The sequence below is a fragment of the Pseudopipra pipra genome, chromosome 3 (assembly GCF_036250125.1).
Source record: "Pseudopipra pipra isolate bDixPip1 chromosome 3, bDixPip1.hap1, whole genome shotgun sequence".
NCBI lineage: Eukaryota > Metazoa > Chordata > Aves > Passeriformes > Pipridae > Pseudopipra > Pseudopipra pipra.
In genome coordinates this window covers 24,289,790-24,361,878 of record NC_087551.1, presented here as the reverse complement: position 1 = coordinate 24,361,878, position 72,089 = coordinate 24,289,790, and the positions used below count along the sequence as shown (strand labels likewise).

The window sequence follows — 72,089 nt, the reverse complement described above, 5'->3', positions numbered from 1 at the left end:
AATGGAAACTTAGATTCCCACAAACTTCTCCTATCCCAGCACCTAAGGTACAGTAAAAAACAAATATCACAAGACTTTGTGATAAAATTGAAAAACTTGGCAGCACTTATGCCTCCTGCTGATTAGCTTTTTAATCTATGAGCAATCTGATATAAAACCAATGGAGTAAGTCACCAGTAGATAATATTCACTGTAAAGCTGGCAGAAATATGTCCTGTTTAAAACAAAACAGGCTGAAGAAAGTTCTCAAACTGATAGTCTTGGTTAAAGTATATACACTGTATAAAATGTATGCACATATATGCACACTCATAGATCCATATACAAACATATATCTACACTGTTAAAAAACCTGCACCAGGTTAAAAACTAAACAGAGTTACTTGGGTGATGTTTCCACTGTGAACTCACCTTATTAAATAAAACACCTAGTTATTATTACTCTGTTAATTTTAAATCAAGTGAACTGCATCTGTATGAAAACAGAGAAATTTGTTTACGGCTTGTCTCTTAAAAGCCAAGCCGCCACAACTGTGTGATCACAAGATGATACACAACATGAATTGACACATATACCGGGTTGGCTAGAGAAAGCATTGCTTGCATCTGACAATTACAAAACCATGGATTTTTTTGAGGACTTAGATTTGTTTGTTGTATACATCCCCTGATGCACAATAAATATACATGACAGCCTCTCCTTTAGACAGGACACTTGAAAAACCTCTTTCTGTCTCTCATACTTCATCACCGACTTTGACAATACTTGTAAGAACTTAATTGCCTTCTAAATATCAGCTACCTCGGTCAAATTTACTTGAAATCAGCCAGTGTTTTAAAAAAGATTATTTTGGGGAAACACAATGTGACTGCAAAATAAGAAAAAAAGTCATGTATTCAGCTAATAGAAGTAATTCTGGCTTATTTCTGTATTCTATCACAAACCCCCATGAGAAGCACTAGCTGGCATTTGTAAATGGCAGCTGCTGCTTATGAGCTACTGTAATCAATCTTCATGCTACTGCAGTTATCCACATAAGAATAATCAGTGACTTTGAGTCAACAGGCTGAAGCATGTACCATTTATTCCTATCCATCTAGTAGTACAAAAATAAAAGCTCACCAAGGCAGAAAAGAAGGCAGTAGCTTCTTGTTTTATGCCATATTTAATATGAATACAGTACTTTAATACAGGGTATTCACAAAGTCTTACCTTGCACATTCACTTTATTGGTTTGATATATTCAGAGAAAAATGAAACCAACCTGACAGACAAATATTGCATTAATGTCTTAGTCATTCTGAGCTTTGATATCAATGGCACTCTGAAAAAATGGTGATTTATAAACAGATACTTTGTTCCAAACATATGGTCTTATATACCAGTAAAGACTAGAGTATAAATTCCCCAGAGTATTTATATCGCTGAGTATAGGACAAATTTCTGCTAAATTATATTATGGAATTACTATCTCTGGCAAAATATTTATGGACATGATTTCTACATAGATATAGATTTAGAGAAGATACCTTTTTATTAGGCATTAAAAAAAAAATAAAAATAAGTTGAATACTTACCAAACTGAGGAGTTGTCCTAAAACTGAAAAGTTCCTGTGTAGATTTGAAAAGCTGAATCAATCAAAACCTTTTTCCACCCAGGAACCACAGTGGACCCATATTCAATTCTGATTGTTATGTTCATGTTTTAGCAGTTAGTTACATGTGTCAATGAATCACAGATTGACTACTATTAAAAATAGATAAAGTAGTATTTCATTTAATTTAGATATCCTGAGTGTTTGAATCTGAGTTCAATCAGATGCCTTGAAATGTTTATACAGTGGGGGAAAGAAGAAAGAAATGGATGGCTAGTCTTCTCATTGACATTCATTATTTTATGTTTGAAATCACATTTTAGTCTCACTTAAGCCAGTCATTTTCAGCTCATGGGCTGTAGATAAAGGGATACATGGACTATTTTGTAAAAAGCCTGTAGAAGGTAACTACAAAGAACAGTGTCTGTAGCTCTCACGAAAATGGGCTCCCATCTCTCCTGCTGAAAAAGTTTGACCATGCATCTGGTAACCCACAATTTTGAATCAAAAATCGAAAGCTTAAATTTATGAAAGTATATTTTGTTAACCCCGTCTTTATATGTCAAATGCCTATAGTTGGAGTAATCATTCATGAGAATCTTCAGATAACTTTAACCTGTTTTGTCATTCTTCTCCAGAGGCTTTCTCTGCCTAGGATGTCTACTTACACTGAGGCATCCAAAACTGAACTGTGGTGCAACCTGAAATGTATCACTGGTAGTTTTCTATCAAATCATTATTACAGTGAGATATTACTTCTGTGAAGTATTTCTCTAATCCTTCCCTTTGTTAGTTTATTTTGGAAAGGTATATTTATTAAGCTGTAATACTCACAATGATTCATATCTGTTTCCTCAGGGAACCATGTTAGATCAAATCCATTATAATAATGAGAAGTTTATTATATTTTCTAATACATACTGCTTTTCATTACAGCTGCCAGAATGCCGATAGATGGATGGAAGAATGAATGCTGTGGGCAAATACAAGTATTTCTAGGAGTGTCTAACAGTCATCTTTAATTGTTACTGATCCAGAACAATTTGTTAACAAATTGCATTAAAACTCTTTTTTCAAAATAATTCAAATAATAAACAGCAGTCCAACATATGTTCTCATTGCTCTCTTAATTTAAAAACAGTTATTTTCTATTAATTCTAAGCATCTTCTTGGCTGGCAATGTGACTTGCTATTTATTTTATTTCAAAACTTCTCACAAAGGGTCCTGTCATAAGTCTTTTGAAATTCCACGTGAATTATGTTCGAAAGATACATTTCATCTCTTACTTTCTGCACTTTTTTCAAGGAATTCTTGAAAGATAGAGCAACACAATTTGCCCTTACAGAAGCTGTGTCTGTTGGTCCTTATCGTACTATGCTTATCTTAATGTGTAATCTAGTCTTGAAGTAGATTCCATTTGAGGTCTTATCTTTCCCAACTAGAGCAGATTAAAGAGGAAAGTCTTTGTTCATTGAAGTCCTGTGACTTACTTGCTCTCAAATCCTTGGAATTCAGAGCCAGAGTCCTGCAAGACTGCTGTCTAGCAAAAGGTTTTATGCACTTGCTTAACCCTAAGCACAAACAATCCCACTGCAGTCAGCAGCCCTCTCTCTTGCTGAAAACTACATGTGGGATCAAATACCTTCCAAGCTGTTTTGAGCAAGTAAAAAACCTGAACCTCGGCTGAAGAAAAACAGCAGAATGCAACTATCTCAGGTAATTAGCACTTTTTCCCTCTTTCAATACTGTTTCCATAAATCATATACAACACTCAGATCATTCAGAAGCTTTCTCTGTTAAATACCGTTTCATTAGTTCTAACTTCCTCAAACACATTTTCTGTCATACATAAGGAACTGCCAAATGTTTCCAAAAGAAGCATATCATGGGACCATTTCTAGATGAGAAAAATTAAAAGAAAACATGTGCCTGACTTTTCCAAAGCCTGTTAGAAGTTCTGACTAAATTTCTGTTCTCCTCACATGTATGGCTTTCAAGATAACCTTACACCTAACACCAAACTGACAGAATTAGCCTTTTAGACATTTTTCCAGTGACTAGCGGAAAATATGCCCCCTCTACCCCACCTTCTGCTATATCTCTTACTGTGAAGTTGTTTAGTTTCACTGTGCTAGCGTCCAATGCAAGTCATTTTTGCTGCGTGTAACTGGGTCTTTTAACTGTTGTAAACCCTTTGAAGTTTCCTCTTTCTGCAAAGAGGTCAACGCGGTCTTTCTTTTGCCCTTTCAAAAGGACCTTTCATTCATTCCTGTGTTTGGTCAAGTTGTTGTGGGTTCTGCTCTGGCCTGGCACCCTGAGTCCCCCCTACACAAGCAATTGCTACTTTCGTTGCTACTGCTGTTTGTACTCCTTATTGCTTCTTTCATTTATCTTCGCTGACACACCAAAGGAAAGAGGGGGCCGAAAGGGGAGAATATGGCTGTAAGCTAAATTGATTGCATGTTATATTTCATGGAAGTCTGGCAGGAGGAGTTGAGTGATCTCAAGGGTTTCAGGAATATTTTCATTCCTATTGTGCAAATCAATCAAAGCACGCTCAGCCCCGGCTGCCCGCCCCCTTGGCAGCCCAGAGCAGAGCTCGCTGCATTGTCAACAAAAGTTTGAATAGAACAAAAGTCTCCCAAGTGGACACTGCATTCACTTGATGAGGTCACATATTACCCAACATTTAATAAAATTCACATGAATTTGAAAAGGATTCCCAGATAGATCAATGACTGGAAAAGTAGTAAATTTAGCTGGTAGAAGCGATGTCCTAGCATCAACATGTGGCAGTTACTCTTCTGTTTAGATATGAAATATCATGGGTGTCTTGGGACTATTAGAATGAATTCTTGCCAAATAAACATATCTTCCACTTTCCGGTGATGTTTCCACCCACCTTACATCTGTCATGGAGGAATTCGTTTAAAGTGGCTTGCCTTTTCCCAAGCCCTCATCCACAGCACCAGCTGACCAGGCTGGTTTGGATCCGTCGCAGCTTTAAATGCTTCCCTGTGGCACAAGCATAAACACAACAGAGCCAGCAGAGATGGTGAGGCTCAAGCAACACCTAAGCAATTGCCTCCCTAAGTGCTTGGGCAGAGATGTCTCCAGTAGATCACACTCCCTCCCTTTATTGCCAGAGCATTGTCTTAACCTTCTCTAAAAACCAGAACAACCACTGTCCTGCCACTTTCATCCTTCTTTTTCCTTTTAAATCCAGGAGATCCCCAGGTTACAGCAACTCTGCTAGCCTAGTCTTCCACCAGGTCCTGAAAAAAGGTGATCTTTGTAATTCGGGTTGTTGCTACAGTAACAAACCCTTAAATTTTGGCACAACATGTGAGTTTTTAATTTCATGCTTGAAAACAGAGTGAGAAATAATGACTCTGCATTCTTCCTTAGCGAATGCACAGTCTTAGGCTATCTAAGGAACATAAGGCCACATGATGTGTCACTGTTCAAAAATTCAAAAGGAATCCAAAGGAGTACTTCTTGCTTATTCCTCCGACCTTATCTGGTTCACCACTAGCTTTGGCAATCACTGTCACAAGTGAGAGCTGAGGGAATGCTGAGTCTGGAGTCATCACTCAGCTAACAAGTTTGTGCTTCTGCAAGATACATAGCAACTTGCTGACTGCCAGCACCTTATTTTGGACACAAGTCAGACTAGAAAGAGAGAATGGGTACAAGAGCTTGCAAAAACCCTTGGCTTTGGGCAGGCCTCCATTCTGTAAAAACCATCCTGCACCTAGTTTGGATTTTGTAATCCTGTTTGCCAGAACCTCTTGCATTTGTGGGCCATATTAATCAGCCTTCTCTGCAGCAAGCCACCAAATAGACTGTTCATTTGGAGTGTTTGCTTTTTAGTAACTCATTTTCTCAGTACAAATATATGTCCAATTAACATATTTGTGAGAGAAGGAATACTGATGTCCAGCCAGTTTATCTCATAAACTTCTCAAAAGTAAAGCTTGCACACTGCCACAGAGCAGCCCACTGTTTGAAGCCACCTGATCCATCCCAGTCATGGGAAAAGAATATTACCTAGAACAATTCTGCATTCCAGCAAGGATGCTATCTGTTGAATCCGTGGATGCCAAGCTAAATGCTGTTACTAATCAAAAGTAAATAATCTGCTTAAAGCACAAAGCTGTTTTAAAACTCTCAGATCTATAGATAGAATAGGTATGTGGGATATGCTTTTATTATTAACCTTAGAGTTAATTGTTCAGTTCTCTGCCTGCACCACCAGTTATCAAGCCAACTTTGTTGACTAATACTGGTTGAGCTGTTATGTACCAGAGCTCAGAACAGAGGTATGCTGGTAAGAAAAAATGGGTGCTTAAGACTCATCTGCTGTTGAAAACATTCAGAGTATAAGGTGAATACTTCTTTCACTGTGTCTAAAAGCAATTCATGAATGAAATGAACCAATAAATAATGAACTAATGATCATGAAAAAAAATACTGAGACTGCCATCAATGCATTTTTAAATATTTAAACCTTCTTTTGGGCCTTGTTGAAATTCAAGAGGTTTGTATGGGCCCACCTCTCAAGCCTTTCCAAGTGTTTCTTGATGGCATCCCTTTCTTCCAGCATGTTGATCATACCACACTTGGCGTTGTCAGCAAACTTGCTGAGGGCACACTCGATCCCACTCTCCATGCTGCCGACAAAGATGTTGAACAACGTAAACTAAAATTAAAGACTTCCTATTTCCACCAAATGCTATTCTGATTTTCATTGGTTTGTTCCTTGGTTAGCTTGATAAAGGAAGTTGGTGGATAGTTTTAAATCTATTCTCGCCACAAGCTGGCAAACCCCACCAGGGGTAGTAGCACGCTGAGGGAGCACAGGAAGCGGGAGACAGCTACAGAGGAAGGCATGGGACATACACCACATCCTAGACCTCAAGATCCTACTGGAAAAAATCCCTTCAGCTTCAGTCAGAGCTGCGGCAAGCCCATAAGACTTGAATGATATTTACCTCTTTTCTCAACACATGCACGTCACTCACAACTGAGTCCACTTATTCAGATACACTTTTAATTTTTGACTGGAATTACTGGTAAGTGCATTTGGGTTGTGCTGCCTACTGATTGGCTAAAAGGCCTCGGATTGGTTTGGCTCTGTTTCTACACTGAATGTGTGAACCAATACAGCCAGAAGGAATGACTTAATGTTTAAGTCAAAATGTGTTTCGTCAAGTTTTCCAGTAATCCACTTTCTGCAAATATTTGAGATGGTAAACTCTGATCACACAAACATTATGTGAGCCAAATAATTTAATTTCAAATCCAGGGAGGACATTTGCAGAATTCAATAGGAATTATCCTTAGCCCCCAAGAAAAGATATCTCAGTTCCTCTTGCTGACTGTGTGCTATTTGGTGCAATTAACTAAGTTCATGGATCAAGGATTTGAGGCCCTAGTCTGGGTTATACTATAAGGAGTGAGTAGTGAGGAATATTTCTATTTACTTTATCTTGGGCTTAGTTTGTAGTGCAGTGCAGTCTCACAGAGCATTTGCATGTGGGTACTGTGCTGGATGAAGAACTGTGCAATTATAAAATATAATTATACAATCATTTAAATGTGGGTAATTTAAACAAGACCTCCTGTGTTGGGTGGTTATGATATTTTTCCCTTTCTACTTCTTTTTTTTTTTTTTTAACTTTATCAAGTTATTTATTTTCTATTTGGATTCTGGAATCTAATCAGCTGGAAAACCAGGCACACAGAAAACAGTGTTGTGGGGCTTCCAGCCAGGTCCAGCACTGCCCCAGGAAACACCAGGGCACCATGACTTTGCCTGGTATCAGGAGGCACTCAGCACCTAGCATGGCTGGCCAATGTAAATGAATGCTGGCAGGAGAACGATACACTGGGATTAAAGGTGATATATAATTAGTCCATATGACTTTTGTTGATAATAATTGCAGGTAACTTGTCTGCATTCTGCTAATCCAACTGACTGTCACCATGCACTGAGGGCATATGTTATCTGCAAAGGTTTCATATTTCATTTCAAACAAGGAGTTATCCATTAATAAAACAGAAAGGCGATTACATGAACGTGCTCTCTGCTGAGACTGCCCAGCAAAGCACATGCAGAGCTCTTTTGCCAGTGCTTCCCCGCCGAGCAGCACTGCCCCTGCAGCTCCCTCAGCAGCACAGACAGGGCTCTCAGGGAATGGTAGAAACGCCTGAGTAATTCACTGTGGGGAATGCAACAAGTAAATACTTGAACTGTGTTGTCCAGTGAAAAGGAAACAAGACCATCTTGCAGTGGAAGAAGGGGCATGAAAAGATGTTAATCGCATGAGCAGTAATCTCTTTGGCTGCTCAGTGTGCCACACTTGGGCTTTGTTTGCCTTGACTTATCTGGCTTACCTCAATCTGTGTGATCATGAGGTGCTGGAGGGCCTCTTTAAGTGTGCACGAGATCAGCTACTGGAGAAGGGCAATGAAACGTTAAGGAGGAAAGGTGGTATCTTTAAAAAAAAGCAAACTTCAAGGCCACCTATCTAGACAAAAGGGCTCAGACAGGCAATAAATGCAGAAAATCATTGACACAGCAATGAATTATGAAGGCTATTAAAACCCACAACTGAATTTACAGAATCAACTTCCCCTGATGTATTATAAAAATGCTTTTCCCCAGGAACTGGAGATATCTGAATTTGTATTGCAGATTGATTACAGCTTTATTTAGCAGAACTGGGGAGGGGGAGTTCAGCTCAGTAAATATGGGTATAAATAGTGTTAAACTTTCTGAATCTCATATACTGCCAGGAAATCATTAACATTACATTTAACAATTTCAGGTACTTCTGGTTTTGAACTCCAATTTTATTATTTATGGAGTCTTGATTGCAGAAAAAACATACCCAGCACTTGTATTCAGATTCTGTTTACAAAGGAGCTCTGTCTTCTCCCTAGAACTTGCATAAGAACAGAAAAGTAGATTATGTGGTTTCTTAATAGTTCTTCACAAAGAGTCTTCTGTTTCTGACAAACGGTTTATGCAAATGTATTCTCTGAACTGCTTTAAGGAGTACTCATGGAAAAATGACATTTTGCAAGAGGGAACAATGAATATTCAACACGTCATTTCTTAGGTGAGCTAATGGACAGCTTGTATTCCGAGGCCACTGCCATTCTCTAATTTTGAAAGTTTGATAGAGGGCAGGGAACTATCAACTGGCAGTGGGAACTGAAAAGCAGTGGCTCTCTGACCTTCCATCAGTATTCCAATAAAGGTAATTGGGGCTTTAAATTACAGACTGGAAGAAAATTTTCAGTTTCTCCAAGCTCAACTAAAGAGTTGTTTTACAAAGGGCAGTATGAAGTAAAAAATCTATCTGCATCCTTGAAATCATAGCTACTGCTGGGCTGTGGAAGGGCAAGAGGGTGAAGGCTTCACAAAAGCCTCTCATAGATATTAATCCCTGGTGTGAATGGTACAAAAAAGAGGCAATTTGGAATGTACAGGCTGTATCTTGCAGGCCTTATTCATACAAGCAGGCATGCTGAAGTCAATAGCTTTGTTTGTATTGGGCTAGAACTCGCCTGAGAGCAAAGGCTGCGTGAGGAGCCCTCATTTTGCAGTCCAGTTCAGAAAGGATGGGTTGGCAGTAGGAATTTGACCTTTTCATGACAAAACCAATTTAAGTCATCAATCCACATACAACTGCTGTATAAAAATGATAGTTAATGTGATAGAGAAAAAGAAACCAAAAGGACTAAGAAAGGCAAGTTAAAGAAGCTGGAATATAAATGTTTTAAGCCTCCTTTGCCTCTCATGCACCTCATGTGACAGCAGTAAGCTTTCTGAGTTGAGTCCCAGGAATGAGCATAACAGTTTAAGGAAAGTAGGCAGGCTTCACTCTCTCCTCCTCTCTCTTCTGCACTCCTACAGTTTTTCACAAATATTTTTCTGATTTGGAGACAGAATGTAATTTGTTCTCAAGAGTTGTCCTCAAGAGTCAGGGAATCTCATCTTGTCCAAATCCTTTGTATTTTGTTCTTAGTAGCCTTATACATTTACCAGAAAGCTGGTAAATGTATAACTATATCTGGGAAATTTAGACATTTGGAGATAAAGAATTGTTCAGAGAATCTTCACCCATATTGAAAAGCGGATCAAATCTCTTATGTTCGTTTACAGCAAAGGTATTCAGCACATGAAGCAGAGTAATTAATACCTTTGATCACCAACCTTCTCAAGTTTATCACGTTAAGTGCATTTGGAGATTGGAAAACAATTTCATGCATATAAATGTCTTCTAGGAAGTATATTTGATTAACAGGTGACCTCAAAAGAGAAATTTTTGAACATGCTTTAAAACTTGCATTCCAAACAGGAATTTAACAGCAGTATTTTAAAAAATATACACAATAGATATCTCATTTCCAAAGAGTCATTTGAAGTTAATAGCCAAATTCAGTGTTCAGTTACCTCACCATAATTTGTGAATTAGTTCAAGCTATAATCCATTCATTCAACAAGGTTATTGTGGACAAGAACTCAGCAACTGAGATTGGAGATCCCGCAGTACAGGATCGGATCACACTGAATCTGCCTCAGTTGTTTTTACAAACTATGCCCGGAAAAATTAGAAACTTATTGCTTAGTCCAGATCTACATAATAGTAATATATGCCAAAAAGATTGTAGTTTTACACCTTTTTTAGTTCTATTAGCAGAGATGCCTTAAGAAACTTTCCAAACTAACTGCTGTAGGGGTAAGTAATAAGAAATTCTAATCTACATGTAGCAATATCATCCACTGCTAGATATTTAAATTCATCTCCAAGGGTGGTGAAAAACCCTGCCTTCTTTGTGGGGGCTTTGCTAAACAACTGTTTTAAATGGCCTTAAGTGGACTGTATGTGCTAATATAAGAATTCTTAACTGAGCATTGTTTCCGGCTTCTCTTGGACAGCATTTCTGGCTGACGAACAAACAAATATTGAAAGTAATTCACAGAGTAAAAAAATTACTGAAAACACCAAACTGCTCCATTTGTAGATTTAATTAAGATATCACACCAATAGAAAAGTATTTAGTCGGAGAGTAACAATTTCCTGCTGCTGTATATGCACCAAGACAAAACTGAGAAGCTTACTTTCAAAACAGGAGATACTGGTCCTGCCACAGCTGCCAGGACAAGTGATATGACACTCTTATAGGCAATGACTGGAGTTGGTTAAATAATTTAACCTCATGGAAATCCTGATCTGCTGCTTGACAGAGAGGAGGAGACTGTGAGAAGAAAGGTCAGGTCTGTACTTACTCTTTCCCTCAAGGTCAATTGCTGGACACTGTCAGACATCGCAGCCAGGGTTACTGGCTTATTAGTCAGACTCCATTTTGGAACAGATGAAAGATGCCTGGATGACAGACTCTCAGTATCACCACAGCTTTGGATACCTAACTTTACGTGATCTTTCAAAATCCAAATGCTGCTTAGTGTGGGGGAAGGTACTAGGCTTTGTATCATCTGCCCAGTTTGCTTACCTGGCATCATTCAGGGCAAGTCCAACGTACATCTAAACATACTTCATGTGGCTAAGTAATGGTGGTGGACAAGTGGGGTGTTCTAACAGTGTAAAGCCATGGCCAAGAAGCTGCACTTCTTGCTATGGGTCACAACTGGGAAAGAGAGAGAAATTAGAGAGAACAGAGTAGGTGGAGCACTCTGACAGCTCCCCAGGGGACCATGGTCCTCTGAGACCTGTACAGGGCCTAAACAGGTAAGAAAAGCCTTTTGCAACATGTATCTAGGGCTAGAGTGAAAGAGAGATTTGGGATGCCATATCCAGTGCTGATCACTCTTTCCCTCATTGGTGCCTTCACCCCAGGCTATGCACAGCAGAAACTTTAGACCAGCTAATGTATTTTAGCAAGTAAAAGGCCAGCTAGGTTATTTTCAGCAAATAAAAATGTCATTATTTTGATTTGCAATTTCCAGATACTATTCCTTCTGACAAATAAATAAATATGTACATACGCACCTAAAACAGTAAATTAATGTCCTCACTTTGCCCAAATCATTGCATGTCAAGTTGCAACTAAAAAAACTTTCATCTCTCCATCAGACTACTTCATTTGTTATAAATAAAACCTTGGTGCACACAAAGCCATGTCCCAGTAACTTTCCACAGACAGGCACAGATAGGGGTTATTATGTTTGCAAATCACATTTCTGACAGCCATCATGAAGAGAAAATGGCTTAAAACTTGACCAGAGTCAATGCTGAAACTGTAACTGAAATTGGAGTGTAAACTCAGGCTCCTATTATTGCAACCTCAAAGCTTCTCTCAAATTCCTTCTTGGAAGTCATGCTTGCACTACTTAGAAAGATACTAAAATACTTCTTCTATAACCGCTCAGGAAAAGCTGTATATGGGGAATAAACTACTGAGCTGGCATTAATTTAATTTCACTCTAGTGTCCTGCAATATAGCATATTTTACATCAGCTTCACTGTGTAAGGTTCTTCTGTCTATCAACTTGAAGAGAAAAGTTTGACATTAAATTTATTTCTTCGATAAATTACTGGATGCTTCTGAAGTCTACACTGAAGCATGAAGTGATAGTGTCTGCTGAAGCCATCAGTTCTTATTGACAAGTCTGGTTAAATTATCAGGTTGTATGTAATTTTATTTGAGTATAGGAAAATGAAGGTTATAGCCAAGAACTTGGTGGGGTTTTCTTTCCTGAGATGATGATTTATTCGTTTTGGCTTCAATAGCTACGGTGTCAGGCGTATTTTATATTTTTCCAACTTTGACACTTCAAACATTTGATTTCCCTTTGCAACTTCCAACCTAAAACATGTTTCCCATTATATATATTCAAGTGACTGCCTTGCACACACTGACTCATGAGGCTGGTTTTTATTTTCACAAAATATATAACCCTATTTGAATAAAATACAGATGGTGTCCAATACATTAAACACAGCAAATTTGCCATTCCCTTCTCTATTCCTTCTGTGTTCCCTTCCCCAGATATTCTGTGGCTGTATGAAATCTTATCAGCCTCAACAGCTTTGGGAGGACATGGCAAAAGAAATTTGATGCCATTCATATACAGTTTCCTACAATAAACAATGTGCATTTTTTTAATTATTAGCATTTTTTTCTGTAGGATCCTGCATATAGAGCTCTGCTTTAAAGTGAGTTTCATTCCCCTTGGAAGGTACTGAACAGGCAGCTTCACAGTGTCTGTCCCATGACAGAGTTTAAATTAAGGGCAAACAACATGGCATATGGCACCAAGGTCCCAGCTGGAGCAGATTCAGTTGCCTCTTACATCACCAAGCAATTTAGAAGAAAAAAAAAAAACAATATACTAGTAGTATAGTAAATTAACTGAGAAAATTAGTAAAACCTGCTGAAATTAGTTGAAGAAAAATTGTTCTGGGTTTGCTCTGAAAGCATAACTATACACATGTATAACATTTATTTGGAATGCACAAGATTTTGGTTTTTGAATAGGATTCTATCAGCATCACTAGATGGCATTGGAGGGTGCTTTATCTCATCATAGGAAAATAGTGTATAGTAATTTTTATTAGGAACACTACTAGTTAAGGAATTGATCCCAAACAAGCTGAAGGCATGTTCTATGCAACTTTGGTGAGGGAACTGGAACATGAAACAAGAACCAAGGCTGGTTGAGTAGTCACTGCACTGCTGCAGTTTCCTTCTGTCACACACAAAGAGTCTACCATTTCTGAGCAAGAATAAGACTGAAATTTGGACAGAAATAAATTGCAAAAGGTACAGAAGGAAATGTGAACTGGTATTACTTGGGCTGGTGACTTCAGAGAGGTAAGAGTTAATGTCTTCCTGAGATGTGGGGTGGAATTTTTGGTACTGCATATTTGTTTTTCCTCTCCAGCAAATTATACAAACATTATTATACAAATGGCATTTCTGTTTTTCTTACACCTTTTTTACTACATAGTTCTCATGTCCCTTTCCTACTACTTTTAGAATGAGATATGTTTGCGATCCTGTGATATTTTCGTTTAGCACCAACGTTCACTTTGGAATTACTGCTAACTTTAGCCATGAACTACTGTCGATTGATTGTAACTGCAAGGAATACATGCAGACTCAATTGCACCACAGCTACACTGCTTTCTGAATTGCAAGAGCATTATTACACTTAAAGAACTCCCTCTTATTCATACCCTTTAGTAGTTGGTAAACAGAGGCAAAGAAGAGTTTGTTCACATATGAATACACAATTCTAGGAGCTCAGTCTTTAAGAAATGGAGTGTATATCAGAATAATTATGGGTCATGGAACATATGTTGCAATATAAGGCAGCAAAATGATGATTTCTTTTCACATCTGCCACCTTGACCCACAATCTAAGTCATTAAACTTTTCAATTCTCCTGGTAGACAGTGCAGAGTCTGTTCACAAATTCACTGCCTGAATGACAAAATGTGCATTATTTTATGCCTTTATCTATAATATTCTTTCTGCTTAAGAGCTGCCATTTACCAAAATTCTGTAATGAAACAGAAATCAGAAACATGCACAGATGAAAACATGACATTTAATTGAAATCCATTCTTTAAACAGGCTTTAGGTTTGTAACTCTTGGGAATTAAAGGACAAGATGATAAAACATTTAAAAATAGTAGCACTCACGCTGATCAACAGCTTGTAACCAAGAATGAGGCAATACCTGCTAGTAAGTCATATGAGGCTTTTAATAGGTCATGAACTTGCACAAAGCCAAGGTCTTGTATAAAACATTAAGTACACTCACTTCTAAAAGTGCCAGTGTGTCCCTGGTCATCTGTTTGTCTGACTGACTGCTCTGCATTCCTTCCAGTGTATTTATAGAAAGTTGTAATTCACAAACACCAATTTGTACCATTATCTTCATACATGCCAGGTACTTGTAATATTGAAAACTGGAAATTGTTCTTAGGGCATACTTGAAGTTAGCAGAAAGATGATAAATAAGAAAGGCATTATACCTACTAAACGGTGAGCGTAAGGGTGTAGAACTCATATTCCCTTCATGACATTATCTATTAAATAACATGTCTTTAATTTGCTGCACCTTGCTAAAGCTTCCACCTAAAAGTAGGATAAGTTGTCATGTTATTGTTTAAATCTCACAGGAACCTACACATGTGCTCACACACACATGCGTATATGGGAAAATCAGTGTATTTTTCCTCACTTGTATGGTTCAAATATTTAGGTCCAAGAGGTACGTTTTACTGAGTTCCCACTCCATAGATACTTGAAAATCTAAGTCTGATTCTATTTTGTGTGAACATAAATCAAGGATTAACTGAATTTCACTGCTAAAGTAAGATCAGATTCTGGCTTTATCATTTCAAGTAGCCACCCAATAGTTTAGTCTTCCTTCTCAGCCTCACAGTCATCTGCTGAAAAACTGTGGTTAGTGGGGATTTTTTGTTTAAAAGCCACAATTTCTAATAAACGTGTAGGTTTGCCCTCTGGCTTGACATCAAAGTCAGTTTCATAATAGGGTGGCTCCTACTGAATTATATTTCCCCTCAGTTTGCATAGGGAAGTAGGGCACCTATTATACAAAGGCAATTGCTAACTGCACAGAACTACAAACGGAAGAGACACAATGGCTTGTTTCCTTCACATTTTTAAAATGTATCTCTTAAAAGCATCCATTAGAACCTGAAAAAAATCACTTGTTATTACTTGCAAGAAACATACTCATATGAGTTAAATTGCCAAGGCCCATGTCTGTGTTGAAGGAAGGATAGGGACTTTACAGGCCCTGGGAGCTCCAGAGGCAGTCAGCCCAAGCCAGCCCAACGTGTCTCACTCCTGCTTAAAACGCAGAGAGAGAAAAAAAATATGTTTTCTTGACAAAAGGAAAAAAAAAAGGATCCCATGATCACATCTCAAAACATTAAGCAGAGTATCATTGTGAAGTCTTTATATACTGACTGCTTTTCACGAATGTTCCTCTTCTTTGAACCCCATTTTTTTCCGCAGTCAACTGATGAAAACTTCAGATGAGTCTTTTCAACCTCAATCTGTTTGACTTCTTTCAACACCATTTCACATTTTGACCAAAAGGTTAGGGATATGTTTTCCCGGAAAAAACTTGTGGACAGTCTTGCCACTCCATTTTTCCTTTTTTTTCTTTTTTTTTTTTTTATAGTAGGCTGCAGTAAGTCTTCACAGAATTAAGTGATAAAAAACACAAGATAAAGCTCTCCTTACTAAAGTTTGAACATCGCTGTATTCATATATTACTTCCTATATATAGGAGGTATATTACAGGCAACATAACATGATCTCTGAATGTTCACTATCACCTTCCATACGCTTTGAATTATGAGTCCTCTAAATCATTTGCTTAATCTAAATTATTGTCAACAAGAGTGTCTTTTTTTTCTCTAAATAGCAACAGTGCATGAAGGCTCAGGGTCTTATAAACATTAATAGGGTCAGCATCAGTGAAATAATGGGACATATTTTGTCTCTCTCCAATTTTTCTTGCAGTGCATGGCTCCTGCATGTCCCGGGGTGTCTGTCACAGCAGGACGTAGGAGAGCAGCCATGCAGGACAGCTCTGTGAGGAGCTGCTGGGGCCCTGCTCTCCAGATCCGTAGCAGAGAAAGCCCATGTGGGCCTATTTTTTTCAGGATGCTTGCCTATAACTGACTGATTAGTCCCTATGTCTACTCCTTTGCTCACCTGGTATGAACACAAGGCTACACAGACATATCATGAGCTGCGGTACAAACTGATAAGGTAAATTTCAGAGGAAGGGACAAGGTCTTCACTGTGCACCTACCATGGTCAGATCCTGTTCCAGGACAGTGCTCCCCAGCGGCTACCACACCACATACAGTAACTGGCAATAGAAATACCTACCTTCATGCTGAATTGCACTCCTCCCTGCTTCCCACTCTGCCATTTTTACAAATCTTATGGGAAACTGGGTGGTCACAGCTGGCAGAAGGACTAAGCAAAATGCCTTAGTGAAGCAGTGAGTGGCATGGAAAAGCACGTTAGGAATAGTTGTACTAACACTAAACTCCTTTATCTCATGTTGGAAGAACATCTCTCTGAGATTCTTTACCAGTATCTCACTGCCCATCCAATCCCCTTCACTCTCTATACAAACTTACCTGAACTCCTCAGCTGGCAACAGGACCCCCTTGTTTTCTGGCTTTGTCTCATGGCGATGAATGCTCTTGGTGATACCACTAATTTCACCACAGATTTCTTCTAGATGTGATGTGAGTCGTAACCACCTGTTCCCGAAAGTGAATAAATGAGACCTCCACTTAAAAAGATGTACTGAAGCTGGGGAGAAAGCTTTTAAAAATGACCAGAGATGAAACAGTAGGCTCGGACAAAATAGAGAAAAATAGAAGAACACATTTTTATTTTGATCTAAGCAAAGACCAAAGCATGTCCCCCCTAAAACCCTCAGGATGTCAGGCCAAAGGTGATGCTGGTCAGTGCTTGCTTCACTGCCTGGAGTCTACTCACAGTGGCAGGGCTAAAGCCACCCCTTCACCAAATCATTATGGAGACAGTGGGCAGCTCTTGGAAGTGCTCTGAGCCACAGATCAGCCAGGGCGTTGTGCTGTTGGTCTGGACCAAACACTCAGCACAGCCCCTCACAGAGCTGCAGCACCCACTGCTTCACGCAGCTCTCACCTCTCCAGATGAACTCAACATCCTGTTTAGCACTTCATTTTGTGCACAGCCAATTGGTTTTTCACTGAGGAAATAAGCTCTCCCTGTTCAGTGTGACACTTACATAAATACGTATACACATACACACACGTGCATGTGCACACGTGATGCAGACATCAATCGTTTAAAGCCCTGTGGGTGTCTTCTTTCATATTTCTACCTTGTGGCTTGAGGAAGCCAGGAAATGTAAAAAACAGTCAAAAGTTTAGGGGGAAAACCAGACATAAATGCCTTTTCCACAGAAAATCTGAAGCAGGTTGACTGGCCCAGACCTGCCAACTCACTTTGTGCCTTGTTTCCTGCTCCTCCTCCTTCTCTGTAGCTTCTCTGGGGTTTCCATGCTATGAGTGCCAGTCAAGCACTTTGATGAATCAGACCTACTGCTGTCAAAGTCACCTTCTCCACATAAATTCAGAATTTTACCAGTGCTTATTACAGCTGTTAAATTCCCTTATTGTAGTATCATACCATTCTTACTAAGATTTTAATCAGCATTTCCACTGGAAAGCTTTACTCTCAGAATTATAAACCTGCCTCTATAAAGTTGATTACTGCTAAAATTTAGAATCCAGCCTCTTGGCTCATAGCTATGTTTCTTTCTTGCTTACTTGATCTCTGTGTGCAAAAGCTGATGTAAATTGGTTTGGCAAGTTTGTTTTATTTCTAAGGATAAACAATTCCTGACTTAAGAAGCATTTTTTTCCAGTGAGCAGAAAGTGATGGAATTAAATTATTTGAAGTTACCTGACTACAACATTAAAGTATTACCCTGGATACTTTCTTTTTCTTTTACATGTTGATATTTTTTTACCTAGGAATGCAACTAAAGAATTTAAGTGTTCACATTGTTTTTAAATCCTGAGTATTTTTGGAACGGTGCAGTTCTTAATGGGAAGGAAATCACAGGAGGTTAAAGACTTTTAAAATACATACCAGCACCTCAGTGCCAACAACCCATATCACTTCAATGAACTGCGCAGTATGTGTTGGCATGATTTATGTAGCAATTTAAAAAGAATCTGTAGTGTTTGTTTATTACCACAGTATGATTGATGGGTTCCTAAGAGCACGGCGACACAATCAGCTGAGCTATTACGGCTGGGAGTTTGATAATTTGTGAGTTACAGCCACTATAGCATGTCATTTCAGCCAATTGCCAGAAGCCATTAGGGCATCAGTGACCTCAGGGAAGCCGTGGTGAGACAAGACTTGCTGCTGTCGCTGTCGGACTATCTCTCCCGTATGGTCACACTGCTGCCCTGGCTCTGCTACTCTCCTTCCCTGACCCTCCTGGCTAAAGAAAATACACCATTTAGCCCAACGAGCAATTCCATCACATTCTGCTCTCATCATTGCCCCTTCCAAATGCTAAAAGACTGGTCCCAGCATAGCACAAAGCACAGAGTAGGAAAGGCTGCTCAAACATTGTCTTCTAACCACGACTCACTTTGTGACAGGCAACCACGCAGACAAAGCCACCAAGTACCCCAAAAAGAGACCCTGTACTGGGAGTCACTGGAAGAAGCTTTCTGGAAAAAGTCCTTTCTGGAAAAAAATATCCCAGGTTTAAATTTACATACAATACACTATGTCCAAGTCCTCAGTGGATTTAGCCATCAATTTGAAATGCACACACAAAAAAAGCAAGAATAAAAGAAATTTTATTTATCTTTTACTTTTATTTTTTTACAAAAATAAACAATTTGAAAAACAAAAGCACATTTTTTCCTGACTGTACAAACTACAAAACAGTATGACATTGGTCACTTTAGCATTTACTTTATTGCTTTCACTGAAAGCAAATTCTCTAGACACACCATGCCTGTAAGATGCATTTTATATAGAATTAAGGCTAGCATTCATTTGACATCATTAAGGTCATTTACTTCATTCACTCTAAGAATTAGCAAGCGATGCCTTAGAAAACCAAGGATCTGGTGATAAAAAGTACGAATAACTGCAAGATAGTAATTAAATTAGTACTGTTCCACCAGCTGGACTGGTTCAGCAGTCTGTCAAAGATGTGGCTTCCTGAACAATTCAAACTTGATTCAACAAAAGTCTTAAGCACAGGCTTAATTGTAAGCATATGCTTAGGCCTATCCAGCAAAGCATTTGGGTAAGTCCCTACCCTTTCAGTGGGACTTTTCATATGCTTATGTGATTTGCTGGATCTACAAAATGGCTCTTTCAAATTAAAAATGAAACTTTATGATAACATTGGAAGCAAAAATGAAAATTAGTTACAGTCTTGCAAATCTAAACATAACCAATTCCTTCCGTTTGACAAATATGCTGGCATTGCATATTCGATAGTTTTAACACAAATGCTGATTGTCCTCAGTAACGTTTGCTATCCAGCATACAAACTGATACGCTCCAGTTACTCTGCTGTGATTGTATGTACCCAAATAAATGTCAGCATGGAGGATACAGACTTCCCATAGAAATTATCAACTTTCATCCCTGTACACACATGTATAGGTCAGAAATGTTGTGGTAACCTTGGTTAGAAAAGCTAGAGCTGCCAGGTGATTTGTAACCAAAATTATACTCTAACAGTGTATCATATCTTGTATTTTGCTTTGCTTTTTCTTTTCCTTTTTTTTTTTTTAATCACATTTTCAAAATGTTGTTTTATTGCACATTCATCCTGGTCATGCAGGTTTTTTCTTTAAAGTTTCCTTTAGCACTCTATAGATTAGAATGAGTAATAGTGCAATTATTTCAACAGCCACAGCCATCTTCTACCTAACAGCTGCCTATATTTATACACAAACAGCTCTTATCACTCACGTGTCAGACTGAGCCACTTTAGGTGTCAGTCTGTCACCTTCACATATGTTATTTTGTCAGGATCAGGCACAATATGATTTGAGGCCATCTTGAAGAAGACAAGCTGCCGACCTGCATTGAATAGGAAAGAGGGGGAAAGGAAAAAATATTTACAAGTGAGTAAAAGGTTGTCTATGTCAAAATATTGACATTGCAAATTCCAGTTAAACCTATGCACTCTTCAGGCAATGCGAGACTGAAGTCTTGCTTAACTTCAGCTGGTATAAATCTGAAATGCTTTTTTCTAAAATGATACCAAATTTCCCCCGGTTTCAGAATGTTTACTCTTACCTAATTACGGTCAAGATATAGCTATGCACAGCTAACACAGTAAATGAAGGAAGGTCTAAAGGTATTAATACAAATTTCACATAATCTTTAAAAAAGTATTTAAGACTCTCCCACTGATACAGACAGGCTTGAGTTAAGGGCTTACATGAAGGCCATCGATTTCATTGTACAGGAGCAGAATCATATCTGCACACCTGAATCTTTCCAAAACTTCTCAGTGCAATGTACATTAAACATGACTTTCTACAAAATAGGTCTTGCTGATCACTTTGTAGCTCTGGGCTTTACACAAGCTGGAACAAGGTTTCTACTCCTCACACAAAAAGTAGCAGCTAGTGATAACAGCATGGGTAGTGTAAGGCACCTGCCACACATATATCCTAGGCCAGTGGGAGCTGAGTTTTGGTATTTGTGGGAGCCACAGCACAGTTGTTCTATCTCCCCACACTTACTGACCTGGCACCTTATTCACATCACTGCCTCCCAGCGAGCTCCTGCTGCCCCACAGACCTGCATCGTCATTGCCTTTCCTTGCAGCAAAGACCACAGAGGTACTTTCCACATCTGCGTCCACAAACAGCCATTTTAGGAGAAAAACTCGCCCTGACTTCAGTGCAGGTTTTATCTTGGGGGAAGAGTACGAAAGAACATGGATTTGGTCCTCTGTACCTCACAGAAACGTCTTTTTTCTTTACTCTTGTGGGGTGCAGTTTGCTCAGGGCTAGTTTGCAGTTTGCAGCAGAGCTGGTTGGCCCCAGCTGCAGGGGCAAGGAGCTGCCCTGGGCACACAGGGAAGGGGTGTAGGGTTGGGAGACGGCTGCAGCATTCAGCTCTTTGAAACCCTCATCCACTCTGGAGCTGCAGCTGGTGGAAATTTTTAGCAGTGATTTGTAACATTTTTGTTTCTCAGATAGCTCTGGAACTGCTTGAAATAGGCACAAGTCCGGTGCAGAAGCAGTGAGCTGGGGCCAATTCTACGCTTGATGTCAACTGGCACCGCCTGCCTGCCTTCAGGGGAACCACATTGGGACTGCCAGGCCCACAGACCTTTTGGAAAATGTATTTCTCTTTTCAACAAGTGTATTCTGTTAGACAAGAAAATGGTAGCAAATAGGATTTTCCCCTGGAAGGTCTACTTCTACTTCTACCTCTATTTCTACTTCCTCCTCTACCAGGCTTTAAACACTCTCTTCTCATTGTCCTTTAGCCAAAGCTCTACTCGTAGAAGCACAGTGTTCCCATCAGTGCTAGGGCATCTCTGACATCAGCTGGGAAGTCGCAGTTAGATACACACAACCTGTTTAGTTCTGTGTCGCACTGCAACAACCATATGGATTGGAAAGATTTATTAAATTCCAGATGTTGGACCGTGTCCTGCACATTTAACTGTGGAAACAGGTCACAGGTTTCATTTCTGCTGCTGTGTTTTAAAATAAAATTTCAGATCCTGTGGTTTGGTAAATTATGGTCCATGTGCTGTAGCCCAGCTCCTATGAGTCTGTCTGTAGGTTTCTGCTCCCCTGACAGCTGGCAAAGAGAAACCTCACCAAAAATGGAACTGCCTCAGCTGAAGCTCCAGAAACTACCTTACCTCTAGATGCTTGTGGCTCCCACAGTCCAGCACAACACACTCTTCAATCTGCATTAAAAACACTTAGCCATAATAGGTGACTTGGATGCTGCTTTCTGCTCCACAGCATCCATGACCTACCTGTCCAAGTCGTCTGGTTAGTTAGGACAAAAGCTTTGCACTGGGAGTAGCTGTCACAGATCTCAATGGCTTCATTGACGTCAAACACGGAGAGGAGGCAGCCCTTATGATGGTAAGATGGCCAGCATCTGTAGTTCTCATCAGGAATAAAAGCTTCAGGTACCCGTCTGTACTCTGCAAATAACCAGAGCAAAGCAATCATTTTGAAAACTCCAGAGAACTGCTTGTTTTTAACAGACAAGGTTTATTATGACAGCTTAGGAGCAGGATATATGATGGAAAAGCTGACGGGTTATAGTGTACCAGCCCTGGTTTACTCCTAAATGTGTTTATAGCTCTGCACCTTACTTTCCTTTTCCTTTCCTCCTTTCTTCTTCTCACCTTTTTCTCCAGAAAGTGTCTGTAAATAAACAGTCTGTGCACAAAACCCTCCCCACTGCATAGGCGAGGCTTTGGTTTTATTAGGAGTTTTACAGGAAGAATGTCCCATTGAATAAACAGCATCCACTTGAATGAACTGACTCACTGTCCTACTTCTCAACAGTGAGCAGGATTGTCGGGGTGAGACCTGACCGCGTTCACAGCCCTCCCTCTCCCTCAGAAGGGCATGCTATTTTTCTCCGGCTCCTTTAGAGAAGGAAGAAAAGACAGGCTTTTAATTAAGCAAACATTTTTTGCTTGCTCAGATTAGGACAAAAGAGGAGTCACTCGATGGACCTCTGAAGAGAAGGGGTAAAAAAAGTAGCGGGAGCATGTCAGCGTGGTCCTCGCCCAGCGCCTCTGCGCTGCCCCGCCGACTGCTCCTCTCCCTTGGCTGCCGTTCAGTCTCACTTGCCTTTATGAGCTGCCTCTTGTTCTCTGTTCACAGCTCCTCTCACTTTCCCAGCCGCTGACGGGGGTTTCTCTAATGAATGCATCAGCAAATTCAACTAATCATTATAAACATTTCTATTTAGCATCCAGACGCACAAATTAATGGTTCCCTCCTGTCTCTCCCCTCCATGTCCTATTCAAAAAACTAAATACATTTTATATTTCTTCTAATTTTATCTATTATGAAAACCAGAGCCGCCTACTCTGACTCACAGCCTATTCTTAAGTCACTTTGGTTCAGGCATTTTCAGCCTGCCTTTGCTGATTCAGCTTGCTAATATTTCATACAGCACATTGTACAAACACCACCAAGTCAAAAGTGAGTGTGTCTACTACTCTAAACTGTCAGTATTTCAACTGGGAAAAGAAGTACACTTCCGCAAGTGCTCATTCACACCACACAGTCTGGAACAGTGGGAAATAAATGTAGTAAATGCATTCTATTTTAAGCCTTGGCTCATTAAAAGTATCATAAGAAACATTCCTAACCAAGAAGCAAAATCAGAGCTGATCATGTCCCAGTTAAATAAAAAGCAAAAGAATTTTCATAATTCAAGCATAGACTCATGCACAAGAAGAAAAAAAATCAAAATGTAGTTCCAGACTACAAATGGTCATTTCTCCATCAAAAATATATATGCATTTCTTCTGATTACAAATCAGAGCATAAATCAAACTGCTACTGTCTGGATGGGTAAAGTCCCTTTTTTTCCCAATTTCTGTATCAACTGTAGTGTAACAACAACTAAATGTAACAGAATAATATTTTCTTCTCTCCATACAGCAACTGCTGAGTATTGATTTGTACCTAACAGCCAAGGTCAGTAAAATGATGTGCACAAATTAAAAGCAAAAAAATCAATTCACTGCAGTTAGCACCATATGTAACCATTTGTATCAGCATACATGCCATTTTGACTAGATATAAAATATGATTATTCACAACTCCTCTTTGCACACAGTGGAAGCAAAACTCAACATTGCATTGTGCCAAGTCCCACGGCACTGTGGACATTCACAGAAGGATGGTCCTTGCTGTGGCAGCAGAAGATGAAGCAGCTGCCTGATTCTCTGTGTCAGCAAGGAGCGTGCCTGGCCCTTCCCCATGGCACTTTTGGAGTCCAACAGGCTCCACTCTGGGGCTGGGAGGGACCTGCAGCATCCCTCAGCACATCATCATGGCACTACACGGAGCAGCCTCATATCACATTGTGTATTTTTCTCCATGCAAGCGAGAAGCTCGTCTGGAAGATCCCTATTTTGAATTATTATCCAATCTTAAACTCTTCTGAGCACAAATATGCTTCTCAGTACACCAACAGCACTTTCCTTCTTCTCACCACTGCTCCTGACACTGCTGTCAAGGGTTAGGCTCTTGGCTGATGCAAACAGACTTCAAAAGAGCAGCAATGATTTACGTGACCTGAGGCTCTGTCAGAGGTAGGAGATAAAGTTCTCCCTTTCCATTGACTTTTTCAAGGTGACCAAGCCTAGTAAATCATTTGGGCAGCTTGAACACATTAATCAAGAGAGTTGGGCCAACAATAACTGCAATAGTGATGGCAAGGTCCTGGTTTGCGGGTGCAAGAGAGGATGGAAACAGCCATGCCAGTACTCAGGGTGGTCTCACCATGCAGCAGAGTCCTGTGGCTGTCCCTACTCTCCTTGCTGCTCCCTGCAAGCTCCTACACGAGGGAAAGCCACAACCATCTCCAACGACTCATGGGAACAGGGCAGGATAACAGGTACACAGCAGCATGACCCACATGCAAAGAGCATTTTCCTTTGGCTGTGAGATCATCAAGCACCAGACAGGTGAAAATACAGCCACTGGAGTCTAAGTGAAAGCACACAGTCATACAGGCTCCGAAAACGCAGCCTCTGGCAGGCCCTCAAACTGGCACGGACTGCTGAATGCCCGCAGTCGGGGGATCTGAGTCTCCTACCTATGCTGCCTGCAGGGAGGGGAGTGGGATGCAGTGAGGGGGAAAGGCAGGAAGACAGCCTCTCTCCTCACTTGCACGGCAGACAGCAGGAATGGCTGTCTAGGATCGCCTTTCCTCAGGAGCATCTCGAAGAGAAGGCAGCCAGAAGAAGCAGATAGTGGGATACACGATGGCCGTGCACCCTGGTTCATGCTCCCAAACCAGCCAGGCACTCCCACTGCCCTGGAAAGCCAGCACGGGATCTCCTCTTAATCTATTACAGTCAGAACTGCTCAGAAACTCATTGCAACACCAGCCAAGGGCCGGTCTGAGAAAACTGTATTTGTGTTCAAAACTCTCTCTGTCTCGAGCACAGCAAGGTAGCTGCCTTGCCCATTTGCACAGCGAATCACTGAAATCTCTTGCTTGCACAGTGACTATTTAGGGAGCTGACCCTTTAGCTCTCATATGTATGAGTTGCAAAGAATGGTGCTCCTCTCACATGAACCAGAAGGACCCTCACGAAGGATGCTCCTCCCTTGAGATGTGCCCTAGCAACGACATTAGCTTCAGCCCTCTGGAGAGTTAGGCTTGCCCTTCACTTTAAATTATCATCTTAGTCGATACAGTGCAGTTACTCACTCAATTAAGCAATATTCCAATGATTTAAAGACAGCTCCAGCTCACGTTTTTGTCCTGCCAAGACCTGAAACTTGCTTAAATGGAGTCCTTGGAATTTGAAGGCTCACGGCAGTAAATCACATCATAAAAAGGTCAAAGTTCTGGTCGATTTCCAGACTAATGGTGTTTAAAACCAATAAATGCTTGCCTAATACTATAAATGCAGCCATAAATTTACACTTTTGCGTACATACACATAGCTTGACACAGAGTACATAAAGTCGATCAAGGTAATGGCAAGGAACAGATGAGAGAAATGCAAGGAGTTCCTACTCATATCACAAAAGAAAAAACCCTTTCCTGCATCTACTAATTTTGTGAGGATTGAAGCAAAGAAATGCAGTGAAGTAAGCTTGATTTTGATGTCTCTTATAATGGATTTACTCCAGCTTAATATATGGGAGTTAATACAGAAGCTCGCAGTTACACAAATAAATCCTACTGCGAAACATTTTTCTGACGTGTAAACATTTTTAAACTTCAAAATATCTTCCTATGCTGAATATGGTCAATCCTCAGAAGTTTGTGTTTGTGATATTTTCAGTAGTTTTAAAATGTTTTTAAGAGCCTGTTCTGATCAATCAAAACACTTCGCTTTGATCAGGCCAAAATCTTCTCAGAAGCTTCTTAGCATGCTAGCCAGCCCCTATGATGGCCACAGTGATACTCAAACCAAGCTCACTTACTTACTTACTTACTTACCAAGCTCACTTACTTCTTGCGACAAGTAAGAGAGGCATCTTTAAAAGCAATTTGCAGCATCTCTGACCAGTGCAACAGCTATGAAAAAAAGCCAATGCTTTAAATTCTTATTCTAAACTTTTTTCCAGGAAAAATCACCTGCATTGTTCCAAAGCCAACTACAATCTATAAACATACTCATTTTGACTGTACTAGACTGAATTATATAAAGAACTCCACAAGTATATAATAAACTATGTGAAACCGCCTGTGGTTTCCCCCTGTTAGCCTGTCTGAATCACCCTAAATCTGACTTTAATCAGTCCTAATGACCGTTTATTTCAGCCACAGCAGCCAGATTGCATTTTTACTACCAGCTACAGCTACTTGTTGGAGATTTGCCCAGTTTTCTTTTCTAGTTATCACCTGCCAATACACCGTGGGTCAATGACACAAACATAGCAATGTTCATCCTTGAGAGAGAAATCATGTTGCTCCTTTTTCTCCCTCCTTTTTTCCTCCGCTCTCAAGAGGAACACTGGCAGTCCAATCTGGAATTGCTTTTAATTGCTTTGCTTACAAGAAAGCAGAAAGAGCCTGATCTTGCCAATATCAGCAAAAAGTGGTACTGAGCAGTGTTTTGCTCTACAAACAGTCCCCTCTGATTCCCAGGGAGCTTATGGAGAACAGAATCACATCCTAAACAGACAATAATACACTTATGTTTTTAGTACGCTTCATTTTATGCTGAAATTTTCCTCATGTTTCAATACCTCACATTTAAACACGCTTCTGAAAACGAGCCCTGCAAAGCCCTATGCACAGTTTGCTGCAGAAAGCTATTTTTTGGTATGCCTGAGAAAATGAGAGGGTAGGCGTATCCCATATGTCTCTGCTTTCAATCATTTCTGACGCATCCCAACTGTTTGGAGAGACACGCTGGCCAGGCAGGACATGGGCTTGCTGTCAGACCAGGAGATAGCCCTACTTCTTTGGTGAGTATTTCTGTCCTTTGACTGCTTCCTGTGCGCAGGCTGGAAGCAAAGTGAGGCTTGTCTCTTTTTATGCGCTTCCATTGTGCTTACAGTAGAGCCATATTTAAATCGGTATGCAAGCTGTCACCGAAACACAAATAAATAAGGAGAAGAACGCCATGTTCCCTTACATTTTATTCCTGTTAACATGACACAGCTGGAGCATTTTTCCTGCCTCATGCCCCCCATCCCAGGGCTGCTCAGTGGGCTGTGGAGCTGCTCCATACTCACAGCCACCCCTGCAGCACACACTGATTTACTGAAGGCAATTAGCCCAAATGATCCTACAGATACTTATACATGTAAAAAACAATGATGCTGATGGTAGACAAACTAAGAGTTGTCTAGAGTCATGTGTGCACAGTATTTAAGCTTGAAGACAGTTGCCTACGGGGTTTATAAAAGACATTTGGCCTGTAGTGTTCTGGAAAGGAACTGAGGACCTCAGCAGAAGGTATTCTACTGTGCACTGCTAAGTTGGACATGAAGTTTAGCAACAGCAGAACACATTGCTCAGTGAACAGGACACATGGCTTTCACCGTGGTGGAGACACATGTGAGCAACACAGCCCCACTGTACTGCCAGTGTCGTCTGGGTGCAAAGGAACCTGCTCCCGTATTCCCACGTGCTGGAACTGCCCAGCTACTGATGTGAGAGCCTTCCATGCAAGGCAGGGTGTAGAGGCTGACTTTCTGCCCATGCGTAAAACCCTGTGCACCTTTCCCCCTCAGCCTTGAGGTCTCTGGGAAAGGAACACGAAAGGCACAAGTGTCAGATAAAGCAGGAATTTTTATCCTTGCAAGGACTGAGCTGCAGTACATTCCCAGCTGAACCTTCAAGCACCATCAGCAGCATACTTTTAGCCTTTCCATTGCGGCCTGCCACAGGATATACAAACTGCCTCCAACAATATTCCAGCAGCCTTGCAAAATGTCTCTCTCTCACACAGATGTGCACAAACACACATCCCCCCCAGTTCCAGTAATTCTTGGGTGGATTTACAATTTCTGAAGCAGGTTGCTATAGTGACCCTGCAGAATATTTTTTTCAAAACACTGTTGTACTGTAAATATTTACATACAGCATAATCTTGCCAAATTGTCTTGAGACAAAAGAAAACAAAGTGTCTTTGCTTTATGTCCAGCCTTTCAGTTTTTTTAGCTTTGAGAATGTACTTTCAGCTAACAACAGCAGCTAATTATGCCTTTCTGCGGGCTTGCACACCCTCAGACCTAATAATGGGTCATCTATTAGCTTTAATGAATAACAAAGCTATCCAATTTACTAGTGTTAGCTGATTTCATGCATTTCTGAGTAAATTCTTAGCTAACTGAACGGCTGGGGCTTAGCTCAAGGGCCAAATACTCAGTACAAATCACTGTCACTTGATTGAAGTGATAAAAATGTTGATACCAGGGCATGACTTTACTGATGAACATCAGTAGGTTTTTTTTATAGTCTTCTTAATCTGGATAATTAATGGAATTATTTAATCACTTTTAGATAAAATATGTCAGAAGAAATACATGGTTTCTGTTTTAATTCACATTCTTCTGGATTACAGCAAGAGAGGCCAACAGTCAATGGAATATAAAAGTATTTGTTCGTGGTGTTGTTTTAAACACTGCAATGTTCCTATATCAACATTAACAGTAGAGTGATTTATGATCACAGAACACATACATAGCTATCGAATGTCTCCTGTGCCTCTACTCCAAGATACTAAACCAAAGTCCAGAGCATAATATAATTTACAGCACTATAAAATCTTTACAACTGAAGCACAGTGAAAGCTTAATATCCAAGGCCTTCTGTAATATGACTATGTCATCTTGTTAACCTTTATTTATGGGAACACTAGGGCTGACAAGAACTTTCTTCGTGTCACTTCCCTACTGCTTATCAATATCACCTTTCTCACTCTGTGGTGTTCACAGGAGGAGGTCTTCCTTTCAAAAATGTGAGTTCAGACAGATAACACGCTGCTTCCTCAAAGTTCATGTTTTAGTTACAGCCTTAGATCACTTGCTCAAGATCATGATCTCCTTTTTCCTACTACAAATTTACAGTGCTCTATCCAAGACAATGCACAATTCCAAGCATTTAGACCTAAGGCAAATTCTGAAGCACCATTACATAAACCTTCTGTAGCTTCCTTTCAGAAAGAAAACAAAACCTTGTAATTCTTGGATCTGAATTCTCCTCCAGTTCTGCTTTTAGGATTTCAAAATAGATCGTACACCAGAAAGGTCTTATTTTGTCACAAGCCCTTAGATGCCAGGAGACTGGTAATTCTTGCCATTTCTACTATTCATGAAAGTAAAAATCCTGGAAGCAAGTCACCTTGTAAGTTTTCCATCATCTAGAGCAAAACTGATGCAAACTTGTGCCTCCATGATTTTGGCACACCACCAGATGAATGCAAAGCTGACTAACTCTGATCTGGCCTGAGAACCAAATGATCATCTCTAGTTTTATCTTAATTTAGCACTCGGTTGAAAAACACTCTCCTTGAACTTTCACTATGCTGCAGAGCAACACAAAAAAACATTTTATAAAATCCCACAATCTTAAAAATACTTTTTGGCCCAAAGAGAGCCAAAGGAGGACCTCAGCTGACATCTTGGGAAAGTATCACAGTTGTTCCTTTTAATTCCTGTCTATTCCTCTACTAGTCACCAAGATTAATACAAAATATTTAATCTGCTCAACTGTTCAGCCTTGGTTTCGGTGGCCAGGATGCCATGCTCAGCTGGCAGCATCCAGTCAGTGGAAGAGGTTGATCGCTTGGACACCACTCCCTTGCAAGAACACCTGTCACCCTCTCCTGCAACTTCACTGTTCAACAGGAGAATTTCTCAATCCATTATCTCTGGATAATTTCTAAGTAATAAATTCTAACTCCAGAATCTCTGGATTGAGGACATTAAAAATTAATTCCAGCATGGTATTACCAGTCAAATATCAGCTGAGGAAAGAATATGTTTGGAATAAAAATTATACAAATCGGTATGTAGGCGTATTTTTACCCTCCTGATATGACTTCATACTTTTCTGGCAAGCAAAGGGAGCCTTAAAATAGAAATAAGTTACAACACCTTCTCTGTTTGGTTAAAGTAGCCTTAGAACAAACAAGAAACAGGCCTGCACATCTTAAACGCATGGCAGTTAGGTTTAAGAACATATCTCTTTTAAGTGTAATTTCCAGTAAGATACCCGATTCCTCAGGCTTGCCATTGGTTGAGAACATTTTCCTATCAAGGAATTCAGTATTACACGCAAGGTATTTAATGTAGATTAGCCAAATATGTCACGTAGAGCATCTAGAGATTTTCAACATCTTTGGTCACATTGTAGAGTGTCTAAGTCCATGACCAGTGTCCTACAAATAAAAAGGGCTCCTTGCAGAGCAGGGAGCTAACTAACCACGAACACGGCTAGCACATTCTGTGTTATATTATCCAGGACTCTACAGAATTAAACTAACACAAAAATGTGTAATTATTACAGTAGCCAAATACACATGGAGCTCTGCTCCGTATCAGTAGAAACCTGCACTGTTACATTTACTACCGCTGTCCAAAGCTTCTCTCCTTGAGATTCTTTATAAACACGACAGACCTCTAAAATCCAAAACTTCATCTTGTCCTGATATAGCAATTAGATCTCGAATCAACCAGCACCATAGAACAACTTCAGCCCTCCTGGCACTTCTTCAACAAAGGACGTGTTTGTACTATCGATTGTACTGCTGAAAATAATTTTGCTGTGTTGACAGGCATCACTCAGCACAGATTGTGATGAAAACCTGAAAATTAGAAAGTTAAACGAACACCTGCAACAATTTTCCTGCCAATTTTACAACAAAATAAATATTGAATTATTCTGATAAGTGGGTCAAATTCATCCATGGTATCATGGCCCTTTGAGGTTAACAGTGCTATGACCAGAATGACTCCTGTGTTTCTTTCACTGAGCAAATGCTTCACTGAACTTTTCAAATCCCCTGTGCCAATATTCATCTTCATTTAGAACCCATCTTTCCCTCTTTACAGAGCTTTTGCAGCAAAGCCATAACTTTCCTATCAACTTGTTGTCAATTATGTTGACAGTTTGACATGAATATTGTACATACACAAAAATAATTTGCAAAACAACTTTTACAATTGTTGGACTTAACAGTCATTTCAGCACACATAATCTTCTTTAACATGTTCAATTCCTCAGCTACCCCTTCTAGAAAGACTGTGGCTCACTTCATACCACAGTTTCAATAGCATGCAGAAATTTTATGAAAAAGATACTATTATGCAGCTTTGTTCTCATCCTGTCCTTTTTTTTTCTATTATTCTATTGCTAGCAGAAGCTGAGGGACACACTTTTTTTCTCTCGCACAGGAAGCAAAAATTTTATTCTTCACATCTACAAGTGCTTATGTTACAAGAAATACCTTTAAGTTCCAGGAAATCCATGGAGGGTTACCACATCTTGGTTAGATTCTCTGCAATATATGTTTAGGTAGGTTCTGATACTCCCAACAGCAATGTGTGGATGTGATGAAATGCATTTTCCATAAATCTGTCAAGGAGAGCAATGCTCCCTTCGGATTTCCTTGTTCCCATTACAGCCTGCTCACACCTATGGATGTCCAGCCACATCATTCAGTGAGAAGGGTTTGAGAAAGCTCCAGGAATCAAAAAGCAGATAAAATACTATCACGTGCCTAATTTCAAGGGCCATTGAGCCCTGTTTTCTGCACATTTACCCTTCCAAACCTCAAAATAAAGACAAAGTCTCAGATTTTAAGTTTCAAGAAAGACCAATTTACCAGCTTTTGGCATCCGGGTTGTGTTCTGTAGGTACTCCCCACTCTTATACAGATTCAAAACTCTCTCCAGCTGAGCAGCTGTCTCATCTATTCCCCAGTGAAGTTCTCCTTCAAAAGTATAGAAAAAGAATGAGTTAGATGAGGAATATCTTGCACAGGACAAAATGAGGTTGCATTTGAGTAAAGCCCTAAGCATCAGAGACCTGTGGTGCCCTGCTCCATGGCAGTGTTGTGATGTGGACATGAAATCCTTGAGTTACTACAAATCAGGTTTCACACCTGACATGACTCAGGCATGTCAGAGGCTGGCTCATCCAGCTGGGAATCCCAGGCCTGTGGGCAGAAAACGCTGAGGTGAGCTCCCCACAAGGGATGAACTTCAGCCAACTACAGGGAACTCCAAAGCTTTGCTTGTTAATTAGCTATAGCCCAGCATCATTAATTTCCCCCTTTGATGCACAATGGAACAATGCACTGAAAAACCCTTGAATCAGATTTACAGGCACATGCAACTACTCAAAGGCTCTACCTTGGTAATCAGTAAACATCTACGGCAACGTCACTTGCCTCTGGCTTCTGAGGTATAAACCACCACTTGTATCATTGGCAATGGGGAAGTATTCTGGGTTTTACCACTAAAATTTCTCTTTTTAGGGACACAAGTACTTCCAGGTCCCACAAGGAATTGCATTCTGATGCAGTTCACCCTAGCGCTGAGGTGTCAGGTTGAAGCAAATACCTCTGTGAAGCCTAGATAAAATCTCAAAATGGGATTTCTCTGGTGTATGGGGCCCTTCTTGCCTTCTCTGTACAGGATTAATTTTACCATGGATAGAAAAACAATCTGGTTCTATTGCAGTGAGCATAAACACAGCACCCTCCCCATCTCAAACACGGTAGTCACACTGAAAAACTAAGTACTTGGCACTACTATGTTTATTGTCATTACCTGTTGCATTGACTATCTTATCCAGTAATGGTCTCAGTGAGGATGGAGCACTGTGTGGAAGAAGATAGGTAAAAAAAAACCTGCAATAGAAAAGTAACCCATATTGAAACTGTTTTTTAAAGAATTAAAAAAATGTCTGGAAACTCCTGAACATCATAAGGAATAAAATTCCTATTGCTTATATGCCAGTGACCTATTCAGGAAATATAACCATATTCTATAGTCAAATAAATACATAGCTGAGACTATTCACACAGCTGTCTGGCATACCTAGACTACACTGTTATACACAAGGCTGCCTTGTACCTACATGTAAATGTTCCATTAATATAGCAATTTGCTGTGAAGCCCCATGGATGACTATTTCCAAAGTTGTCTGTACTTTAACAAACTAAAAAGCAATCAATCCCAGAAGTCTTGGGTTTGGCTTTTTTTTTCAAACCCTGAAAGTGCATAAATCATATTTCTATTCATTTCAAATAAATGACTATTATTTTCTTTTCTACAGTTTTGTTAGATTTTCCAACTAATTGACAGGAGAAAGCCTTCTTCTATTGTTTTAACCCCACTGGAATACATACAGAATGTCCTCTCTACTCTCATCATTTATCTATATTCAAGGTGCATTCATGTAGGTATTCACTGATGGATGTATAATCACAGAATCACACACACAGAATCACAGAATGGGTAAGGTTGGAAAACACCACTGGAGGTCAGCTAGTCCAGCCTCCCTGATCAAGCAGGGACCCCCAGAGCATATTACTTAGGATTGTGTCCAGATGGTTTTTGAGTATCTCCAGAGAAGGAGAATCCACCACTCCACTTTAGTATTTTTAGTTACAAAAGAAAAAACAATATGCCTTTACCATCACTTGTACTACATTTAATTTTCATATTCTTCCTTTAAAGTTCTATTACTCTTCCAATATTACTACATATTGCAACAAACTCAGTGTCATAGAAACCTAAGATGGAGATGGACAGTTCATGATCAACAATATAAACAGAACTATTGGACATAAATATTAGCTGAAGAAAAGAACATGAACGCAACTGAGAAATTTCCATGCTTCACATCTAACTTGCAAAGCAAAGCAAACACTTTTTCATACACAGAGACCACACTGTCAAATGGAAACCCCCAGGGACTCATACTCGAGGAAGACCAGCAGATGCCTTACATTAGCACAAATTAAGAAATTAGGTTACTGATACCAAAAATTCATCATAGATGCAGGTATTATTGAGCTGAAATTCTACTTATACAATGAATGTTTCCTTGAAATTGTACCTCCCTTTTTCATCCCTTACAAAAATAGTATTTATAATTTTCCCAACTGGGATTATCCCCTTATAGGTTTCCTTAACAGTGAGTATAAAACAGGCAATATAAATACATACAGATATCTGAAGAGCAGCACAACATTTGTGATGAATAATTTGTCTTGTAAATTTTACCTCACTTTTTTGCTTAGAGATTATCCCTAAAGCAGAGTCCAACTGATTGTAAATAGTTCTTTGCAAAAATTCAGTAGCTGTCATTTACTTTGCTAAATGTTGGCTGGAAGCAAGTCATGGAGGTTATTGTTTTTCCATGGCTACAGAAATATATGACTTGTTCTAACGCAAACACCCACGTGAGAAATTCTGACATGTATAGACACTGGCGTCTGCACAACTTAATTGCAGAAACATTTGTTATTCATCGATTCCAGGGCCAGTGGCATCTCTTGTGATCTGCATAACACAGACTGTCAGATCTTTTTACATTTGTTCCTACAAATTGTTTCTTTTTGAGAACTATCTGATCTTAATTTAAGGATTGTCAATGATGGAGAATTCCTTTCAGCCATTGGTTACTACTTCAAAATATTAATTATGCTTACTTTCAAAACTGTCCAGTGCTTTGAAAACTGTTCCCCCAAACATTTGGATGAAAACCCATAGAGACACATTTGTGACAGGAGGTAACCATCTGAAAGTCATGATGGGCCAGTTCTTGCATAGTAGAGGTTTTTCCCAAATATTTTCTCTCCTTTAATTATTTACCTCATAAAGAAACCAGCTAGATAGACTAAGTATGCTTTCAAGGCTAGGGCGTGCTATGTTTGACAATTATAGGGGGTTTGTGCATTGTTCGACATATTGCTGCTTCTACCTAACAGCACCAGCAACCCTTTACTGAGATTAGCCTCTAGGCCTAGAACAACAGAGTGCATCCATGAAAATAAGAAACTCAGTAGCCTGCCCCTAATGAAGTGAGGATTTCACCTTCTGAGACAAGTGCATAGGGTTTGTCCTAATGCCCTAGCATGGGTGGTCACAGCCTACCATAACATGCATCCACTGTTCAACAAAACCCCACTGTCTCTATCAAATTAAGTTAAAACAGGAGCTGAAAACACTGGGGCACTGTGTGTGCAATACATGCTGGTGAGTGGTTCAAAGGCAATACTAAAAACTGTAATAGAAAAAGACCACTTCCTTCAGCATGACCAGCAACCTGCCACAAGCCCACCACACCACAGACATATCCCCACTTACCACCGAGATGGATGGGTGCCTACTAAAGGTTTCTTAGCCAGACCAGTAAAACAGTCTTAACCAAAAGCTAGCAAGCTAAGCAAGATCTTTAAGCCAAGCAAATGGAAATGGAAACTTTTGCAGGACACACTAAATACTGCACTGCACAACTGCAGATGGCTGTCATGTGGTGCAGCCCATTTCAGTGTGGTCAGCTAATGCAACACACATGCCAGTGAGTGCCCTGAGACCAAAGCGGAAGGCTCTCTTTGGAGCAGCCTCTCCTCACTGTGGTCTGGCAGGCAGTGAATGGCATGATACTTGAAAGGGAAGTCTAAGAAATGAGCACACCATTATGACTCTGCTCTGAGATCTCCATCTTCCTATCTGGATTAGACAAGGCAGCCGCCTGTCCCAGCAGTGCTCAAACAGAGCAGCAGCAGCAGGAGGAGCACGGCACTGAGCATCCCACTACTGAGTCCCTGGAATGCAGTGACACAGCTCCCCCAGCATCCCCTTCGAGGGGAGTGATGGCCAGTGGGGAAGATCTGAGACCACAAACACAAAACCACTGCCCAGAAGGGCTCAGTTGTAAATCTGGAGGCGCCTTTAAAGTCAAATTTCAAACATGGATGCATCAGCTGAACACTTTCTTCAGCGTGGCCAACTGGTCCAGCATGACCCATCATCTATGTGTCCCCCTTTGTGAGCACGACACTGGGAGTGAGTCCCCCAGTTCCTGCCCATAGAGACCAAGGGCTGGGAGGGGAGGGTGAAAAGACCACCTCTTGCTTTATAAGGTTTGGGCTTACACTCCAGATTTTCAGCAACTGAGGGTGGTTTCGGCAGGCCCATGGCTGCACCAGGGCTGCTATCACCCTACCATGGCAGGCTTTGGCAAGGCGAGGAGCATTAAGCCAGAGTGCAGGATGTGAACTGAGCTCTAATTCTGCCTCTGAAATCAGCCCTTTACTGAGCTGGTGGTGGAAAACACATGATGACCCTTCTTAACTCACACCAAAGAAGAGCTGCTGGAATCATCCCACCACAGAGCTTGTGGGCCCCCAGCTCCACAAGTGCTTCTGCTTCGCTCCCATGAAAATCTCTACCTATGTGAAGAATTCAGTCTGATTCTGTGTTGTCTTTCAGCCAACACACTGAGTGGTAAATCACACTCAGAGTATGCAAAACTTTTCAAAAGTTATAAATGTTACATATTTTCACAAATTAAACAATTACGGCTACGCTGACTCTTGGGTGTTGGTTCTGAGACAGTATGTGCTTATTGAGGTGAATAACTGTAAAGGATGCTGAAGCTTTAGGCCCACTCTTAATTCTCTACTACCTTATCCAATCACATACCTGTAGGCATTGTAGAGATTCCTCTTTTCATTCATACTCTGACACCGTCCCTCAACCGAACAGGGCAGGGTGAAGTTTCTCGCAGGGAATTCCATGAAGCAGTCACTGTTACTGGTGCAAGAGCTCTCCTCAATGCTGGCATCATCCAGATCTGTCACCTTCAGCTCCCCATCCACAATCACAAACTGCCGAGGACGAAAATCCAGTAATGTCACAGAGCCAAGAGGAGAGTGAGCCAAATAATGCAGAAGCCGAACTAAGCTGAGACATATCTAAAACACAAAAACATGGGTACTTTGCATTATTTTCTCAGTGGAAAGTATATCACGAAACCACTTTAGCTGAAGATATGTTCATAATTATATGACAATATAAGCATTATAATTTATCCTCAAAACTGAGTGTTGCAACCAAGGTATTTTTCACAGCATTAACATAGCTGATTGTAAAACCCTTATGAGACCTGAAACAAAAATAAGCTTCTTTACCAGTGCTTTCCCACACTATTCTTGAAGCAGGGCTCATTGTTGCTATTCTTACTTTTAATAGAAATAAAAGCACTAACTTTTAATAAGACATTACACATAGGCCTTGACCACACAGTCTGATCCCGCTCTTTTACAAACTCCAGGTCTGGAAATTTTGGCTGGACTGCCCTGCACCCACGCCTGGAGCCCCAGTTGCAGACAGTGTCTGTATTGCCTCTGTACCGATCATGCCTTTTGACTGCTTTTATAATTTTTTTTCCACTGGTTCCTCTGATGTTTGGCTTTTTCCAGGGGAGAAGGAAGTAAATTCCCAGAAAGAGGAGCTCCACAGCTCCTCTGTAACTCTTCAGCATGCCTCAAGGTAGAGCACATATGTACGTCTGCCTTGGCAGGTCTGCCTTGATGGACCCTCATGCACCACTTTGAGGCTGTGGTGGGAGCTCTGCGCTGATGTTTCACTTTTCAATTGCAGGTTTGTAACTTGAAGAACTGTTATTAGACAGCAAATTCGATGAACATCGAACTCCACCCCCTTACCAGAGTACTGTTTTCAATTCACACATTCCTTTAGAATCCACTATGTAACCTATTAATGCAAATATAGCATTAATATGAGCACAGTTAAATGCTGGAATTTTTATTTTATGTATTAAATTAATAACAGGTCTTAGTCAGTCTAGCAAGCTTTTTACTGTTTATACATAATCTTTGTTTTCTGTTAAAATACAATGTTAAGGGCACATGCATTAAAGGAGTCAAATCCAAATTTAATCTTGGGGCATAAATGATACACTCAGGGGAACACCTAAACACATCCTTGATAAGAAAGTTGAGCATATCTGAAACTATCCCTCATAGACCCCTCACTTGTGGGACATTAGGACTACCTCATGCTTCTACATACTCATTCTCCTGGTTGACCAGACAAGAACATTTTTCTCCTACTTACAGGATACCATAGTTCACATGGAGATACTTATAGGTGTAGATAGGCCTGGTTATGGAATGCCAAACCTAACCACGCTTTTCTCCCTCTGGAAGGACATAAAACTCATGTATGTGTCATCCCTCACTACACTGTATAGAAAAAGCACATCCAGCCCAAACTAGCCTATAATATACATATCTTCAATTGCAAACAAACCCAGGACTTGAATAAAAAAAGCTTGAATAAAAACACAGGTTGTCATCCAAAATTATTGCCTTTTCTCAAATGTCAAAAAGCCCCTGTTCCTGCACCAGCAACCTCTGTGACCAATCCCAACAGGCTCTGCTGCGCAGACCCATTGCCAGACTGAGACTGCAAATGCCCCCAATACGACAAGCTTTAAGCACACAGAAGAAGGCTTTCCTCTGTATCACATATCCCTGGCTTACTCAGTTTACTGCTGAGTTCCTCAATACAAGGAAATTACTATTTGTAGGAACAAGGTCATGTATTTATGCAGCCGTTTACAGGACTGGACCACAAACAAATCTCACATATCAAGAAGACACAATTTTATTTCCTTCCTCTTTAAGTTAGTTGCATCCTAGACAAACTAATGAGCATGACTTCATTACAGTGGTCACAGGAATGATTCATCTATAATTCTACCTCTGTGAATCAGCTCAGCATCTTCATCTCCCTTTGCAATTGCTCACTCGGAAATATTCACGCTGGAAGGAAACTTCTCTGTTTATCACCCATAATCTACTATATCTCTTGGTCATTTACTTAGTACATAATTTCTGTCACAGTCCGCTATTTGCATTCCCTGGATGAGAAAAGACAAAGGCAGGTGGTTCTGTATTTTGGGAGCCCTGATGAGTACCTGTACCGCTTATCAAGATCATGTTTCTTTCAGGAAAAGGGACCTGAAGCTTAGCACGGGGAACACGCTTGCTCCAGCTATATCAGTAAAATAAACTCTGCCAGGGAACATTCCTGGGCACAGGAACTTAATCCCACATGCACACTGGCTAGCAGGGTCTCTGTGCCAGGTCTGACTGGGACTAAGGCTGTTCTCCCGCACTGTCCTCAGACACGATCCAGAAGGCAGCACGGCTCAGGGACCATTTCTGACAGGCATCCTGCTCGCAGCCTTCAGAGAGTGCAAGAATTCAATAGCACAGACGTGGGCTGCACCTTGCTGTTTCGACTCCGAGATCAGTCAGGCGCACTTTTAATTTTCTGGCACAGATGCAGCCAAGCAATCCAAAGTGTTTTAGATGAAGACTGCTGCTGCCTTTCAACGTCCTAGGGAGTTAACTTCAGACAACGACACATCCCAACATACATCAAGCGAGACAGTGCTGTCTTGATCAAAGCATTGCTGCAGTCTGGCTTCATTTTGGACAAATTAAGTGTGACCTTCATGCTCCTGGTAAATTGCCAATGCGGTGGACAAACTGGGTTTGAGATTTGTGTACATTTATTTCACTCTTCCTCCAGTAAAAAACGAACAGAGCAGGAAGCAGTAGAAAACAATTATAAAACAAACCTGTGATAAGGATCAAGAGAGAAATGTAACATCCTTCTATTGTTTAAATCCCAGTTGCAGAGCACAATGCTCAGTGCCAAAAATCCTGGCCCTCAAGCTTTAACAAGAAAGAAATATTTGAAGATATCATGTAAAAACCATATAACTGGCTACAACTAGATAACATCAACAGACAAAATAGCACAACATCTTAAATGCTGCAGAAAGGGAGTGCTACATACTGTTTCTAAATTAAGATGTAATCATATGCAAAACAAACATTTAATAAATGTGAATTGCACTGAATAGTACATAACCCTTGCTTCATAATATTATTTTGTATTCCTCTCTCTCTTAAGAGTTCTTATAAAACAGTTGTTACTCACCCGAAATCTGTCTTCCCAGGAAGTCTGTAAAAGCTGAATCATCTCTAAAGGTGAGCCCAGTTCAGTGATGGTTGTCAGTGTGTCTGGGATGTCATTGCTGTCTTGGTAGCAATAGCCATAGAGCTGAAAACAAGCACAACCAGGTAATATCAATGTAATGTACCTCAGCATGTGGATTCCCAAAGGAGGTTTTGAGCAGGTTTTCTGACAGGACTTGTGACCCTACAAGGGGCCCACGCTGAAACAGTTCATGAAGAACTGTAACCTATGCAAAGGACTCAACACTGGAGAAGTTCATGGAGGACTGTCTCCTGTGGGAGGGACCCCACACACTGGAGCAGCAGTAGAAACAACGTGTGATGAACTGACCACAACCCTCTTTCCCCATCCCCCTGTACTACTCAGGAAAGAAGATAGGGAAATCAGGAGTGAAGTAGAGCCCAGGAAGAAGGGAGGAGTGAAGGGAAGGTCTTTTTAAGATTTGGTTTTATCTTTCATTACTCCACTCTGATTTGATTGGTGATAAACTAAATTAATTTTTCTCGAAGTTGAGTCTGTTTTGCCCATGACAGTAACTGCTGAGTGATTTCTCACTGTCCTTATCTTGGTACCCAAGCCTTTCTTTATATTTTGTCTCCCCTCTCCATTTGAGGAAGGGAGTGAGAGGATGGCACTGGTGGATATCTTGCATCCAGACAGGGTCAACCCACCACAAACACATACGAAGAAAAACAGCAATAATTTAAAATATCCATGAATGCAGAAACAGAAATTGCCTCTTGCTATACCTGATGGACTTCTGTGTACAGTATCATTTGAAGCAGGGCAAATACTCCAAATACTATCTGCCAGTAGCTTCTACAATTTAAAAGCATTTAAATGATAATTTCAGCTATGCTCCAGCTTCTTCTTTTATTTGCTTTCCAAGGACATTTAAATGATTTTTACTTGCACAAATAGTTGCACAAGAAGAATATTTAAAGACCGTGGAGAAGAGATGTCTTGCTTTATATGGAGTGGGACAATGTCTGACAGGGCTGAGGGACAGCCTTTTACAAACTCCCTGCCAAGCCCTAACAGAGAGGCTGTTAAATGAGCCTGATAAGGATCTGATCGCAACTTTCCAGCCAGAACAGCACGCACATGAAATAAAATTAAATGTAATCTCTGCCCCCAGTCAAATAAAACATGCAATAAAAGGGCCTGTGTGAAAATGCAGCATTAAAAAAATGCCCTGTTGCTGTTACTCTACTGTCTTGCCTTGAGTAATTTGATTTTTCAAACCTCTTTTAGTTAAAAAGCTCAGGAAAGGTGACAGGGGGCTCCTCTGTGCTGAAAGGACTCAGATAAGGCCCTGCAGAAGAAGCCAGGTTCATGCAGACCAGAACAGGGACCAACATGAAATCATGAGGAAAGCAGAGCCAGACTAGCGAGTGCCATTGCTGGAGGGAGCGGGCTGAGGCTGCACACAGCCGCTGTGAGCAGATTCCAGTATCAAGCACATTCTTACGGCTTGTGACCTTCCCAGGCAGAAAAGCAAAGACCAGGCTAAAGTCAGCAAATACGGGATTTGTTATGAACCATGCTGCTAGTTTTGACTGGAGCTGTCTACATTTAAAGGAAAAAAGGGTGCCAAAAAATGTAAAAGAAGTAAACAATTTTTCTTTTTGGTGTAAAAATGGCAGTGTATTTCAAAACAGCTGCTTAAACACGGACATTAACCTAAACAAAAAAAAAAAGAGCTAGAAGATTTTATTTTAAAACATGCCAAAAAGAGAATTTGTGATAGATGCCAACATGAACATTTGAAGTACGAAAACAGACCTTTGTCTTTACTGCCACAACTATGACAAAGATATCAACAGCAATAATTTCTTAATTTAGAGCCATTCCAACCAGACTTGGGTTTGTAACTTATCATCTGTGACACCATTTTTCTGCAACTTAGTGACAGGAGTTAAATCTTTGCGTGCTACAAACTATCTTAGAGGATCACATCAGCACAATTGTTTAAGCCTTCTGAGCTAACCATAAATTAAATTAAATTAAAATATTTAACACAATATATACTATTTTCTCAGGGACAAGTTGGATTCTGCAGTCCCTACCAACTATTTCACATCTCTCTTGTGTGTGGGCAGACTAAGGAGGCAGGATGAATCTCAGTAGGTTTGAAAACCCCTCACTTCTGAATGTCAAAATCTAGCATCTGTTTCTTTATCATTTGCAGAGTTCAGCTTTTGTCCTTAGCAGAGTAATACTATCCATTGGGAAAAAAAGCCATGAGGGAAATCAGCAAGCAATCCAGACTGGGAAATAACAGTATCACAATAACTGTTAGTTCAAAGTAACACTGAATACAAAAAAGGTATCAGTCTTCATTAGACATTCTCAACACTTGTGAAAACAATTTGGGGAATACAGAAGACAAACAACAATTATCCATTCCTTTTGATTATAAAAACATTAAACATATATGTTTGTACACACAAAATATTGATAAATTATTCTTACTATCTATTTATGTGCATATTATCACATAAGTAGAAATTACAGTACCTATTTGCGTCTATTTTACCTCAATTCATGAATGTCAATAGTAATAATAATGATTTAAGTTTGATCTCAGAGAGCTGGAACGTTGCTCATAAGCAAATCTTTCATTTCAGTGTCCAATTTGTACCTTGGCAAAAGTCTTCACTGCCTGAGTATCTGAGTATTCAGTGTGTATTTTATTATATTAAGACCCATTAATCATTTCAGTCATTGTGAAAGCTTAAATGACCTGATCTAGTTTTGGTTTCATACTAAATTGCTCTTCATTCTCCCAAGAAAAAATTTTTGCACAAGTACTGCTGAACTTAATCAGCCTTACGAGCTGAAAAACACAGTACCGAGCAAGTTAGTATAAGTCTAACTCAAAATATATATACTCTAACCTGAGCTCTTTATTGCTTTTGCTTAAGTGAAGCCTCTCCAGATGCAGTGTTATTACATAATTATATAGAGTTATAAAAGCACAGAAATCTGACATATAAAGGATTTATTGGGATGCATTTATATTTTTCTAAACGAACTCCTGAAAGTAAATGCAAAAATGCACATGTAATTACATGGCCATATTTGTATGTGCAATTACCATGATTACAAACTGGGCAAGTCCCAACAGCCAGTTAAACATCTAAATGGTTACATTTATCCCCTCCTGATGAACCACCACCCAGCACACAGAAAATATATATGTGGATGCAAAATATTCCCAGACAGTAATACTTGCGCCGTTTGTTTAAGATTACTTACACAACACCAGAAACAAGTACAGAGGTACCACCCAAAACACTTTTTTTTTAACTTCCTTTTGTTTTTGTCCAATCCATTTTAAGGTCAGAAATGAGACAGAATGGTTTGTATTCCCAGACAGTGAAGTAAGAAACAGATAGCTGGTGCATAAAATAACAAGAAAAATAACCACACGGGGAAACTGAATATAGCTGGAAGCAAAAGAGGAGCCAAAATATCTTTTCTATCTGAAATTCTATTAGGTTGGACATCATTCTCAGCGTCACAAAGCTACACTTCAGACATATTCAAGAGTGATGGTTTTCATACGCTTTATCAGCATGGTTCCAATTAAATGAATGGAAAGAAATACAACCCCACATCTTTTTGCTATCTCGATTCACTGCATTTAAATGCCATCCCAATATATTTTTGTGTAGAATCTAATAGCAAACAGTCATGATACGGGGATGCCTTTCTATCTGTTTAGAAAAACGTACGCCAGATATGAAATGTTGACCTGTTCTCACATCATGTGCCGTAATTCATTTCAAGTAGTCCTGTTTACTGAATTAGTCCCTCACCGTTTGGATTTTTTCGGTCATAATGGCTCAGTCCTGCATTAGTCTTTCTGCACCCAAAACTCCCACTGACTACCAACAGTTTTTAGCATGCTGGGCACAACAGGTCAGCCTCTGTGAAAGTTATATTGAATTGTAGGAGCCTATGTCCCTACAGCCGGTCAGTTTGCCTCCCTTTACAATTCCCTTTTACTACAAATTGAGGGGACAGAGGTGCCCCTTTCAGAGGAGCTGAGGCAGTGGGGGAGGGCAAAAGCAGAGGTCATCCTCTACACAAAAGCCAACATGCTTACTGAATAAAAACACAAAATGAAGCTTATTACGCTGTCATCAGCAGGGTAAGTCTGTGCAAACGATGAGCCCTCCTTCATTGGCGTAGGTGCCCTGGCCAGACTTTCAGAAAAATAAATGTCAAGCCAGAACCACTGCCAAAGTGTTACATTTCATTTATGGAGGTTGCTCAGTCAGAAACAGTAGGACCCACCTTTTCTAGCCAGGGTCTCCAAACACTTTCCCCAGCTGGGGCTCTGTCAGCTCAGCTTGGCTCCACTGCCAGGCTGTGGCAGGTTCGCTGCCCTGGCTGCTGGAGGGCAATATGCCCCTGCACAGACCATGCATTTCCCTAAAAATTACAACACATTGTGAATATTTTTCTTCTTCTACAATCACAAGAACTGGAAATTTCCCCTTTTTTTCTTTAATGAATGTGAGATTTCCATGAGTCCAGGAACAAGAACTTCAAGTACACCACTACCAGCCGTAACATAAGTGACAGGCTCAATGGCATGACACCAGAAGCAATTTTCAGAATTCTAACACTCTTCTCTTTTAATTTGGACTTGCCGACACTGACTACAGTACAGCACAAGTGCTGTCCACAATAGAAAAGTGCAATTAAATAAAATCTAACTTGCATGAAGAGCAACAGCAGTCAACACTTCACACATCCTTTCTTTTCAAAAATATATGGACACAGGGTTACTTAATCAAAACTGGTTGTGTCAAGACTGTATTTTGAACTGCTTCAGTGCCCAGAGGAAATAAAAAGCTCCCACTGGCACTGGTAACCTTTTGATGAGCCATTTGCTTGAGCTGCTATGTTTCAAAACCAGAACAGCACATTTTACAAGCTACTTTATTGCTAAGTGAATGTAATATTTTTACGCAACCAGTCCTTGGATTCACCTTTCATCCCTGGAGCACCCAAACAGTCCCTGCAAGAGCAGAAACCCCCAGCACTGCCTGATACAGCTATGATTTACCAATACATGATTTGAGACATTTGTGTCACTAAGATCTATTAGCAACTCGTGTTTTAAGTATTTCCCTTCATTGCTGATAGTATATACATATATAAATATACATACATATATACACAAGCACATATCTATGTATATATGTGTGTATATATGACATATATGCATATGTGTATTTTGATATCAAATGTATACATGATATCTGCACCTATATTTTAATATGTTTTATATATTTTTAAATATATACTAAAATACTTTTATACATTGCCCCACCTACTCAGCCCAAAAGCACCTGCAAACCTGTAACATGCATCTCCCTGGAAAAAGGATGATTTCCCTTAAATGTCTAAACTTAAAAAAGATCAATCCAATGTCAACTTTCCTGCTAAGAACATACAGAGATGGCACACAAGAAATAAATTGATTTTCCTCCATTGAAATCCAGCAATCAAGCCCTGCAAAGTGCTGAGTTTCACTGGAAAAAGACTTTCATACAGGGTATCCCCAGCACTACGCAGAACCTTTTGAGACCAGGACCCAAACTGTGCACTGACAGCTGTGAGGCAGGATTTCCTTGGCTGCTGGATACAGGAACCTAGAGCAAGCAGTGGGGAATTCAAATATTAACTCTAAAGTCATAGCTCTGTCTAGGCTTTTATTTATAAATGTATTATTATGATTAGCACTAAACTCCAGAAGAACTAGAAGGTACAAGAACGTCACAACTGGCACTGTTAGTGAACACGTAATTAAACATTTTCATTAACAGAAAAATTGGAATGCAGTACTTAGAAACAGAATTGTATGTGTATCTTACCATATTTGTCATTGTATCCAGAGGCCCAGAGATATCTCCATATATTTTATATATATATGTGTGTATACATATCCATACATACCTGCTGCTCTGACACAGATTATGTTGGCTATAATCTTATGATTTAGTAATGTTATCTCCCTTTTACTCTCCCTGCTTTCCTTATACTCTGAAGTGGAAAATTCTTCTACTAAAAACATTTACAGGACTTTGAATTTGCATTGCACTGCACAAGCTCAAGGCCCAACCCTGCAAATATTTAGTCAGACAAGCAGCCTACTCTTGTAAAGGCTTCCAGTGAAGACAAATAGATCACTCATACAACCATGAATTCAATGGAAACAGGCTGATATCACTGGAGGCATAATTCATTATCTTGTAAATAGCCAGATCACAAGCTCCCCTCACCTCCATCCACAGCCACTGCATTCAGTTCCACCACACTGCAAGTTCAACCCTTTGTCATTACATGATTCTGCATTACAAAACTGTCAAATAACCTTTGTGCATCATATGTTCAGAAGAACTTGTCTTGGGTTCATTAACATAAATCCATCTCTGTAATTCTTGTTTCTTAGGTGTCTGAGTGATATCATTTTGGACTTTATCATGGTAAGCTTTAAAGTAAGCTTGGAGTCTCTCTGCAGCTACATAGTCTTAGAAAAAGGTAAGCCTTTCCAAACTAAGTTCTTCCAAATTCAGCCTAAAACAATATAAAATACCCACATTTGGTGTCTATTACCTAAACCGAGCAAGTTCAGCTAAGTGCAACGAAAAATAACAACTCCTTTAAAATCAGTCTAGAGTCAATATTAGTATTAGCACAGCGTTTATGAGAACAAGATCTTGTCAAGTTTTTTGTCATCACGGGCCATCACAGAAATGAAAAATGGCAATAGAAGTTAGATGCCACAAGGTATCTACCTGAACCATCAGATGACTGTTTTGGAACAATAATCCACAAATAAAATCTTTTAAAAATTCCAGCTTGCACATTTGAGGCAGACACTTCACAAACCAGGGCTGGAACACTTCCAAGCATGGCCCCAGCTAATGCCTGAATACACCAACGCTCTCTGCATCCAGGCAGCAAGCAGAAGGCCACAGGAGCAGAGCTATGCCAGCCTTGGTATATCCTTCCAGGGGTCATCTCCTGTCTCCCTGGCCAACCACCACAGACCTGCCTGCCCTTTCCAAATAGAGCTGCAACTAGAAGACAGAGTATGTACAAAAGGGCCACAATTACATGATTCAAGGATAGGATTGGATTGGATTCGATAGGCTAGGATATTTCAGTTGGTCAGTTGGAAGAGATGCAATGACATCTATTCCAACTTCTCACCATTTCAGGGCTGACCAAAAGCTAAAGCATGTTATTAAGGGCATTGTCCAAATGGCTCTTAAACACTGATGGGCTTGGGGCATTGACTGCCTCTCTAGGAAGCCTGTTTCAGTGTTTGCCAACCCTTTCTAATGTCAAGTCTCAACCTTCCAGGGTGCAGCTTTGAACAATTCCCACATCTTATCCCTAGATACCAGGGAAAAGAGATTTACCTAGCTATCCCACACTGGGCAGGTAGGCAGGCAGCAGGGAGTGAAAGGGTAAGTTATAAAAACCATGTGCTTCTCTGTACAATTCTGTCCTGGTCATAACTAATTCCAGGCCAGGATATTGACAGGGTGGAATTGCCTTGTTCATTCATTGTTGCTCCCATGAAAAAAGGCAAACAGCAAGGGAGAAGTCGATCATACCCACAGCATCCTGTGGTGATCAGTGATCTCTCCAAGCCACTGTATAGAAGAAGCAATGCTGGGCTCTCCTCAAAGAAACTGGATGAGGTTGCAAGTCATCAGCCCCCATAAAGGAGGAAGAAATTCAAACCAGAGTCTTCTGGAATGATTTATGTGGCACATAAAACTGAGAAGCAACCATAGAAATCATTCAGCAAATGACTGGGATTAGTTTTATGAATGCTACTTTCAAAAGTAGGGACAATGTAGCCCTTTTAACTTATGTGATGGCACGTGCGTTACGGAAATCTCTTCCCACCAGCAGCTTTGCAAGTTGAACACCCTCTGCCATCCCAAGCAATTCAATGGGAAAAAATCTTATTTGGTGACTTCAGCATCAAGATGTGCAGCTTGCCTTCCAGGGACACGAACAGTTAGAGCTGACTTGCAATTGTATCAGTTCTATGCTTCCAGCAGCTCCCGAGTTCTTGTTAACAGATCCTTTCTTCACTCTTAAAAGTGCAGGATAACATCTGGGCCTTTTGGGAAGCAGTCTTGCAATAAAGAAGCACTTTGTGTAATTCTTCTTTCCTCGCCAAACCGCATCTGTCTGCTCTCACTGCCCTTCTCCACTCCACCCGAGCTCCTTGGGGCTGTGGGGACATCTGTTACCAGCTGCAGGCTGTCTCCACCGAGCCATCAGTAGGTGGCACTGCCTGCTTTTTTCTCTCCACCCACATGAATGTCCAGTCCCAACACCTTATATCAAACCACCACTAACAATTTTGAAGGGTGCCCAAGAGACTTAGATGTCTCATCTCCTTCAAGGTGCACCTATGGCAATGTCAAGCAATGAACTGACTGGGACAAAGAAGCAGCTCCATCACTGCTCACCGGGCAGCAGTGGTGGCAGCAACTTCCAGAGGTGGCCAGCAAGAGCTGCAAACCTCTCCTGCCACTGACAAGACCTGGCAGGCTCATCTGTCTGAGACCTGAAGTTCCTCTAATACAAATGCCATTTAAACAGTGTCAACCAGGTCTTGCACCGCGTAGTGGCCTCATTCATCTTTAGCCAACCTGTCCCAGAAAAAGCTCAACTGAGCTATTTTAGAAAAGCATTAGAAAGCATTCCCAATGTAAAATGACCCTCCTACTTGCATTAATGCCTTACTGATGAGTATATGTGGGGTGCACGGTCAGACCCCAACCAACCCCAGCTCCAGCCTGGAAGGTTAATTAGGTACGTGGCTTCAAAAGGTTTGATCCCCAAGAGCTGGAAACCTCTGCTGCCCCATCCAAAATTCAGAATCACAAATTCTCTGTGTACTCATCCAGCAATTGCAGCACTTTGCACAGGCTAGCAGTTCTCAAAGATGTGATGATCAAAGTCCAGCCAGACACGAATCCAGACTTATTGCTGGGAATCCTGCACCACTACCATCACAAAAGGGATTCAGTGCCCACCTGCTGGGAATCCCTGAAGTCCCTGAGTAGCTGTTTCCACCATAGCATGATCTCCCCTTCCCCCAGCCTTCTGCAAAAACAATTGTGGATTACTGCAAGAAGGATGGTGAAGGACCAGATCTTCAAGAGTCCATACACTCCCTACGCAAATGTGTTTGCACCGGAAATTAATTGTATATTGACTTTCTTCAGACTTGGAAAGATTGTCTACTTCCACCTGGAATAAGCAAACTGGATAAAAAGCTTTATTATTTTAATTCTCACATTAAAATTAAAAATGCCCTATCCTGTTGGCTATGCACAAGCATAGGGAAACCATCAGGGTAAAAACTTCTGTTAATTATCACATATAAAGAAAAGAAAATCTTATTTTAAAATAGGTATTTAAAAATATTGTGATTGGCTAGCACAATATCTTAAGTCTATTTGTCAGCAGCAAGTGATGTATTATTTGCAGCACTATTGTACTAAATTAATTTTCCAAGAAGCAAATATTCTCACTGTAATCATGACTACTTAAAAATACAATAGAACTAACTGAACCAATTCATACAGAAACTGTTTTGATATTTGGATGGTGACTTTTTTAGTGCAGATGCCATCTTCGTATTTCATCTGCACGTTTAAACTTTACACCAAATGAACCGGCCTTGTCTGGGCTGCCAGCAAGCCAATGGTGCTGTTAGCAGCTAGTGTCTTCCATCAGCCTCAGACAAAGCCAAACCTTTTCCCTGAGCTTTTGTGTGTATTTTTAAGAAAGCGGTAGCTCCTTCTTAAACGAATCATTGTGAACTCACACTGGAAGTGCTGATAAATAGCTGTCACAGAAATAAGCTTGCACTTTTCCAAACATCTGCAGTTTCAGACCTTCCCTCCCCTTCTCTTCAGCAATGCAAACGAAGAAAGAATGGCAACACCCTTAATTCTGATACTCCAGGGCTATAATTACGTTATTACAGTAAATCAAACATTGCCTTTGTGTCACTACAATCGTGCTCGTTGTTTGAAATTAACTGCAAATGGTTTGATTTTCTTTTCTTCCTCAAATATGGGCAGGGAGGAATTAAAGCACACTAAATCATCTTCCCCACTAAAATGCACGGAAAGCCAGGATTCAGACAGCAGCATTTGAACTCTGCAAGAAAAGAAACCACAGCATGGAGGGAAAGGAAGAGATCGGGCACTGCATTTGACACAGAGTGACTGCAAAGCAATTAGCGGGCTACTAAATCCTCTGTTACAATAAATCAGTGACCCAATTCCCCCTCTTCCCCAGTGCCCTTCATTATAAAATCAACTTTAATGAACTACCCCTCTCTTCCCCACTCCAAAGCAAATATATTTCCACTGCAGCCTGCACCTGCCCTTCCCAGCGGCTGCCACCCCAGGAAGCCTCGGGCAGCCCCAGACTGCAGGGGCAAGGGGGGCGACGGCCCAGTGCTGGCCCTTCGTGCAAGTGATGGGCAGAGCACAGAAATAAAAACAGGAAGGCAAGCTGCCTTTGCCTCAGCATTGCCTAATGTGAAACCACTCTCCCTCTTGTTGGTTTTCCGCGTTTCTTTTGCTAGACTTGATTCACCACATCTGCCAGAGCTGACACATCTGGCTCCTTCCCCAGGCGGAGGGCACAGTGAATATGTCAGCATGTTGTCTGAAGGCACTGGTACTTTCTGGAAAGAGCTCTTTTCCCTTCTATCATATACTGTACAATAATCAAGTCTTTTAAAAAGGATGGCTAAAAAAAAAAAAAAGCTGATTTTGACAAGAGACAGGCCAGAATGAGAACTGCTGAGACAGTAAAGAACAAGCCTGTTATCTTACAAACTACACTTCAGGCTGTCAGCTGCCAGAGATTTACAGGAAAATCCCCTTTCCTAGGACTGAACCGACACAAAACTTTATTTCCAGCAAAGGAAACTCGAGTATGCACTCACACCGACTAGCCCCTGACCGGGGCCGGGGATGCTCTGGAGAGGCAGGGAGGGCTCAAGGCAGGGCGGCTGCCGGCCGCCTGCGTGGATGGGTCCCCGGGGCCGCTCCCTCCCACGCCCGCAGCGTGGGGAGGCGGAGGACGACTTGCTTCCAGCAGCCCCGGTTCGCCTCCAGCCCCGGGCGGGGGCTGGGGGGACCCCGCCGGCCGCAGCCGGAGGGGCGACCGGGCGGGTGTCGCCGCCCTGCCCAAACCCTCCCGGTTCCCCCCACCTGCCTCAGCCGGGGCTGCTGCGGGCTGCCCGCGAGCCTTGCCCTCCCTCGGCACGGCAGGGTGGCAGGAGGGTGGCATGTCCTTCCTGCTATTTATAGCAGCCGACTCTTATTTGGGTACGCCGGGAGTCGCCAGGGAGGGAGGGGAAAGGAGCAAAAACGAGGTAAGAAGCAAAAGCAGGAAAGTTCCCGGCCCTTGCTGGCCCAACAGATGTGGTGTCGTGCCTTTGGCATCCGTAGCTAGTGCGGTCCGCCAGCTAATATGAGCTGAAGCGCCTGTCAAAAGGCAGGGGAGGAGAGAAGACGTTGACTTTTGAACTGATTTCCTCTGCCTCGGCAGCAAACCCTGGACAGTGAATTCTAAGCCCCGGGTCTGCTTCCGTTGAAAACAAGTTAAAAATTCATCATGAGGTCGGCCAATCCTGTCCCCTTTGACATTTTAACAGAGACATAATCAATACATTTCATGTTGTTTGCCGGTGCCCATTTTCTGCACCACTTGTAGAGCTCCCGCATGACACCAGAGACTTGCTCCTGGCCCACAGTGCTGCCCCAACACTGCCCAGACAGACACTGTCAGGTTGATTTTTACAGTCCCTTATCATACGTTTGACCGTCACTCAGGCCACAGCGATCCGTCCCTGTGCACCCCTAGAATGGAGTGTGTTAAACAACAAGGGGGAGAAATGTTCAGGGGCTCCTGCTCCCAGCCTGGCAGCACCACCGGGGCTGATGTTGCCGGAGGGCAGGCAAAAGAAAACGCAACCACAAAATCAGAACGAAATTGAAAACATGTTTCTGATTTAAATGTAATCTATTTTTAAATTGGGTGGCATGTAAATATGAAGCCCTAATTAACAGACAGGATTTTTGCCCATGAGAGCATTTTCCCAGCACGGAGGCTGGGCGTGTTTATTCCAGCGCTGGTGGAAGCGCCTGCACATCTTCCAGCTGCTTCTGCTCCAGCCCCCCGCCACAAGACACCCCACATCTCACCTTTGCTTCCCCCTCCAGAGTCCACCTGACATCCCAGAATGGAGGAGTGAATTACTGCAACTCCTCCAAGGTTTTCTGTGAGGGGAGTGGGGCTGTGGGCAGCTTCAACAGCACTATTGGAGGACCCCCTTGCCCCCACATGCAAGGGACAGACAACACAACCCCCTTACATTCTGGGGGGGGGTGGGGGGGTGGCTGGCTCCAAATTAATGACAAATTAATTTTTCCAGAGAAGAAAACTATACACAAATAACACGGGAAAGAAACACTAGTACCTACCAAAATGACTCATGACTTTAAAAATACACACTTCAAGTTCAACCTGGCCAACTCACACTGAGCAAAAAAAAAAAGGCAATCTTGGGGGGAAAGAAAAATCCTCTCACAGCTTACAATTAGGGTGTGTTTCCTGTTGTCAATACAGTCAGTAACGATGGCTGCACCTAAGCACGGCTTTTCCAAAAAGAATTTATCAGAGCATAACAGGAACAACTAACATCCTTCCTAAGAGCACAGGTATTTGCGTATTCCAAGATGTTGTTCACCCTACGCATTATAGGTGGACCTAGCACCACAGAGGAAAGAATATGGAAATAGGAAGGAATGAATGAAGGAAGGAAGGAAGGTTGGTTAATATCTATTTTCTTGGCATGGATAAATAATGACCAGCCTTTGAACAGTATATGAAACTCGAGAGCTTTGATCGCTGGGACCCGAAGTTCTCGTGGGGGAGCTGGTACTCCTGCTGCAGCTGCTGAAGAAGAAACACAAAACTCCTTTACCCGATTCAGTTCAAAAAGCACCTACTGTGAGACCGTCTGGTCTAACGTTCATTTTTTATTCTACTGCAACGCTCATGCTATGCGAAACGCAATAGGAATTTCCATACCAGCATTTACATCCAAATGGACCCGCTGAGATTCATGCTGATGTGTAACAGTCCTACAATGCAGCCCCTTCTGGCAAGTGCTGCGGTGCCGGCGCACCGGCCAGCAAGACTCACACCCGGCCTGTCCTGGGTGAGCACGTCGTGGGCTGACCCGTGTGCCGGGGCTGCGTAGAATTAGCAGGCGCCGCCGCCGAGGCTGCGCCCGCCGGGAGCCCAAGCAGAGGCTGCCGGGGTGACCCTGCCGCCGCCTTCTCTCCGGGGGTGTCCGGAGCCTGCGGCTCTCGCGTTCAAGCCGGCCTTTATTTCCCGCATTTGGGGAGTACTTTTGGATCTCCCAGTTCTTCCTCAGCCTTCTCCTCTCGCCCCTTTCCCCACCTCAATATTTTGTTTACGAGGAAGAGAGATCAGAGAGGGAGCCGCAGGGCCAGCCGCCGCGGGGGGATGCCGGGCGGCAGGGGGAACGCGCCGCATGCCGCACCGTGCCCCGACCGTGCCCCCGGACCCGACCAGGGCGATTCACTTGTCAACGGGGGGTGAGAACCGCTGCTGCCAGCGGAAAGCGCCCATCGACGCGCCTCTTGGCTTCCCCGCGGATATGTGATGGGGAGAGGAGGTGCGGAGCCGCCGTGCCAGGGACAGGGACATCTGTCTCGGCGACCGCCGGCCCCCACCGCGCCTCTCGGCGGGGTTGCGGCTCCCCACGGAACAGGGCAGGGGAGGTGTGTGCAAATTCCCGGGAGCTCCACATCACGGTCCCGGCCCGCTCCCCGCGCGCGCTGGGAGCGGTGGCGGCAGCTCCGACAGGTTGCCCGCGGCAGGACTTAAGAAAACGGCGGAAAATCAGCGCGACCCACCCGCGCCCGACCCGCGTACCTGCAGGACGTTGGCGTGGCGCAGCCGCTGCAGCAGGATCATCTCTTTGACGATCTTGTAGGCGGCCAGGCGGTAGCAGTCCCCCAGGGCGGAGAACTGCCGCACGCAATGGGCGATGTCGTGCCCGCCGAAGTCCACAGCTTTCAGAGCTACGGCCAGCGTGCGGTTGAGGACCGCCTTGTAGACCGCCTTGGTGTACCCCGAGCCCAGGTACTGGACGCCGCTGACATCGCGGATGTCGCGGCAGCCCAGCAGCGGCGGCTCCAGCGAGAGCTCGGCCGAGGCGCCCGCCCACGGCCCCGCCGCCGCTCGGCCCCGCGGCCCCGGCGGCCGCGGCTGCTCCGCCGAGGTGCGCGGCGGCGCCAGGTCCATCAGGCGCCGCTCCCGCGGCCGCAGCGGCCGCCGCCCCGCCGCCGCCGCCGCCCGGTGCTGCCGGTAGCGCAGCACCTCCTCGTAGCGCTCGCGGATCTGCCGCGCCAGGGCGGCCTGGCCGCCGCCGATCTCCTCCTCCGGCGGGTAGAGGGGGGCGCCGGGTGGGGAGGGGGGCACCTCATCGCGGGGCGGCGGCGGGTGCTCGGAGCCGGGGATGAAGAGAAGGTTGAGCAGGGTGCCCAGGAGGAAGGCGAGGCAGCAGCCAGCCGCCACCGCCGTCTTCCTGCGCCTCATCGCCACTTCGCTGACGGCTTGTCCAGCCCTTCGGGCTTCTCTCCTTTCGCCCCTTCCCCGGGAACCAGCTCCGAGGCTTTTTTTTCCTCCTTTTTTTTCTCCCCTCTTTTTTTTTAACTCCTGGCTATGCCGGCGGCAGAGCGGCCCCGGGCGCTCAGCCGGAGCTCAGCCCCTTACGGCGTGCCCGCATGACACTTGCCTCCCTGCTTTAAAGGCTCTGAAGCACTTATTATTAGCGGGACACTGGGAGGGCGGGGGGGATCCCCGTCCCGCTGCCCCCGCCGACGCGCGCTGATTGACAGCCCGGCCCTTCCCGCGGCCCGGCCGAGCAGCAGGGGGGCCTGGGAAACGTAGTCCCCCGGAGAAGTCCCACCGGCCGCCGGCGAGCCCGGGAGCCGGGACTACATCTCCCAGGCTCGGCCGAGCCCCCCGGCGGGGAAGGCGCGGAGAGAGGCGGGGCAGGCGGGTGGACCCCCCCGTCGGGCGCTACCGCCGGGGGCCGGGCAGGGCGGGCTCGGGGCGCTGCCGCCAGGCGGGGTGGGAGCTGTGGTGCTTCCTACGCGTGTCCGCGCAGCGAGGAGACAGTCGCCCCGGCAGCGGTTTGTGTGGGATGCTCTTGTGTCCGCCCCCCTTCAGGCAGCCACGGGGTGTGTGGGGGTGTGTTGTGCAAGCACCCACGTACCCACAGAGCCACACAAAGGAGGGAGGCTCGATACCTTTTCCCCACCAAAATAAAGCGAAAGGAGGCGGCTGCAGCCGGGAGCTATTGGGTTCGTCATTCGGAGTGAAAATTGCATCGGTCGCGCCCCCTCCAGCCGCGACACAGGAGACGAGAGAGGGGATGGGGGTGCGTGTCACCCATTGGAAAGTACAGCCACAAATCACGGGCTCGGCATGGGGTAGCCCCTGCCCTGTTGGAAATGTGAATTGCAGGGGTGAGCGCTAATGACATGGTTATCCATCAAGCCCACATTACGATGCTGTTAGCAACTAATTAACAAATACAATCCGCCCGCGAAACTTCCACAAAGGAGAGACCATCAACAAGAGAAAAGCCGTAAAGAGTCAGGCGAGGCAAAGTTCACCACAATGGAAGCGGGAAATCATTGCCAATAAGGGAAAGGGACGAGACATTTCGGTAATACACATCGGACAGACAGTAAAAAAAAAAAAAAAAAAAGAAAAAAACAAAACAAACCAAACAAACAAACAAAAAAAAAAAACCAGCAGCGGTTCCCGGGAACCAGCGAGCTGTGATCGCCAGCGTTTCCTCCAGTGCTGACAGAAAACGGAGCTCATGGAACCTCATCTGCCGCTGCCGGCGCCCAGACCCGCGGGGAAGCGCCCGGGGACCGGAGGCAGCGGCGAGACCGAGAGGAGGCGGGCGGAGGCAGCCTCGGCAGGGGATGTGGAGACGGACCGTCTCTCTCAGCAGCCTCGGAGCCTTTCTGTCGCTGCTTCCCGAGAGCCCTCCGTAGGAACCGGGAGCACAGCCCACCCGCGGCCCCGCACACGGGGTGGCAAAGGCACGGACTGCTGCGGGACGGGGCGCCCCATCCCCGCGGGACTCCCGAGGCAGCCACTAACCACTGCAGAAAAGTGACGGGAGGGCGCGTAATCACCAATTAAAATAAAAATAACAACTGGGGGATGGGGGGGGATGTCTGTACCCGGCGGGGCACCAGGCTCCCGGGCGCCCAGCCCAGCCTCCACGGGCGCTCCGCTCCCGCACCCCGCTGCGGGCCGCCCCGCGGTACTCGCTCCGCCCGCCGGGGCAGTGCCACCTGCACTCCCCCCGGGTGCGGAGACCACGGGTCGGGGGGAGGCACGCTGCGGGCGTTGAAGAGTCGGGGTTTTATGCTTTCTGCAACCCATGGGGGGGGGGGGGGGAGGCCTTTTTCTTTTTTTTGGAGGAGGGAAGAAGGTGTGTTGGGGTTTTTGTGCTTTTGGGGAGGATTTTTCTTTTTTTTTGGTTGGTTGGTTTTTTGGGAGTTATTTTATTTTCTTTTTTTTCCTTTGTTTTGTTTTCTTGTAATCGTTTCTGTTCTTATGTAGTGGGAGCAGCGTTTTTACCTTTCAGCCGTGCCAAGGCAGCTTGGTTGCGGACTTCCCGAGCCAGCTCGTTCCCGCTGCAGTCAGTGGAATTTCACGAGTGTAGAGCACGCGTTGCAAGCCGGAATATTTTTTTTTCAAAGTAAGCGGGCTCATAACGGTATGATATGAGTTTCCAGAGATGATGTGACACCTGCAGCCCTCTCTGTTTTGAGTGGGATCCCCCAGTCCCCGCAGGCGACGGGAGGCTCGGGTTGCCTTCCCGCGGTAGGTGTGGGAGATCTGACTGTACCGGACCTCCCCCGCTGCGGAGCCCTTCTTCACCCGACCCCTGGCAGGGCAGAGGGCTCTTGAAAAGATAACGTGCAATATTACCCAGCCGATCATCCTAAACCGCGCGTTGTAGGCCAAACCACTGCTGAGGGGGCCACCGGTGCGCTGTTAGCGCGGCGCGCAGAAGGCGCGCAGCCGCCGCGCAACCCGCCGTCCTGCACGTCCTCCGGGGAAATCCCGGCGATTTGCCCGTGCGCTTCAAACTTGCACGGTCGGCTGGATTTACGGCTTGGTTGATACGAGCCAACACGTTCTATTATTGCACAGATAGAGGCAGAATACAGTCGGCGGGGTTGTGCAAGCCGACAGAGGAGGCGGCCCTGGAATCGTTACCAGCAAGTGGTGTGAGATCAGCGGAATATTACTTACAGGCCAAATCGGAGGCGACTCGAGGCCAACTGCCTCATGGAGGGGGGAGCCGGCTTCTCCCAGGGGCCGAGCGCGCCACGAAAGCGGAGTGTGGCCCTGGCTATGAAGGCAGCCCCGTGGGAGGGGCAGGGCCAGCGCGGAGCGAGAGGAGATCCTGCTTTGCCAGGTACCTCGCATGGTACCCCCACCCCCGAGTGTTTGGAGGAGTGCACATCTTCTTGAGGCAGGGGCAGTGTCCGCTTTTCCTGCAGGACGGGAGGGACAAGGTCGGCAGTGACATGGTGCGTTCCCAGGCGCCGCAGAGGCTGCGCGCCCGCGGAGGTTGCGCGCCCACCGTGTTTTTGCAGTTTACTGGAACACAACCGGACCGCAAAACAGATGCTCCGTAACAGCCGTCCACCTGTTTTTCACATCATGCTCCATCTCAAAGCCAGTTTTCTTCATTATATCCCTCTCGACAGATACCATGAAATACATCACTCATTTAGATATGGGAGCCGGCCTCTGGAGGATGACTTGCACGGAGCACTTTGATGTTGAGAGACAGATTTCAAAAGACAGAAAGCCCCTTCGATGTTTCTAATTACCCCAAGCCTGGGGCCTGCCACTGATTAGGGCGGCGGTGCCGGGGTGATGCCGAAGCGGCGGCCCGTGGGGGCGCAGCCCGGCTCGGCTCGGCCCGGCTCGGCCCGGCTGGGCGAGGAGGGACAGTCTGCCTCCTCAATCCGCCCTGCCAAGGAAAACGACACGGGTGCATCATCAGAGCTAAAGTCAACAGCGAGCCTCATCCAGTGCTGGCGTGAGAAGGGGGCAGCAGCCTTTGCTGCGCCCCAGCGCCTCCCAGCCGCGGGAGGAGGTTTGCGAGCAGAAAGTATCTGCTCCCGCAGCCAAGACTCTTTTTCAAGGGGCTGCGCTGAAAGCATTACAGACCTTGCTAACACTTCTGCTCACATGCGAGCCTTTTATCTCGGCAGCGCAGTTGGAAAAGCTGAATCACCGCGGAGAGAGTGAGGACTGAAGGGTATTTTTTCATATGCAACAAGCTGCTCTTTATTTGATCTTCACAGCCCCTATTGCTATCAATATTCCTAAAACTGAGGGATCAAACATGGAAAAATTAAAACCATGCTGCCACGCTAAATAAGATTAAGATCGTGGCAATACATTTACTGCTCCTTGGGGAAATAATTTTGTTGCTGCAGGAGCCATGGCCATCCTGGAGGCAAAGCTTGTGTTTCAGGAATGGGTGATGGGAAAGATGTTCAGGAGTCATCCTCCAAACCCAACTAGGAGCAGTCTAAAGTGCCCATGCTCCTGTCCCACTCTGTGCTCCCAGCCTGGCTGCATGGGCATCACTAGTCTATGGGGTCAATGAAATTTGCTAAGCTAAGCTCCACTATCCCTGTTGTACATTTACAAGCACGCATCTTCAAGCGAGTACCACTGTTGGTCTCAAGGGATTTTGATGGCAGGCCCCAAAAAGGAAGTCCCACGTTTTCAAGCATCAGTAGCTTCAAGATCTTACTTAAACTGCAACTGCAAACTGGGAGCCGGAATTGTTCAGAGCTTCTCCTGAGGAAGTTTGTTCTTCCAGAAGTGTCTTGTGCTCACATGATTCCCCTTTGACAATGAAGGAGTTAATTTTTTTTTTTAATTACTTCATAACCTTTTGAATTCCTGGCCACCTGTTCTGGCTGATGTGGAAAGAGAGCTTTCTTGGAAAGTCCAGACATGAGGCCAGAAGTCCCTTGAAAATAGAGTCCACGTCCTGCATGCCTTTTCGCTGAGGAGTCCTCCATGTCCAATCTCTCCGTCATTCCCTGCTTTGCCAAGGATTTGTCAGCTTTCAGTGCAGCGTGGAAAGCTTCTCTTTCCTCATGGATGTGGGGCCAGCACTGAACCCTTGCACATGTATATTTTGTAGCCTTTTGTAAGTTTTATTACATGGCAAAATCTTTATAGTGCTTTTTACTTTAAGGAGGGTCTCTTTTTCTGATGTTTTCTTCCTTTTCTCTCAGGAAACCCACTCCCATGTATATTTGAAGCAAGCTGAGATGCAGCCAATTGTATTAGTTCTGGCTGCAGCAAAAATGCATAATGAAACACTGGATGTGTGGTATGAATCCAAAATAAATGGTCACTAGCAGAGCCAGCAAAAACCTACAAGCTCAGATAGCCTGTGAAAAAGGAAAAGCTTGGACTTTACCTGCAGTGCTCTGCATTTTTTCAAAGGAAAATATGAACACTGGGGTTTAGAGAGCTTGGGAAGAGATGCTGGGGCACTGAGCCTTTTTCACTACATTTGTGAATTGTGATGATTCTTGCATTTTTTGTGAATACAGCATCTGTAAGTGGGAGAAAGTGTTTTATCTCCTAACCTGTTATTCTCAAAGTGCAGCAGTTCAGTTTTTATGTGCCAGATGTCAGTGTGCCCTGATTCTTCAGGCAGTTTGGATTAAAGCTTCCCTGTATCAGAGAGGTGTTATAAGAATAACTCCATTAATGTATGTGGAAATCTGGTACTGCAGCGATAAAGACCCTGTAAATATTTACACAGACAGACAAGCTCATGGAAATTTTACATTATTAGCTTAACTTCATTACAAGGAAGTAGTTGAGAAAGTCAGCAGTATATTACATTCACTTTTTTTTTTTAATTAAACATTGACAACACATCTGGTGCTGCTTGAAGCCACAAGATTTGGAGGGTCACTCTTTTAAATATTTTACAGTCTGCAGGGAAATATCAAGTCTCAGGCAAAGGAAAAAAAATTAACATAGCTGCTATAAGAATAAATCTTGCCAGTCAGACCTTTTACACTTTTAAGAGTTAATAAAATAGTGAGTAAAGAACAACCAGAGAAAATAATTTATTTGGACATTCAAAAGCCTTTTGATAAACACCCATATAAGAAACTGTTAAGGAAACTTGGTAACCACAAAGTGAGAGGTAAAGTCCTGTCATGGATTAAAATCTGGTTATAAATGGGTGTGGAATAAATAGCCAATTCTAGTAGGGAAAGAGATTAATAATGAGGTGCCCTAGAGAGCGGGACTCAGACCAATATTGTTTAATGCTTTATTAATAACCTGGGGGTGAATAGTGAAGTGGCAAAAGTTGATGTCAATAGAAAAGTACTTAGTTTAGGTCAGGAGCAACTCCAGAAGAATTTAATAAAATGGCAGGACCATATACGGAAGTATGAGGGCAACTTGGAAAGTGCCTTCAAACCCTACAGCAGTGGTTCTGCTCCTCCTGGCTCATGTGCCTGTCTCATGTCTCTGCAAAGGTGAGGGTAGGTAAGCAACGAACAGGCAGATGCTTCTAAGCATTTCAAGTACTTTTTCACTCCTCCCAGTTACTGCCAGCTCCCCTAGTTTGTTATGCCAAAAAGAAATACTGAACTCCCACATGGCAGGCCTCTCTACCAGTCTCTGAATAGTACCTCCACGAGCTCCTCCAGTAATTGTTTAAAAAAGCCAGTGTGGGTTCCCATGGCTGAACCTCCCCAGAGGACACACCAAAAGCTCTAGAGGTCACCTCTCACAGCCATTTCAAAAATTATGTGTTTGGTCTGATGACCATGACATGGCAGCAAGCCTCGAGCCAACTTGGTCTAAGGACATGAGCTCCTGAGTGCTGCCTGGCACGTGGAAAAGCAAAACCTGCCAGCACAGCTGGGTTGCAAGTATCTATATGAACATAGTAGTCACATCATCTAATGCACTACAGGATAAAAGCACAGGAAGCCTGAACTCACTGCCACTGAGTTTCTAGGTGAGTTGTTTAGATGAGTTGTTTACTCTGTGGCTTTTTGTTCCCACTGATTTCACTCTTGCAGTGTGGCTGCATCTTGCTGAACTGTGTTAATGTGAATTGTGGCAGCACGACCTGGCACAGGCCTGAATTCACATTGCAAGCTCAGTATTTGAGCCTGGTACACAGACAAATGTACTTATCAGCACTCTGGATGACATTCGATGGTATCTTTGTGTAATCTTGTTGCTGGCAGTCCTCAGTTCCAACTGTTCTGTGTTCTCCACAGTGCCACCCAAACACAGTGCAGGCTTTTGAAGGTAAATGACATTTATGGAAATTCAAACGGCTGTTTTTCACAGGGATTTATTATTGTTTTGTTTTTACCCAGTGGGTCATTTCCAAGGATACTATTCCAGAAAAGAAAGCAACTCATAAAGAAAGATTTTTTAAAATCCTCTTGATATGACTTGTAAAGTATTTTGAAGTATCAGCGATAAAAGAAATTATTTTAAATCCCCTCTTTCATCTGATGATTTATATTACATTAGAAATGCCCTGTGTCCCCAGCACTGGGACTCTAGAGGAGTAGGGGTGTCAGTGCTGCTCACAGAGGGCTCTGTTCCCAAAGAGAACTGGAAGGCATCACACCCCAGGTGGGCAGTGGGAAGTCCACATGCACATGGGAAAGTGATTTATCTCTAATACTGCAGCACCCAGGAGACAGCCCTGGGCTCCCCCCTCTCAGTGAATCACACTGTCCCCACATTTGTAGTTTAATCCAAGCTCTCCATGGCTTTTAGACACTCTTGGGATTCTTACTTTTACTTCTTTTTTTCATAGTCTGTAATGAAAAACCATATACACATGTACATAACATCCATTCAGCCTAAGACTTTAATGCAGTGGGGTGGGCTCATGGTATGAATAGGCTTTGTGTGCAGAGCTTTATGCATTCACATCAAATGAGGACCTGCTTGGAAGTGAAGGAACATCAGCAGTGCTGGTCTAATCACCCAGCATGTGGAACCAGGGATTCTGCCAAGGATCAGGCTGGAAAGGAGTGATTTTACAGGCCAGGGGTGCATGCTGTCTTTGCTGCTGAGGCTGAGGCACAATTCTTTCTGGTCTTGGTTCATGCAGTTATTATGGGAGGCCAAATGTTCAGGCAATATTATGGTAATATTTGCTGTAAATATAATGCTACACAAGCATATACAGTCATGCAAATGTGAAGGTGACTAAATGTCTTGGAATTGATGGTTTAAAATCGGTACGTTTCACTATTAGCACCATCACTTTTCTTCATCGAAAGGAAAGGTTTTGGAGCTTTTTATGGTAATCAGGATAGGACAGAGTCAAGGGCAACCTGTGGCCCTGGGCAGCTGCAACATTAAAGCAAGAAAGACTAAAATTCAAGTATGTGACTTCAAACCACTGAGGCAGAGCCCTAGCACTTCCTTGGAAGTGGCTGCCTTCTGCCTGCCTCACTGCCCTGGTGTGGTGGGAGATACAACTGCCTCTACTGCATCTTTACCACTCTTCAGACTCTGCTTGAGGTCTGCTTGTCCTTCCCATCTTCACCACTAAGCCTGCTTCTCCCAGCACACCCTGGTTTTCCTCCACGCAGCAAGCCCCTCCAGTCATCACTTTTGATTCTTCCTCCTGGCAGCAGAGAATATGGCATTTTCTCAGCCATGGCCTTCACCTCCATGTCCTCCTTATCCTCCTTCTCTGCCCTTTCGTGGATTGCAGTGACTGCATGCAGTGACTGAACCACTTCTAGCAGAGCAGTGTTGATTCCTGTCCTCCTTATTCCCAGGACAATAAGCAAAGCTGGCATTTTGTTAATCCAGGCATAATTAATCACCACCAATGTTTTTATTTTAATTCCTCTGTTTCCATAGTCTTGAAGAGCTTTAGGAGCTGTGAGCTTTTGTACATAATTGTAGAAGATGTGGATATTTTGCCAGGCCATAAAATCCTTTGCAGCAATAGTAGTTTTTTAGAGGACTTAAATAATTTTGGATTAAAATCAGGACAGAAATAGAAAGACCAGACTGGAGAGGTACAGAAGGAGGTTGTCTGTTGTTCCAGCAGCGTAGAACAATGGGAAGGAGCAGGAGCAGAGTATTTTGTACTCAGAAGATGATTTCTTGCTATCTACCAGTTCACAAAGTCATGGCAAAGAGGAAGACCTGAATCTGTAATTTGTTACTCTGCCTTGGTATCTACCTCCAAGGATGCTGGGAGGTAGGATAATTGCAGCAGTTGTTCTTAGAGAGGGGAATGCAGTACTTTCCATGAAAGAACCCAAGACTGCATCCAGGAAATATGTCAGGTCACTTTACAGCCTTTCATTTAAATAGATAAGATGTTTGATTTGTTTCTCAGAGTCACTTTGAAAAAAAAAGGCATGTGAAAATGTCAGAGAATTTCCTCTTTCCCTTTCCCACCCAAATACAAAATCAAATAAAAGTAAACACATGGGACACAAATACAAGAGCAGCCCCCTCTGCACATATTCGCTGTGATACACAGGCTGTTTCCAGATGTATGGATTAGACCTCATCCAACTACTGCTTGAAGCTCAGCCTTAGCATATACATTGACCAAGTTGGAAACTTCTGGGGAAACTAATGCACTCAGTGCTCAGGCTCCTGCCTTCAGCTATGATATTGGTCACTGCATCTATTCTGTGACCCTTTTGCCATCTCATCACTCCAGCTAGATCATTTTCAAACCGGCTAAAGTATAAATTTAAAGTCCTTGGAGTGTAATTTATAATGAAAAATACATTATGTGATTTTTTTTGTCTTTTGCCTGAATGTTTTTTACTGTTGGTATAGTATAGACAGGAGACTACATGATGGGATTCGCTCCACCATGATGGGAGGGACACTCCCTCCACTCATAATGGGCTGATTATTAAAAACTATTACGGAAATTATTCTGTATTCCAGTGGTTTTTTTCAGCTGTTGCATAAAAGCATTGAGTCAGTCCCTGGTTAAAAGATGAATAGAAGAAACAGAGACACACAGCACACACATTGCCAGCGGTTGGGGCATGTTTAACAGCACAAAAGGTGGATTTAAAGCCCGTTCTGCTGATATCGACTTAAGGAAAGTAGATGCAGTGACTCAGAGATGCAGGGAAGATGCCCAGTGGGTTTGTGCAAGGCCAGCCAAGCCCTGAAGATGGCTGCAGAGTCAGGCCCTCCTGGGATGCTCACACCTGCATGACTCAGCACGTGGCCCACGGGAACAGGAGCACCCTGATGCCATGACTGGGGAAGACTGACCAGCCAACAGTCTCCCCTTCGTTAAGGGTTGAAGGGATTTCTGAGGATTTTTCAGGTAATATACTGTTATTGGCGGGAAAAATAAAACAAAACAACTCCTCCCCAAAAAACATTAAAATTGTTTTAGTCCTCAAATCGAGGTTAATTCTTGAGCCACCTTTGAATCTAGCAAAGTCATATTGATCTCAACTACTTTGACAGAAATGCTGAGAATTTTATATTCTTTGAGCACCCCAGTGGATTGAAAATATTCCTGAGAGATTATTAGGCTCTCAGCTACTGCTCCAATTCACAGAAATTAAACCTTCCATCATCTGGTTTTTATATTTGGAAAATGTCAGCTATACTTCCTATCACGTATATTGTTGCTTCAATGCACTGAGCCTTCTGTGAATTTCAAAACACATAACTCAGCTCTCAAGCATTTCTTTTGTAAATATTGATAATGGTTTCAAGTTCTTTATTAAATAACTTTTTAATGAGTTTGAGGACAAAGAACTATTTTTTCACAGTCTCACAAAGATAAGAATCATAACATATCTTTCTGTACCATGGAACACATGGTTCTCAATACCTCATTGTGCAGCATTGGCTTTCCTCACTTTAAAAAAGTTTACTTAAACAAAAAAAGCCCCACAATTATGAGAAATAAAATCTAAGCAGACCATACTAAAATGTCCAAAATCACATGCAAATGCTAGGTGACAGCTTTGCAGGTCAGTGTGTGCTGACATTTGGAGCAGCATTAGAAAGTTCCCTTTAATCCAACAGCAAGAAGAGCTACAAAATGCCACCATCACTGCTTAGTATGGTTCAATGTATAGACTCTCCTGGCTCAGCATTATTTATAGCCTGTGTTTTTACCAGAAAGGATCCCTCTGTATATGCTTGAGATCGAAGACAGTAAAATATTATGGCAAGGTTCACCAGGGGAACTTTCCAGGGAGAGGTTTTTTATCAGTTTACAGACATGGTCAAAGTCCTGCAGGAGAACTCCTCCTCGGAGCAGGCTGTAAACAATTTACATGGGAAGGTAAGAGGAAGTCTTTAGGGTGCCTTGGAAAATATTAAGTTATAGAAGTTCTGACCTCTGTCTTCTAGATCTGGCCCAGAGGACTGATGTTTACTAGCAAGTATGCAGCTCTATAGGAAACTGCATACTGTTGGTGAAAGTAGGGTTATTTTTTTAATACATTTCAATTAGAAGTTGGACTGGTTAGCAGTATACTAAATCAAATATGCTGTACAACTAATTTTCTCTATAAAAAGCCAAATGTTTACCTTTGAACTTAAAAATGTTGCCTTCAGGCAAATAGTGTTCCAGCCAGCTGTAGTTTAAACGCATGGTGCATGTAGCTTGCTTCTTCATTCAACACTCAAAATCATTCATGTTTGCTAAGTGGAATTAAAAGCCAGCTAGGAACAGATTACTGGTCCCCTGATAATAGCCTTTCTTCTCACACATTCCCTTGAAGACTTTCAGGTCTAATAATAACATTTGCCTGTGCTGATCCCATTGACAGCTTGAAACCTTAATGACGATCCATTTGAAATGTTAATACTTAGTTTTATTTGCATGTTTATTCAAGGGAATTTGTATTGAACCGTTTAGCTGCGACTGAAAACAGAGGTCAAGAGACAAACAAGAAAGTTTAGGTGATTTTAGGTGGTGTTTTAGGTCCAGCTCAAGGCTGGACATGTTGCCAAAATCGTGCTTTCCCAGCAGGCTAGGAGAAACATCTAGGTACTCCAGCCTCCACCTGAGCAATTGTTCTTGTTAAAATTAAATACAAAGACATGCATTGGCACTGATGGTTGGGGGTTTTTGTTTATTTTTTTCTGCAGCCAGGATGGCAACGAAGCCACAGAACATCTGTATTAAACATGAAACCAAAAGATAAGGGCTGGGAAAGGAGCTGTTGTTGATTACCAGCTAAAGGTTCTTATTTGCATCTATTATTTTAATGATGCTGAGACATAGCTGTAGTGTGTAGGACATGTTAGGGCACCAAGAGCATTCCAAGGGTATCTTTTCAGCCGTTTCCAGTTAAGAAGTATGTATTACTGAGTTGTGAATTAAAAGAACCATTCAATCTTCCATCTTTGTCATTGTGCCAACACACGGGAAATGACCTCGTCCTAAAGAGCACCTGCAACTCTCATTAAGATACATATAATGTCACCCATTGCTTTTCAGACTCCAAAAAGGGCCTCTTACAATCTACCTGCTTCAAATTCCCTGAGGTTTTATTGGCTCAGAACACAGATTACTTGTCTTGGTATCAGGGATTTCCTTCCTTTTGAACAGGAACATAAAAACACAAAGAAAGCCTAAATTCAAGTAATGTGAAAATATTGTCTTTGATTCCAACCCATACATTCAAAGTTACAGCTGAATGTCTGACTTTAACTTGAAATGTGATGCCCTGACTCTACATATGATCTTGTGGAGTATAAAATGTTTGGAAGCCTTTGAAAAAATGAAAATATTCTGGGCTTTGCTTGTGCTCCTATTATTATGCTTTCTTTAATGCATTTACAGTTGGCTCAATAGATCTTTATATATATCAAGCTTGGGTAGCAAGTTTCAGGACTCATGAAATCTGTGTTGTTACTGAATGTAATGGTAGCACACAGTTGAGTCTGTTGTGCACTTTACCTATGTTGTATCTTTAGGTGAGTGTATCCTCACACATCAGTGGTATAGTCCAAAAGTTTGCCTCAAATCTTTCTGAAGCATACAGCATGGAAGTTTATTTCAGTGATATGCAACACCATGGTCTCTCTTCTTAAGAGCTGAGAAGCAAGTTACAGACACTTGCAACTTTACATTGACCTGAAATTGCCCTTATTTTTCCCTTTTAAATTCAGACAAAGCAATAAAATTTAATGTATACATGCACTTACTGCATTAAAATTAATGGTTTCATTTCCACACTGATTACTAACCATGAGCTTAAATGAAATTAGTTCTCCTAGAGGGTGACTAATTATTCTTAGCAGTGAATACTGGTTTTTAGACTTAGTTAAAATGCAGCATAGAGAGCAATGAATATTGCATGTTCAACACGCTCAAATGCCTTAGTGATCTCAGGTTTTTTTGATAGGTTGTGACAAGAAATAATCTCTGAGCTCCATTCAACAACTCACTCAAGTCAGAATTAAAAGGGAAAATATATCAGTCATCTTGAAAGGTTTAAATATAATCCCTTCTAATTAATATTTTTTCCATTGCTCTATGTTCACTTATAATCCTATCAGAACTCTTCTATAAGAACACCTAAGCAACTTCATACATGGCTTATTTTAAAGAAGAGATTGTACATTCATTGGGCACATTCAGCAATGTTCTCCCAAGGGTGGTTTTTGTATTATGAGAGTCAAACTTTAAGCACATAATTAATTAGCAGTCAGAGCAAGCTGAATGTGAATGGAAGTGAAGAGCTTGCAATCAGAACAAATTAACAGTCATGTAGTTTGCAGTGCCTGCAAGCTTATAGTTCCATTCAGCCAGATACTGTGTGACTCCAGGAAGGATACAGTCCCTGTTCCACAAGTCTGTTATTGAAAAGATAACCATTCTTTGCCATTCTGTGATCTTCAAGGATTTTAAACGATCCAAAAGCTGATGTTATTACCCATACACTGAGCAGTGGTTCACTCTTCAATCAGTTCACTTGAAAGGCATGGAATTCCTACAAGCCTGGCGTGCATATCAAGGGGAATGAATGTGTTCTCAGGTAAGACTTTGGTAGATGGGAAACAGTATCTGAACTAGGAGTTGACTGGAAAACATAGTGTCAAATAACTTTGGACTGTGATTTCACTGGGGCCTCATAAGCTCTGAAACCAAAGCTAGTTACACTGAATGCTGTGTGTGCTTACAGTCTTACTCAAAAGTTGGCAAAGTATTATCTTCACAACTGGTCATGGTGGACAGTTAAAGTATGATGGCAATGTGTTTGCGTGGGGACTGTTTATTACACTTGCAGCACTTTTGAATATCTTTGCTCAGTCTTGCAGTCATTTTATGTGCTCTGAACAGATAGTGAAGTTGTGAAGTGTGAGTTGTGTATCCAGCTTTGCAGATACATCAAGAACATCAGGGCTTTCCCTGTGCATCTTTCTGTCTAACACACTGACAGACATACATGCAGGCTACATATTTAACAATCAACATCTAGCAGCTTTCGCAAGTTTATCAATCTGGAAAGTTGGCAGAACCAAGCTCAGAATTTGGATTACAGGTTTTTTTCACAAGGTATGCAATTGTCCTGGCAATTAAAGCCCTTAAGCCCCATAAGGAGCTTTAAAGTATGCAATTACTTTAAAGGACAACCATTTAAAGGACACTGAAAGCCTCACAAAGTTTTACAGATTTTGTGGCAAGACCTTCTGGCTCTTAACTGCCAAACCCAATCCAATGATAACCATTTGTCTCATGAGGAAAAAAATGTCCTGATGGATGTTTCTAATCCTACACATAGTCCATCAGTTGGGAATCTATAGATGCAAGAGTAAGGTATTTTTCTTTGGTTCCTCCTGTTAGTTACCTGTCAGTAAAAAAAAAAAAAGACTTGTGTAGGTAACCCAACGTTCCCCTTATATTCTACCTGAATATGAGCTCTGCAGTGCTGCAGAGCTCAGGGAACAGAAGTGTCTTTATGTTATATTGCAACAAAAAAGGACATATACCTGAACCTAATCACCATCCATAAGAAAGGCAGCATTGTAGCTAGGACCTGGAGGGAAGAAGCCCTTTGGTAAGCTGTTTTCTTATGGAAAAGATTAAAAAATAATGCTGTTGAGCAGCTAATGCCATATTTACTTTCCTGTTTTTGTTTTAACACAGACTGTCTTACGTAAAAGGAGACTCCACCACACTCACCCAGCACTTTTTGCCTGAGGCAATGAACCTAGCAAATTCATCTATCAGTTACACCAAACCACAGCATGCTTTTCTAAGCTTAGCTTGTTATTGTCTTTCAGTCTGCAGAATAACTCAGGGCAATGGAACAGTTACTGGCACTGTAAATGTTTTCAGACACTGAAGCTAGTAATATGCAACCTTATTTGAATTAAATTACCTCTTTAAGAGAGTCTGAAACTGGATGACTTCATATAATTCATTATGTTTAAGAAGGCAGTTTAGCGTGGCAAGTTAAAACCCATTAAATTGCTCTGTAGTATTCTTGGCTGTGGTTGTTTTTCTTAAGTGAAAGTAATTAAACATAAATATTTACTAATATCCCAGGCTGTGAAATTCTATAGCCAGTAAGAGGAAGAAGGAGAACCAACTCAGTGTTAGCTTCCTACATTAATACCCCATGCTGGCTGAAACATGCTTGCTGGCTTTTCCACAAACAGGGCTGGCCAATGTGGAGCTCTGATGGGGAAATCGGAAGCTGAGCCGTTGAATTTATTTAAACAAGAGGAGGAAACCACTACTCAGATGTGATCTCTTTTTTAAATGCAGAGTTAATGCAATGAGGAGTAAGACATCACAAGTAAATTGGCATTTTCCCTGCTGATCCTGGACAAAGACCTGCTCCAAAAATCTTTTGATGTCAATGGAAAAAAAAGCCACTGAGTTGAGTGGGTCCTCCATTGAGGCAGCACGTTCATAAGCACTGTGAATGAGTACAGGTGAGCCCAGCCACTGAGGCAGCAATGCCTTCTTCTGCCCCAGGGACCCCACCTTACTTCTGCTCACCCCACCAGCATGAGTGTTAGTGTGGCCACACAGAGAACCAACACCTGCAAATACCAGCCAGGGTTGGTGCTGGTGGATTAGCCTAAAGTTTCTGTAAGTCAAAACCTCCCTTTTGCCAGGATACGGTGAAGTTGGAGAGATGGCAGACACTGGTAGAGGCAGCAAACTCTTCCCAATGTGTATGTTCAGGACATCAACAAATGAGCCCAGACTGCCCAGTGTGCCCAGTGAGCATCTCAAGGTGAATACTCCATCTGAAACCTCTTCAGATCTGATTTTCAGACAGGCATATGAGACTTAGCCTTGAAATAGTACTCTCTACTCTCTCTTTTATACCCCATCTGAAAGAGGTATAAAAAAGGGGCCTCTCGTAACTTTTTAGGACTCCAAGGTAACACAGTTAAGCAGAGTTAAATTATTTCCGTGCTGTAATACTTATTGAAAGTTGATCTATGGACAGATTTTGCCCTTTCTACAAAAACTGGGTTCACTTCGTGCTTATAGTATGACTTCTCTTCCCCAGCATCTGATAAAAGAATTCTCATAAAAGACCCGAGTCCTCCTACACTGTCAGAAAAGTACAAGTCTGCTTAGCTTGAAGAAGATATCAATTGCTGGCCAGGGGCACTACTCCTAGAGTGAGGTACCATGCACTGTGAAAAAGAGCAACAAAAATTAAAGCAGATGGTGATTAGGGTCAGCCATATGCCTCATCCTTTGCCTTCTCTGTACGTGCTGCTCTCCGTTGCATGCACATGGCGGGATGCAAGGGCAATCAGTACCTCACAGCATCAGGCTGGGCCAGCACAATCTTTGCAGAGCAGTGTGTGCGTGAGGGCTTCCCAGCCCTGAGGGTGGGTGCTGAACCCTCTGCCCCCAACACAGCACTTCTGTCACACAAGTTGTTTTGGGACATCCCAGGACCACAGTGGCACCCATTAACTGAGGGCCCAGTCAAGCAGCATTATTAAATATATCATGAAGCTTTAAACCCAAGCAGCTCAGCTGGAACAGGTGTCAGGCAGTGGAAAGCTTGAATTACATGAATGGGGAGGTTTATTAGCAAACTCTTAGTTTGAGCATCCCAAAGATCTTGCTGCATGTTTAATATTGCTGATGTGGCTGTGCCTTTCAAGGTGAGAAAGGAACACTGAGTTGTTGCATTAGTGTTTCCCATCCCCATCCACCCAAAATAGACCGTGGAAGGTTTGTTTGACAGGGTGTTCAATGTGCAGGTGGAGAAGAGGATTAGGCCAAGAGTAATTAATTTGAGAAGTGACTTTTTTTGTTCTGTGAAGTAACAGCCCCGTAAACTATCTCCCCTGCCCAACAAGCAGATGTCACGTGAAGTGACACAGCACTCTTCCCTCCCCCCCGTTGACCCCTCAGAAGACACAATATGAGGGGTCAAGTCACCCCTGGACCA

General features: G+C 42.6%; 1 protein-coding gene across 1 annotated transcript; it reads right to left on the bottom strand.

The window, feature by feature from the left end:
• Positions 1–18,995: 18,995 nt before the first annotated feature.
• PKDCC (protein kinase domain containing, cytoplasmic) lies at positions 18,996–55,523 on the bottom strand. Its single transcript, XM_064648340.1, has 7 exons — positions 54,472–55,523; positions 40,384–40,506; positions 37,048–37,319; positions 33,160–33,239; positions 32,211–32,318; positions 22,188–22,361; positions 18,996–20,257 (listed from the first exon to the last, which is right to left on the bottom strand). The coding sequence occupies exons 1-7, from the start codon at positions 55,135–55,137 to the stop codon at positions 20,172–20,174; spliced, it is 1,509 nt and encodes a 502-aa protein (XP_064504410.1). The 5' UTR covers positions 55,138–55,523; the 3' UTR covers positions 18,996–20,171.
• Between the last annotated feature and the right edge of the window lie 16,566 nt (positions 55,524–72,089).

What these genes read in the sequence shown, in the direction of transcription:
- PKDCC (XM_064648340.1), bottom strand. Translation starts at nt 55,137, where the DNA reads ATGAGGCGCAGGAAGACGGCGGTGGCGGCTGGCTGCTGCCTCGCCTTC. An exon ending in CCTGGGAAGACAGATTTCGG is followed by an intron (nt 37,320 to 40,383) that starts GTGAGTAACAAC and finishes TTTGTGTTTTAG; the next exon opens with ATATGTCTCAGCTTAGTTCG. An exon ending in AACCCGGATGCCAAAAGCTG is followed by an intron (nt 22,362 to 32,210) that starts GTAAATTGGTCT and finishes GGTTATTTGCAG; the next exon opens with AGTACAGACGGGTACCTGAA.